General features: G+C 37.2%; 1 protein-coding gene and 1 long non-coding RNA gene across 2 annotated transcripts; one reads left to right on the plus strand and one right to left on the minus strand.

Annotated features, from left to right (window-relative positions):
• Positions 1 to 9,384: 9,384 nt before the first annotated feature.
• LOC120428137 (uncharacterized) lies at positions 9,385 to 13,188 on the plus strand. The gene is made up of 2 exons (XR_005607044.2): positions 9,385 to 12,766; positions 12,984 to 13,188. It is a non-coding gene; the product is annotated as an uncharacterized LOC120428137 (long non-coding RNA).
• Positions 12,984 to 45,741, minus strand: LOC120428053 (uncharacterized). Its single transcript, XM_039593054.2, has 6 exons — positions 44,794 to 45,741; positions 36,019 to 36,172; positions 31,980 to 32,194; positions 17,937 to 18,070; positions 17,590 to 17,845; positions 12,984 to 13,175 (listed from the first exon to the last, which is right to left on the minus strand). Exons 1-6 carry the CDS (start codon positions 44,837 to 44,839, stop codon positions 13,072 to 13,074), a joined length of 909 nt encoding a protein of 302 aa, XP_039448988.1. The 5' UTR covers positions 44,840 to 45,741; the 3' UTR covers positions 12,984 to 13,071.
• Between the last annotated feature and the right edge of the window lie 26,348 nt (positions 45,742 to 72,089).

Raw genomic sequence — 72,089 nt, forward strand, 5'->3', positions numbered from 1 at the left:
TTATTTATGGAAGCATTTCTGAAGTAATATAATTTCTAATAAAAAAGAGTAAATAAAAATTGCCATTGATTGATTTGACTCAAGTCAATTAAAAAAAAAACATTTTTAAATTTGATAAAAAATTTGATGATTTTGTTTTAATTGAAAAAAAAAACGTTACTTAGGGTAGAGTAGTCATCAATGAGACACGAGGAACAATGATAAAATGGCTCTCACAAGTCGTAGTTTCAACCAATCAGGCTCATGTTTGGGGGAAAGGTGTGTCTACTAGATACACGTCTGCCATATTAGTGGCTTTGGTTATGGACGCTCCCTTGAAAACTTATTCATAAATGTTTGATTCTAAGGTGTAAAAGTAAATTATGGACAAAAAATACTTTTTCGCTCGTAGGCTGCCACACAGAGAAAAAAATGATGGTAATATTCATCAGGAAATGGTGACAGATTTTGTGGCAAAATTAATGATAAATTTTACCCCAGAAAATGATGAATTTTCATCAGTTTTTGATGAATATTCATCAGGTTCACATTTTTACACATTTTTTATGTAATATTACACAAATAAAGAGGTAATATTCAACCTACCAAATTTTCAACATTCCAAAATTAAACTTTTTTTTTCTGTGCATTTACACCAAAACTAATATTTCTTAAAATTTCTTTCGACGTTCTATAGGGATTAAGTTGGGCTACAATGTCCTTTCATTAGATTTGGCCAAAATTTAGAATATACTCAGAATCCAGGGCTGTCTCATTGTTCCCCACTCATTTCAGCCCATGGGTAACAATGAGACATTTTGATTTTTCTTCAATAAACTTTTCAAAATCGATGGAAATCTTTCAAGACATGAATTAAAAGTGATTTTTGGCATATTTATAGAGTTTAAACTTCATTTAACCAAAAATACAAAGTTATTTGGTATAAATATATGGATTTTACAAATTGAAATACTTTTTAGTGTAACTTTTGTTATTAAAAGTTTCATGTTGGCAAAATTGCTCTAAAACGTTCAAGGCAAGTCACCTGCAATGGAACAATACAAAAACATGATGTTTTGCTAGAAAAATGTTGATTTTCGTAGAGTGTCTCATTGTTCCCCAGCTGTCTCATTGTTCCTGCCAAGTGCGTCTACAATTAGACAGTTGAATAACTCTGGCTGTAGATGTCGGATCGATCTCATATTTTTGTCAATGTTAGAACACATTAAAAGAATGATAATGAAACTAAAAGCTCATTAAAACATGCTGATGAAAAAATTAGAAAAATCGTTGAAAGTTGAAAACCAAAAGTGTCTCATTGATGACTACCCTACCCTAATCCACCTTTAGGTGGTTGGTTCCTTCCTCACATTCTTAAAGTCAATACATTCAGTAAATATTCATGCCTCAAATACAATTGCTCTTCTCTCTTCATTGAAACTCTCAGCGCCGAACAAAGCCGAACACGTTTTCGTGTTTGCACACTCGCGATTGACATTTTCATTTTCTCTCTCATTCCCGCTTCCATGATCATGCTACCGCAACAGCATTTAACCACAAAAGCCGCCACAAAACCAATTTCTCAAACGCAATTTAACGGGACGTCATGTGTGGTCGGCTCCTAATCGCCATCTCGCATTCTTTTTTTGACGTTTTCGGAGAGATTGAGAGACTCACTGCCGTTTTACGGCGATATGATGTATACGCCATTTTGGACATTTTCAATTTCATTGTACAGGCTGATAAAGAATCTTAAAAGCAACCTCCTGACGAAAGAATTTTTCAAAAAACTGCTCTGGGGCCCATTTTATTAAGCAAACAAACTATGATGTATACGCCAATTTTACTCATCATGATGTATGTATACATTGAAAATTGATAGAAGTCAAATTCAATACTGTTTGAATGTTGATTTGAGGTTTTGGGACCAAATCAAGACTGGGCAATATTTTATTACATTATTTCGATTTAATTCTTAAGGGGCCGTCCATTAGGCATCATCCATAAAGTACGTCACGTTCTGAGAGAAGAGGGGGGTTTTGATCAAGCGTAACGTTGCGTGTTAAAAGCATAGGGAAATCGTGACAAAGTGGGGTGGAGTAAATTTTGGCTGATTTTAATGTGACGTACTTTATGGATAACACCTTATCCACATCCACGTAGACACTTTTTCGAAAATTCTAGACCAAACCACCTCCCTCGCGGACAATTGTTCATGCAAAAAATGTGTTTATGGAGCGTAGTCAATCGCTAAGGGAGCGTTCTTTTATTACGTAACGCAAAAAATCGGATTTTAGACCCCACCCCCTCGTAACATAATTTCCATACAAATTTTATTTTTTTTGTATGGAGCGTAACACGGCCTCCGACCCCCCCTCCCCCCCAACTGCGTTACGTAATAAAAGAACGCTCTCTAATACCCTCCCCCCCCCCCCTTCTTAAAGTATCCACGTGGACAATGCATTACGGGATCCGCTCAGCTATCAAAATAGCTGGCACAAAAAATAAATTTAGCTTTGATCGAGCAATGTATACATACATCATTGAGCAGGAAAAGTAGTGATTTTTTATTGCTATTTTTTCGGCCAAATGATGTTTGTGGTTTAAAATCGTAGAGAATAGGAAAAAACAAGAAATTTTGTAGAGGTCACATTTTTAAATTACTTTTAAACTGTTTCTACAGAGCAGACCTTAAATTAGTCATTTTAAATTGAAAAAATGAACAAAAACAGAAAATCGTGTCTACAGCAAAATCACCTCAATGGCGTATACATCATATCGCCGTAAAACGGCAGCTCAGCGGTGAGAGCGCATAGTCGAGAAAAGAGATAATCAATTGATAGCTTTTCTATCACTCATTTGCAACACTGATCAACATTATTATTCATTTCTTTTTATAGGGTTAGCAGAACTTCAATATTTCTAGCTCATCGGCAAGGTCTGATAAAAAACCTATCCAACGATAGTTCGCATGGAAGATTCAGACAATATTTTTATCACAATATCTGAAATCCAGCCTCCAAAAAGTGTATAAATAACACTTTAGTGCTAATAACTTTAAATAGGTTTGTCAGATCTTCGATGTTTTAGGCTCATTTGAAAGGTATTTCAATTACCTAACTAACGACGGGTTGCATTAAGGACCCGGACATCATTTTCATCCAAAAATCTGAGACCCGGCCTCCAAAAAGTGTATAAATAACACTTAAGTGCTAATAACTTTTGATAGGGTTGTCAGATCGTCGATGTTTTGGGCTCATGGGAAAGGTCTTTTCAATACCTTTCTGAAAATATATAACATGGAAGGGTTTCTTGCAAAACCACCCTTTTTACAATCTTCCGGACATACGCCAAAATTGTTTTTTTAGCATAACTTTTGAAGTACTTAACTAAATTTGCTGATTTTAAATAGAGACCTATGGGACGCCAAGACGAATCGAATAAGACTAATACGGTCAAAATCCGTTCAGCCAGTCCGGAGATAATCGATGGACAATTTTTTTGTCCACCCACCTACACACATCCACACAGACATTTGCTCAGGACATGATACTGAGTCGATATGTATAGGTGAAGGTGGGTCTACGAGGTCAAATTAAAAAGTCAATTTTTCGAGTGATTTTATAGCCTTTCCTCAGTAAGGTGAGGAAGGCAAAAATGTGTTAAAATGTGAAGCCTTAGCTTAGTCCATGTGTAGGAGTCGTCTCCCTGGGTCTTGTCTCGGTCGAGTCGCTGGTAGGCAGTTGGACTAACAATCCAAAGGTCGTCAACTCGAATCCCAGGTGGATGGAAGCTTAGGTGTAAAAAAAATGCAATTGCCTCAACAATCAAGCCTTCGGACACCTGGTTTCGAGTAGGAATCTCGCAATCTAGAACGCCAAGGCAATGCTGTAGAAAGAATAATAATGATTTTGGTTTTTGTTTATTTTTGATAATGAAATCTTTGTTTTTTTTGTATGAATTCTTCATTAATGTTGACAAAACAGCACTTTTGGCATTTTCTGTCTAAACATCGTTGATAACGTATTTTAAAGACTAGTCCGTTAAAACAAAAAAAAATGCTAAAGGAGAATGGGCAAATTTGGTCCAAGGATGTACACGAACGGGACCAACTTTTTTCGAAAGATCTCGCCGAGACATGAAAAAAAGTCTTCTGGACCAACTCTCTAAACCCCGGGGTTCAAAAGTTACAAGTTGTTAAAGTTTGAGCATTTTGGGTTAAAATGTACAAAAAATCGTATTTTTGCTATTTCTAAAATCATTCATAAAATCTCTGTTTCATTATGGATTTCGATTTTCTTGACTTCATTCGACGCGTATCAGCAAAAACTATGAGTTCTGATATGTTTTAGCATGGTTGAAACATGATTTATCTTGTTTTTATCTGTTTGAACCGTTTGTGCAAGAGGCATCCCATAGAAACAAGTCGAAACTTCAAGGTTTTGAAACCGGATCCGACCCAGACTGCTTCAGTGAGTATGGAAGGCTTCAGTGCAATGTTGTAACAACTTATTGGGATGGTCTGAGTCATCCGAGAACTCCTTGGAGTTAAGACCGGTGAGTCTACCGCCGTAACAAGAAAGATGTCAGCGGTTTTTGACCACGGATCATACCCGCATGGCTCCAGTGAGTATGGTAGACTACTATGCTGATGTGTTGGAGTGTCCTGGGTTCTCCTAGGACTCCCTGGAGTTAAGATCTGTCGGTCTACTTCCGTAACAAGCAAAATGTCGACCGGTTTTGACAACGGAACATACCCGCATAGCTTCAGTGAGTGTGGTAGACTGCTTTGCTAATGTGTAAGGATTTCCTGGGTCATCCAAGGACTCCCTGCAGTTATGGTCTGTGGAACTACAGGCGTTACAAGCAAGAGGTCGACGATTTTTGACCCCGGAACATACACGCATAGCTTCAGACAGTATGGTAGACTGCTTTGTTAATGTGTTGGGATGTCTTTGGTCATCCTTGGGCTCCCTGGAGTTTAGATATTTGGGTCACTGTAACAAGACAAAGGTCGATGATTTTTAACCGCACATCATAACCGCAAAGATTCAGTGAGTATGGCAGACTGTATTGCTGTTATGTTGCGATGTTCTGGACCATTCCAGGGAGTCCTTGTAACAGTCGTAGACCTACAGATCATAACTCCAGGGAGTCCTTGGATGACCCAGGACATCCTAACACATTAGCAAAGCAGTCTACCACACTCACTGAAGCTATGCGGGTATGTTCCGTTGTCAAAACCGGTCGACATTTTGCTTGTTACGGAAGTAGACCCACAGATCTTAACTCCAGGGAGTCCTAGGAGAACCCAGGACACTCCAACACATCAGCATAGTAGTCTACCATACTCACTGAAGCCATGCGGGTATGATCCGTGGTCAAAAACTGCCGACATCTTGCTTGTTACGGCGGTAGACTCACCGGTCTTAACTCCAAGGAGTTCTCGGATGACTCAGACCATCCCAATAAGTTGTTACAACATTGCACTGAAGCCTTCCATAGTCACTGAAGCAGTCTGGGTCGGATCCGGTTTCAAAACCTTGAAGTTTCGACTTGTTTCTATGGGATGCCTCTTGCACAAACGGTTCAAACAGATAAAAACAAGAGAAATCATGTTTCAATCTTGCTAAAACTAATCAGAACTCATAGTTTTTGCTGATACGCGTCGAATGTTGCCAAGAAAATCGAAATTCATAATGAAACAGAGATTTTATGAATGATTTTAGAAATAGCAAAAATACGATTTTTTGTACATTTTAACCCAAAATGCTCAAACTTCAACAAGTTGTAACTTTTGAACCCCGGGGTTTAGAGAGTTGGTCCCGAAGACTTTTTTTCATGTCTCGGCGAGATCTTTCGAAAAAAGTTGGTCCCGTTCGTGTACATCCTTGGACCAGCTCCCATACAAATTTGCCCATTCTCCTTTCCGCTCTCTCATGACCCTTGAGTGAAACGTCATAAAACCAAATGACCTTTATTTTTAAAATATTTGAGTGAGAAAGGCCAGAAAACTAAGCTAAGTTTTTGACTGTCAAATCTATCCATTTGCGTATTGAAAATTTTGTATAAATTACTTTTAAACGGACTGAATTTTCAAATTAATCTGGCAAAACTAAGAAAATTCAAAGCTTTTTTCAGGTTTAACCCACTGACCAAGTGCCCACTTCCCTGTCAAGATGCGCCCGTTGTGTCCATCCAGCGTTCCCCCGGCTCAACCATCCTTGAAATTTTCCCCTCAATTTCCATCCTAATGTCCAGTACAACTGGGTGGGCAGAGTACACTTACCAACCCATCCCCCACTCACACCCCCAGCATCCTCCACACCCACAAGGCCAACTAAAAATCCCACAAAAGCCACAGTCAAGCACAATCCGGAACGTCTGCTGGCAACCCTGCCACTGACAGCTATGACGACAGCAATGATGACAGACAGGGGATCAAGCTCATGGGAAATGGGGTAAATTCGAAGAAGCAAAAGAAAGGGAAGAAGAAAAAAAAAAGCTGTGGAAAAATAAAATAATGCTCGGAAAAATTGTTTGTATTTCTCTGGTGGCTGGTGACAACAAACGGGGAGGCGGGGCGGAATAGTGTCCCATTCCAGAGTCCCGGATTGTCTGCGAGGACGGGAAGGATCTCCGGGCACAAGTCGGAGAAATGAAATATGAATGAAACCGAAACCGGAGCGCGCGACAAATAAAGATTACAACTCGACGATGAGGGAGAAAAATGCGAGTTTTCCCTCGGTTTCCTCAGAGATTACTGGGTTTTTGTTTTTTCCTCCATTTTTACTCTTTTTTTGTGTACTTTTTGTCTGTTTTGTCCCGAACGCAGTTAGGAAGGAAAGGATTGTGATATCCTCCTCCAAACGTGAGCTCCTTTTTTTCCCCCGGACTTTGATTTGCAATTGTTTAACTTTTACGCACGAGCTAGCTTTTCCTCAACTTGTCATCTTTTCCAGCTTGTCTTATCTGAGCTTGACATTTTGCCCGTTTTTTTTTCTAAGCTTTCTCTTCGCGCACCACACCTCTGTATAAATATGCTGTTAACTAAACGTTACAAAAATATTTATAAAAACTATCTAACTTTCTTGCTTTCGTTTCGCATTTTTTTTTCCTTTCAACCACTCGTTCACTTACACACACCATCACACTCGACTTGTGTCTGTTTGGAGCAGCTCCTTAACGCTAAATAGGGTTAGTTTATCGCCTTAGTCTTACGCCGAAAAGAATGTGTCTGTGTTTAAGGTTTGTGTTGTTTTGTCTGTGTGTGTGTGAATTTGTCTCAATTATGGCAATTCTCTAAAAAATTGGTGTCCTGTAGGTTCAAAACAAAAAAATACCAAAATACTTCAATATAAAATGATTTTCATAATTTTTTGAATAAAATGCTTTCAGATTTCCGTTAATGTTTTCAATACATCAATACATTTTTAGTTTTTTTTAGTTTGTTGCACATAAGCTATTAAATTCGACATTATATATCATATTTTATAACCTTCTGACAATTTTTAATTTCATATAAACTTTTCACCTAAACGCAAAATAAAATTTGAAAAATCAAATAGAGTATTTTTTAAAGAGTTCAAAAAAAATTCAAAACCACATATCGTCAATTGAAAAAAAAACCATTCAAATTGTTCATAGTTTTGATTAATTATAAGTAAAATAAATCCAAATTTTGACAATTTTCTGTAATTCTAATATATTATATTTTTTATTTATTTGCAATAATGTTTTCAAAAAAGCAAAAGTTTCAGTTCATTTATAAAAAGTTGAGGTTTTTGGTGAAAAAACAATTTTGTAAATACCATATTAGACACAATTGTTTATAGCTTCACAACAACAACAAATAGTAATTCAGCTGTAAAAATGCCTGAGAGTAAAATATATATTGCATTATTTTATGAAATTCTATGTAACATCCCGAGCAGACGGAAATAACGTGGGAATAACATTTTTTGATATTTGAAAATACTAGGCCAATAACATTTTATGTTATTTATAACAAGATTTGTTATTCGACGTTATGATTTTTTTGTTATAGGATTGTTATTGTAATAACAGACTAATAACATTTTCAGTTATTCTTCAAACAAAACTTTGTTATTATTTTTTGTTATTTTAACAACTAATCCGATCATCTGAATAACAGTTTCAGGTATTCTTCCATAACAAAAAATTTTATTCCAAAGTTGTTTTGGCTTACAACCAATATCAGACCAATAACGAATTTTGTTATGATAACATAAACTGTTATGAAACCCTTATGCAAAAAAGGATTTTTCAAGAAGATTCCATAACACTTTCTGTTATTTTAACAATATTTGTTATTGAAATGGCATGAATTTTGTTATAACCGTCTGCCCGGGATTACACCCTGAAATATGTAGATCAGTATGGGGACATGGCGTTACATCGTGATGCCGTCTAATTTTTTAAGTGGAAAAGTGCTGAGTCATCGTCTAAAAATAGACGGCGTCCTATCGCGCCCAGCTAAAGGAAGTCGGCCCGAGCAGACGGTAATAACTTTGGAATAACATTTTTTGATATTTGAAAATACTAGGCCAATAACATTTTATGTTATTTATAACAAATTTTGTTATTCGCCGTTATGATTTTTTGTTATTGGATTGTTATTACAATAACAGACTTATAACATTTTTAGTTATTCTTCGAACAAATCTTTGATATTATTTTTTGTTATTTTAACAACTAATCCGATCATCCCAATAACATTTGGAGTTATTCTTCCATAACAAAAAATGTTATTCCCAAGTTGTGTTTGCTTTCAATCAATATCAGACCAATAACAAATTTTGTTATGATAACATAAACTGTTATTGAACTCTTATGCAAAAATGTTTTTTTCTAGAAGAATCCATAACTCTTTTTGTTATTTTAACAGAATTTGTTATTGAAATGGCATGAATTTTGTTATTACCGTCTGCCCGGGGGTTTCGATGGAGAAAAAGTGGAAAACGTGGTCTAAAAATAGCGACGCCATCTCCCTATGGGAAACCTACTTTACCAAAACGTTAAGTTCATATTTGCGTTTATCCTTTCCTCTGATGGCCAAGCGGGCTAAGGCGCCAGTCCTTGATGTTGGGGAAGGGTTAGAATCCCGTCATTCGAAACCTTTTTTTATGTGTTTACAAAAAATGTAGATGCAGTGTGTAATATAAAGTGACTTTTTTTGACGAAGGTGATGTGCATGCTTTTGCATGTGATTTTACCATAAGATTTTTTGTTGTGTTGCAAAAAAAAACGACTGGAAATTTTTAATAGTTAATACCTCTTCATTTGAAGCTGATGACAGTAAACGCTTAGTTTTCTTTAAGGTATGATAGATTTGATCTCCTGGAATATGCTCCAATTGACAAAAATAAATTCAAGTGTATTCCCTTATAATAAATAAAATAGCAAATTAAGTAGATGATTCTATTCCATTTATATTAAAAATCTTAAAATTTATTGCATGACAGATAATTCCAAACATTCATTTCTGCCAATTGGAGCGTGTTCAGGAAGCCCAAATCTATCATACCTTGACGAAATTGAAGCGTTCACTGACATAAACTTCGAAAATGTCGAGTAGTGTTTTCAGAAAAAAATGGTTGGATAAAAAATTACTTAAATTTTCAGAGATGACAATATGAATATCAAACAACGGAAAATTATGAATGTATTCTGCCTTTTTTTTTCCTTTTTTGTGATAATGTAAAAAGCCAAAGCCTTGCAAAATTGTAGTCCTTCATTCGACTTTTTTATGAAATTTTTTTGCCGTTTGACACCCAACATGTAAATTAAGAAAATTTGAGCTTTTTGAAGGAAATAAACAAGCTCGACAAAAAAAATTAAGACAACGAATTCGATTGTCCGGAATGAAATTTTGCCAAGGCCTCCGAATAATCGAGTCTGGGCTGTATTTAAAACCACAAACTTCAATGTCGTAAAAACCTATTCCATATTTTGTTCCATTTCGTGTTTGACATCAATTTGGCAAAAAAAACAAATTTGAGAAATTTTAGAATTATTGTATGCAAATTATAAAAAAAAACATTTGAAAAATGCTACCGTTTATGAACTATCGGTTCCAGCACCAAAAACTCAAGTGTTGCGAAAATTCAATCTGTATTTCATCTCGTTTGGGCGCCCATTCGCCTATAAAAAAAATACATGGTGTTTAGTGGAAATCATGATAGTTTGGTGGAAAGATATTATTTTTTTGGCGTTTGACAACCCGGGCAAACGGTAATAAAAAAAATTCATGCCATTTTAATAACAAATACTGTTAAAATAACAAAAAGTGTTATGTAATCTTCTTGAAAAATCCATTTTTGAATAAGGATTTAATAACAGTTTCTGTTATCATAACAAAATTTGTCATTGGTCTGATATTGGTTGAACGCCAAAACAACTCGAGAATAACATGTTTTGTTATGGAAGAACAACTCCAACTGTTATTGGGATGATCGGATAAGTTGTTATAATAACAAAAAATAATAACAAAGATTTGTTCGTAGAATCACTAAAAATGTTATTAGTCTGTTATTACAATAACAATCCAATAACAAACAAATCATAACGACGAATAACGAATTTTGTTATAAATAACATAAAATGTTATTTGCTTAGTATTCTCAAATATCAAAAAAAAAATTATTCCCAGGTTATTTCCGTTTGCTCGTGACCCATCATGACAAAAAAAATAACTACAAACGAGTATAAGTCGAACCAACACATATATGCGCCAGCATTCTAGCGCCAGTATTCGAAGCTCAACTTGTCTTGTTGACTTGGCGACGAAGCGTCGAAAATCAATGCAGTTTGATTTTTTGGCGATTTTTCCGATTAATATTCATGCTGTATCGTCGTATTTACGACGATGACAATGACGTCCAGCGATAAAGTAAAACCTATACCTTTCTTTAGTAAGAAAGTCAAAAATATATATATTGTGATAAATCATTCAAAATTATGTGTCAATCGATACCCAGACTGATGATATTAAAGTCAGTCTTCCCGAAACGCACGCACGCCGTACACGCCGCACAAGTTTTCAGTGCAGATGAACTTCAAACACACCAGGCTACCATGTTCGAGTTCTCCCCGTACGGCGCACTCAAGTTTACACGCGGTTTAAACACGGGGTGCACACCTCGGGAACATCGCCGTGCGAGCGAAGAGCGTATAAAGAGACGAAAAAAATGACTGCTTCTCACTTTCTCTGTGGCAAACACTTTAGTGTGACTGCAGCGGAGAATGAAACACCTCTTTACAGCAGAGGAAGCGTGAGGGAAATATTTTTGTCTCTTTTCTGCGTCGTCGGCCTGCACGGGGTTTGTACCCGAGGTGCAAGGTTCGGTTTAAACTTGAGGTTCGTGTTCGGGTACAGCCTGTACACGGAAGAGTTTAGGTTTGCTTGTACGCGTGCACACGCGGTGCTGGTGTTTGATCGAGTACAGAAAACAGAGAACGCGGTTCAACGCGGTGCACAGGGATCACTGATTAAAGTATATAAAAAATGTTTCTTTTTTAAACCAGTGCAGGAAAAAAAATATGGTACTGCTATTGATTTTAATTATAATCATCATTAAATAATTCACTTCGAATTCCAAGGAAAAAATAAGAAAAACCTGTTCAAAAACTATGGCACTCAAAAAATTAAATCAAAATATAACTATTATAAATATTTCTTGAAGCCCCACAAATTGAAGTAGCAATATTTATTTTTGAATTTCAATTCAAATAATTTAATAGATGCACCGATTTTCCAGAGAATTGCTTTTGATTTTTTGTAAGAGATTTTGTGTTGTTGTCGGGAGCATTATCGCTCCAAACATGTGTTGGATTTTGGCAATCTTTAGTCGTTCCCCGATTACATTTTGTCTAGCTTGGTGACCGTCTGTGTTTAGTTTAGTTTAGTTTGTTTATTATTTCTAGCAGTGTAAGGTTTCCACCTTTTAAAATTACTGCTTTCGATGTTACATTGGTTTTTTACATAAAATTTGATAACCTAAATGAAAAACTACATTAAAAACTAAAATTTCAAAACTAGGATTTCACTAGACGGATTAGTCCTCAGGCACGTGTCATCTTCCTTGTAGTCGTCATAGGTTGTATTTCTCAGCGTCGTCCAGGGTTCGTCCGAGGGGATAGGGGGTTTGCCCCTTTATACGACCTCTTCCAGGGGCACTCGGGAGCCCGGGGGGTATTCCCTATTCCACTATTCCTGTAACGTGTGGTTAGGGGGGCCCCAGGTCTCCCGAGCGCCTCAGTGGATTCTCCAGTTTGCGTCGTGTCTTCCAGGCACCCCGGAGGAGCCGGGGGGTTGTCCCTATTCCACTCTTCCTTTGGCTTGTGGTTAGGGGGGCCCCGGGACCTCCGGGCGCGACAGTGGTTTGACTTTTTGCGGTTTCCTCAGGCAAAGTTAAAGCTGGTTAAAAAATTCAAGGCAGCCTCTCTTAAAGATCACTTCCGATGTCGAACATTTTACTGCCACGGGTAATGAATTCCAGTAAGCCACACCTCTCACGAAAAGGGAATTTGCGTAGGTCTGCGTGCTGTTTCTTGGAATCACAAGGTTCTGCAGACGGCGACCTCGGCACGGGATAAGCTTTTGATACAGTACAGGTGGAAACTGGTCTGTGTGTTTTTGTGTGAGTGTTGCTTTTTGCAGTTTGCCTTTTTTTTTGTTTTAGAGTTTTTGTTTAGCTATTTACAAGACATTTCATCGCATCGCTTCGCTTGCACCACAAATTTAAATAACGAAAAATGGAAAACTGTAACGAGCTTTTCTCTACCTCCCCCCACCCCACACATTGCCCATCCCCCCGCTCACTATAATATCTATATATAAAGTGGATCAACGAAAATTGCTTTCAAAATTAACAGCTAGTTTTTTCGGTTCTCCTCCGTCTCCCTCTCACTTGTCTACTGTTTCTCATATTTCCCTCTCAACTTATGGTAAAGTTTTGCTGCTTTTTTTTCTTTTCTTCTAGTAAAAAGTTTTCCTCACCAGTAGTTGCTTTCAGCTGGTTCGATCGACGAAACGATGGCTGGCTGGCTGGCAGCACTGGCTTGGAGCTTTTACAGGCGGTGTAACGAAGCCAACGCTAGACAGAGGGCGGCGGTTAGAACAAGGACTACGTACGTTTGCCGATGGGTGGTTTTCCCGTGGTGCAGTGAGGAGCCTGTAAGATAAAACAAATAATATAAAAATGGCATAACAAACTTATTGTTGAAAAAATCTTATGTAAAAAACAAACAAATAAATCAAAAAAGAGCGATTCCAGCTCAAATCAGGATTTTTTCTGGTACTTTTGTACCCGACCCTCTCCGATTTCAATGAAACTTTATAGACATGTTATCCTAGGCCTAGATAAGCCATTTTTATGTATATGGAGCCAATAGTACTCGAAAATAACATTTGAGAAGGGTGTGAGGCATTTAAATATTTTTGTACTTTGTAATTTAAATATTACTGTATCTCAAAGCCGTTGCGTCGTATCAAAAAGTGGTCAAAGACAAACTTGAAGGAAATTGAACGGGCTTTCTGAAAAAAAAATACACTGAAACAAAAATACACGCCACATCTATGAGTTTTTTTGATTTTTAAGTCAAAAACTTAAATTTAAAGGTGATGTCACGATTTTTTTTCGTTCAAAATTTTTGAGGAAATAGCCTAAAATATAACCAAAAGACTGTCGAAACATGCAGGATGGTATGTCTCTCCTGAAAAAAAAAATAAAAAAAATCATTTACTAAAACTATTTTTTTAAAAAGTGGTCAAAATGACAAAATTTTTGAAAACCGGTAGTAGGAATCGATTCTCCAGAAAATTTTACATAAAAGTCTCCATATTGACCATTGTCCTATATCCAATCCTTGGGAAGATACAGCGGTTTTAAAAATGAAAATTCTGAAAAAAACGAGTTTTTTTGTGGTTTTTGGCAATTTCTATATGACAGATTTGGTTTTTCAGTCTCGTTAATAGGGTATATGGCCCTATTTTGGACCTACTATGCAAAGCGTTAACATATTTCGCATTGTTCTCAGGAACGGTCAAACTAATTTGGCTCGTTTCAGGATTGTTTTGTGCCTTAATTTATCCTTAACAAAGTGTACTATTGAAATTTGGAAATAATTTAACCATTTCATTGTAATTTTTCAAGTAACATTTTTTGGATGCTTTTTGGACTTATTGAATGTATTTTGGAGACATCGCTGAACCTATTTTGGACCTACACTCTGATTGGTTGAAATTTGGACATCGAATTGTGGCGTGCGGCGGCAACACGCACATTTACAGAAACTCGGTTTGATAAACCAAAGGGCCTATCCACGATTATAATTTGGAAAATATTTATTTCAGAAATAAAATAATTATTTTAAAACAATGGATTTGAATTTGAAAACGTGTTTTAATTATATTGAATGGAAACTCGCGCATCTTTAGCAGATCTCTGTCCTATTTACAATTTGCTTATTCTTACGACCTAATTGTTCAAGCATTAGAACATAAAAGACAACCCGTTTTTAGTCGCAGTAAAATTACATTAACTTAAAATTAAATGAATGACAGAGATACATTCACAATACATAACAAGTTACAATGAAAAAAGGTTCTAAATTTTACGCAGAGCTTAAGTTCAAATATTATTAAACAATCAAGAAATTTTAAAGGGAGATAATAGCTTGAAACTTGGTGTGAAACTTTCTCATCTGTCATGTTAAACTTTACAGTTGCTTGACAAAAAGTTTGACTACATGTTGCACTTTTAAAAACAATGTAATATTTGAAAAAAATCATTGTTTGAATACCAGGGTGCCTTTGATAGTCATAGTTTGTTTTGTTAAAAGCAGATTTGAGGTGTTCAAACATTATATTTACTTCAACCTTACCATCACTTAGGTTGCTGATATAATTTTTAAGAAAATCGTTTTTGTCAATATTAAGTTAACTAAGTTTATAAACTTTTTAACCTTATACATATAAGTTTTAAGTGAAATTGTTGAAAATTCAGAACTTTGCCTGAAATTCGTTGAAACTAGCTTTGTTTATTAAATTATAGATTAATATTACATGTTTAACTGAATTCAAAGAAAGAATCAAAAGTGAAGAGAATTTTATATGAAATTTGTTTTACTGAAAATGCCTTTAAATTAGGAGATTTTTTTAAAATTATGTTTCAAAAACAAATAATATTTTATAAGACTTATTATTTACAAACTTACTTTACCTTTTCCTAGTACAAGAAGAATCCAAAAATGCATTCCGTTTTATGATTCAAAATTATGTTCATTGAGAAAATCATGACACTTTGAGAAGATAAAAATAATGCTATTTATCAACATTTTATTAATTATAGTTAACTAACTTTTTAAACCTTTAAAAATCTCATGAAAAGTTTATCATGAGGTACTTTGAGCACTTCTCTACCACGGTCATTATGATTCCATACCATTCCGTACGTCCGATGATTTTTATTTTTTTAGCTGGATCAATTGTGTTTCTAACATGATTGGTTGTTGGACACGGTTTTATTTTCATATGAATATTTTTCTGATTAGTTTGCAATACGTCGTAACAGCCATCACGATCTCCGACACTTATTTGTTTTTTTTTCTCTGAATCAAACCAAATTTTGTTTGTTTTCCAGTAAAGAGCATTTAAAAGACGTGCAGATGACAATTCAAATCATTTTTTATTTAAAATTCGTAAATTGATCGTGAACTGATCGAAAAATTGATTTGTTTATAACTAGCGCTTGAGATCTCTTCAAAACTAACTCAAGATTTTATAAATTTAATTCATACGACTTTTTCAAAAACCACTCGTAACCAATGTCCCAACAGGGTAGCCAGTTTGCATTTTTGAAGCAACAATTAAAAATATATGCAGCTAAATTGGTGATAATGATGTAACGACAAAAATAAATCAACATCAGTTGAAATTTTGGGATACTTTGCAATCGGTCCTAACAATCATCTAAATCTCTATCATCAATTTGCAATTTTATCGTTTAAAAAACATATTTTCGTTGTTGCTGTTAATCATTTGCTTTTTAAAACTTAGATTTCTTCCAAATAATTACAGTAAAGAAATTAAATTCAAAATATTATATTAAAAATTATCAATTAATTTCAATGAAATATCGAAATAAATTGATAAACTAAACTGGCAACACCTTGTTATACATGTGTTGGTGATAGCCTTGGACCGACGGCAAAGTAGGTCCAAAAACTGATCCAACGCGACAGATTTGAAAAAAATATTTTGAATTGAGTTTTTTTCGATAATAGAATAGTTATTTCAATGGTTTAGTGATGAAAAACAAAACAAAAATGAATAAACAACATGGCTCGGAAACCGGACGAAATTGCTTGGTGTCAGTGCAAAACAGAAAAAATCATCAAGGTGTCGCGAGCCAAATCTGATAAGCAACGGGGCTGGAATTTTTGGACCTAATCTATGTGCTAGGAAAATGGTAGGAAATACACCCAAAGGAAAAATATATCTCAAAATCTGCCACATTGGATTTGCTGCAGAAAATGTCATATTTTATAACATTTTTTGCAGCAAGTTCGTAGATCATTTTTGCCGGCGTGTAAAAATTTCAGCGATCTGCAGTTCTCACCAACACATATAAAGCTGGCCCGTCCCCGAGCAACACTCCAAAGAGAAGCATATGTTGGTGCTCTTTCACTCACTTTTCATCAAGCGTCCATGGCGCGGTGGTAGCGTGTCGGATTAATAACCAAGAAGTTGGTGGTTCAATCCTCGTTCTACTAAGTGTTTTTTTTGTGAAATACAACCAAAAAGCCGTCGGTAATGTCGATAATTGTCGGTAACGGGCAAAAATGTCATACTCCTATATCGCAAAAAATGCATGAGGACAGATTTCATGCAGATTCTGATATACTTTCATACCGCCATGCATCACAATCATGCGACTGCCAGTTGGGTGTACGAATGGCATTGGAAAAAGTGGCTGAAAAAGCGGAAATAATCAAAAATGTTAACATTTTTGGAAAAGGTAAGCTACAAAACGATCCTGCTTACACTTACTGTAGGTAGGATTCAGTGAATTTGTACTTTAAAAGCCTGAACTACCTCGATTAATAAAAATAGGTCCAAAATAGGCACTAGGTCCAAAATAGGGTCATATACCCTATTTTTACCGGAAAGCTCGTCGAATTTCCCATAAGTTTGCCTTTGACAGCTTTTTGATTTATGTCGTTTTTATATTTATGTAATCAAATTTACTATCCTGGTTTCTACCACACTGAAAAAAATATTCTATTTTCAGTTAAAAGCAATGTAATTAAGCTTATATTTGTAAGCCCTTACATTCAATTGAAATGCTGTCAAAGGCAAACTTATGGGAAATTGGACGAGCTTTTCAGTAAAAATAGAACGTTCCCTGAAGAACGTTTGAATCCGATTGGTGCAAACGTTCTTCAGGGCGGGGCTTGTGGATAAAGCTGAAGTACCAAGTTGAAATTTTGGGTTTTTAATTAAAATTGAAAATTACAACCATGAAAATAAAATTGCAAAAAATACCAAAACATAAAAAAAAATCGGGTTCGGGATCCCCCACTCACCCCCGCTGCGCCAGTTGATCAGCTTCTGGTTCCGCAGCTCGTCCGTCATCGGGATGTAGATGATCTGGGTGGACTCGCGCGTGCCCTGCGGGATCGCGTCGATCCGCGCCAAACACTTTAGCGCCAGCTTGCCCTTGATCTTCCCCAGCCGCACCTCGTCGATGTGGAACCGGATCTCGAGCGTCCGGTAGCGCAACGTGAAGCCATCGTTGTCGATGGTCGTCTCCTGCTGGGGCTGGAGAAAGTCCGACGGGACCTGGGGGGTGAAGCAAGGGTGAGTTATTAGTTATTAGTTATTAGTTGTTAGTTGTTAGTTGTTAGTTGTTAATTGTAAATTGTCTACTTACAATCCGATCGTTTATGAACCAGTACAGCTTGGCCGGCGGGCTGGACATGTCCGAGGAGCAGTTGGCCACCACAAAGTCCCCCAGGGAGTAGGCATGCTGCAGCCCGTTGATGATGGGGTCGTACTGAGGTAACACTGCGTAAGGAAGGAGAGAAAAATGACACCAAATTAGTTCAAGGTGAGCCAGCTGTTGCCGAAGGGATGTTCAATTTGTCCCCCACTCCTCGTCGGGAAATTAGCTTCCGGAATGAGTTTTGCCAAAAATTCCAACAGCATCACGGTCACGAGCGACTAAATTGATTACGATTATTAATTAATGGATGGATGGTGAAGAGCGATAGCTAATGGAAGACCCCCTTGACATGACCGGAGAATCTTCAAATGCGATCAATTGATTGCGTGAGATTGAAACATTTTTTAGCAACCAAAAATTAAAACCAGGTTAAAATAATACATTTTTTAACAAGATTTTTTTTATATTTATCATAATTTTTAATATAATGAATTTGTTAAGAATATCCCCCCATTTCCCATCAAACGAAACTCAACAGCAAAGTTTGGCCAACCCAGACTTTTCCTCCCTCCAACGCAACAGCTCAGCTGCGTCTAATTAATCTTTTCGGATTTTCCCCTAATGAGCTAGCCCAGCCAGCGTGACTTCCACTGAGGAGAACTAGGCCAAGACTTCAGGAGGGGGCGGTGAATTAGGGAACTTTTGGCAAGAACCAGGCAGCAGCAGGAACTGATGAAATGTAAATTTGGCCGTTTCTAGACGCTCTGCGTGACTTTGTGGAATGGGAGTCCTAGATAGATTCGGAAGGTGAGGTGTGGAACCATTTTTGGGATGAAGTTCTTTGCTGTTAGCGTAACTTACTAAAGTGAGGGGAGGAGGGGGAGGGGGCGAAAGTACCGTGAGAAATGGAGACACACCTGTGGACCCAAGGTTCGAAGAAGGAAGGTTCCTTCTGGTTCAGGGATGAAGAAGGCAAACATTTTGGAATATGAGAAATTCTACTCGAAAACCAAGCAATTCTCTACCAAAACCGAAAATGGATTTTATTTGTATTTTTTGATTTGGCTCAAACTTTGTGGGGCCTTCCCTATGACCAAATTAGCGATTTTGTGTCATTGGTTCACCCATACAAGTCTCCATACAATTATGGCTGCTGTCCATACAAAAATGGTATATAAATATTCAAACAGCTGTAACTTTTGAGTGAATTTTCTGATCAATTTGGTGTCTTGGGCAAAGTTGATTAGTGCGGTGCTTGTGGGACGCGCAGTCCTGTTTTTTTTTTCGTGCTATTTTCCGTCTCTTTTGTGTCGCTGTTCGAGTGCATGGGGTGATTGGTCAGTATAATTAAATAATGACATCAGTAGTGCGATGGCTGTGTGGACGCGCAATCCTGTTTTTTTTTTCGTTTTATTTTCCGTCTCTTTTGTGTCGCTATTTGTGTACATGGGGTGATTGGATTTCTTTTTCTTCTTTTTTCATTTATTTTTTGTTCGCGCGTTCGTTGGCCGATGAATTTTATTTTTGTTCTCTTTATATAGTTTTCGATAGAAACGATCCGAATTTTTGTTTTTTGAGACAAGCAAGTCGTATTGCTGGATTAAGTCCTTTCCATATCATCGAGGATCGGAAGGCACGTCGACGGATATGTTTTAAGGCTTATTATATAAAATAATTTTAATGAATGAAGCCCTTCCTACATCACCGTTGATCGGAAGGCACGCCGACGGAGAATTTCTGGAGAATCGCGGTCGAATTAATACTATATTTAAATCCCTAGATAGGTATCTTTCCGCAGCCGGCTGCCTAAGATTTTTAAAATTTCAACCGATAAACAAATTGCTCATGGTCGCATCACCTACCACAGTGAATCCTGACCTCATACCCATCTTAATAACCCCTCAAAACTCATGTGATACTTTGTCGGAGACGCAGTCGATTTGGCGGTCCCATCACTCAAGTATCGGCTAACATTCCCATCCACTTCCCCGTGTCTTACCACTGGTCGTGGCCGGCGTCGGTATTGATCAGCACGATAGGGACCTTTGAAAATTGCGAAGGGGTGATGATTGGTTCCTACTTTTCATCTATGGTCCACGGAGCAATGTTTGGGGGTCCTGGTCAATAACGAAGTAGCAGCTACGGGTAGACACCAATGCTAATTTGGTGTCTTGGGCAAAGTTGTAGGTATTTTTGAGGACTTTTGAGAAAAAAATAAGTACACGGAAAAAAATTGCAGATTTTTTAATCAACTTTTTTTCACTAAAAATCAATTTCCCAAAATACGTACTTTTTGATTTTCGAGATTTTTGGAAAGTTTAAGGGAACAAAAATCCGAAACTTTTGAGCCATAGAAAAACATAGTCCAAAAATCTGCCGCCGAGTTATGAATTTTTGAAAAAATAGTGATTTTTGGAAAAAATCGAAGTTTTATGCAAAAACAAGTTTGACATTATTTTTTAATGCAAAATTGAATTTGCAATCGAAAAGTACTCTACAGATTTTTTGATAAAGGGCTCCGTTTTCAAGATATAGCCACCGAAAGCTTGATATCAGCGAAATAATTGCAGTTTTTCAATTTTTAAAAAATAGTGTCCATTAGTGACCATTTCGATTTTTTTAAGTTCAAAAAATTTGCTATAAAATTGTCTAAGAGACATTGAAGATTGGACCTCGGGTTGCTGAGATAAAGCCGCTTTAAGAAAAAGAAACACGAAAATTGAAGTTTTCTAAATCTCACCAAAACAACCCACCATTTTCTAATGACGATATCTCAGCAACTAATGGTCCGATTTTCAATATTAATGCATGAAACATTCGTGAAATTTTCACATCTTTTCGAAAAAAATATTTTCAAAATGTATAGATCAGGACTAGCATTTTAAATGGGAGTAATATTCAATGTTTGGCCCTTTTAAAATGTTAGTCTTGAATCAAAAAACTATTATTTTCAAAAAAAATCGGAAAATTTCACAAATGTTTCATGTATTAACATTGAAAATCGGACCAATAGTTGCTGAGATATCGTCATTAGAAAATGGTGGGTTGTTATGGTGAGTTTCGTTTCGTTTCTTTTTCCTAAAGCGGCTCTATCTCAGCAACCCGAGGTCCAATTTTCAATGTCTCTTAGACAATTTTATAGCAAATTTTCTGAACTCAAAAAAAAAATATTTTTAGAAATGGTCACTCATGGTCACTATTTTTAAAAATCGAAAAGCTGCAAATATTTCGCTAAAATTAAACTTTCGGTGGCAATATCTTGAAAACGAAGCCCTTTATCAAAAAATCGGTAAAGTACTTTTCGATTGCAAATTCAATTTTGCATTAAAAAAATGTCAAACTTATTTTTGCATAAAACTTCGATTTTTTCCAAAAATCACTATTTTTTCAAAAAATCATAACTCGGCGGCAGATTTTTTGACCATGTTTCTCTATGGCTCAAAAGTTGCGGATTTTTGTCCCCTAAAACATATCAAAAAATCTCAAAAATCAAAAAATACGTATTTTGGAAAATTAAGTTTTAGTGAGAAAAAAGTTGATTAAAAAATCTGCAATTTTTTTTCCCGTGTACCTATTTTTTTCTCAAATGTGCTCAACAATACCTACAACTTTGCAGAAGACACCAAATTGATCAGAAAATTCACTTAAAAGTTACAGCTGTTTTAATATTTATATACCATTTTTGTATGGACAGCAGCCATAATTGTATGGAGACTTGTATGGGTGAACCAATGACACAAAATAGCTTATTTAGTCATAGAGGCCCTCACAAAGTTTGAGCCAAATCAAAAAATACAAAAAATAAAAATGGTTGAAATCGGCCAATTTCGTAGAGAGTTGCTCACATTTGGAATTGACTAAGAATTTTTAGTGGCTTTTCTATTTAAAATATTGCTAAATTTTCGGAAATTCATCAAAAATAACTTTTTACTCATTTAAGGTGAGGAAATACAACTTAGCTTGAAAATCACGAATATTTTCTAATTTAATTTTTATTCGAAAGTTATGTTTTAACAAAACTTTTATAACATTTTATGATCCCTCTGAGTAATTCTCTGAGTTTTCGGTCATTAGATTTTTTTTTGTATTTTTTAATCCGGCTGAAACTTTTTTGGTGCCTTCGGTATGCCCAAAGAAGCCAATTTGCATCATTAGTTTGTCCATATAATTTTCCATACAAATTTGGCAGCTGTCCATACAAAAATGAAATGTGAAAATTCAAAAATCTGTATCTTTTGAAGGAATTTTTTGATCGAGTTGGTGTCTTCGACAAAGTTGTAGGTATGGATATGGACTACACTGAAAAAAAATGATACACGGTAAAAAAAAATTTGGTGATTTTTTATTTAACTTTTTGTCACTAAAACTTGATTTGCAAAAAAAACACTATTTTTAATTTTTTTTATTTTTTGATATGTTTTAGAGGACATAAAATTCCAACTTTTCAGAAATTTCCAGAATGGGCAAAAAATCTTTGACCGAGTTATAATTTTTTGAATCAATACTGATTTTTTCAAAAAATCGAAATATCGGTCGCAAAAAAATTTCAACTTCATTTTTCGATGTAAAATCAAAAAGTACTTTAGTGAATTTTTGATAAAGTGCACAGTTTTCAAGTTATAGCCATTTTTAGGTAACTTTTTAGTCGCAGTTTTTCATGTTTTAAAATTAGTGCCCATGTTTGCCCACCTTTGAAAAAAATATTTTTGAAAAGCTGAGAAAATTCTCTATATTTTGCTTTATTGAACTTTGTTGATGCGACCCATAGTTGCTGAGATATTGCTATGCAAAGGCTAAAAAATTCAATATTACGCCCATTTGAAATGTTAGTCTTAATTTTAAATTTTTGAAAATATTTTTTTCGAAAAGATCGGAAAATTTCACGAACGTTTCATGTTTTAACATTGTAAATCGGACCTATAGTTGCTGAGATATCGACATTAGAAAATGTTGGGTTGTTTGGGTGAGACTTAGAAAACATCAATTTTCCTGTTTTTTAGCCTTTGCATAGCAATATCTCAGCAACTGTGGGTCGCATCAACAAAGTTCAATAAAGCAAAATATAGAGAATTTTCTCAGCTTTTCAAAAATATTTTTTTCAAAGGTGGGCAAACATGGGCACTAATTATAAAAAATGAAAAACTGCGACTATTTTCAAAAAAGTTACCTAAAAATGGCTATAACTTGAAAACGGTGCACTTTATCAAAAATTCACTGAAGTACTTTTTGATTGCAAATTCGATTTTACATAGAAAAATAAAGTTGAAAAATTTTTGCGACCGATATTTCGATTTTTTGAAAAAATCAGTATTGATTCAAAAAATTATAACTCGGTCAAAGATTTTTTGCCCATTCTGGAAATTTCTGAAAAGTTGGAATTTTATGTCCTCTAAAACATATCAAAAAATAAAAAAAAATAAAAATAGTGTTTTTTTGCAAATCAAGTTTTAGTGATAAAAAATCACCAAATTTTTTTTTACCGTGTATCATTTTTTTTCAGTGTAGTCCATATCCATACCTACAACTTTGTCGAAGACACCAACTCGATCAAAAAATTCCTTCAAAAGATACAGTTTTTTGAATTTTCACATATCATTTTTGTATGGACAGCTGCCAAATTTGTATGGAAAATTATATGGACAAACTAATGATGCAAAATGGCTTCTTTGGGCATACCGAAGGCACCAAAAAAGTTTCAGCCAGATTAAAAAATACAAAAATTAAAATTAAAGAAAAAAGACCGATTCCGTAGAGAACTGCTCCTCTGTAAAACATAGTTTATTTTAAGAATTCACGTTTTAATTGTGAAAATGTTAGAAAAAAAATCATTGAACTCTTTTTGTTATTGGAAAATCAAATCACTCTTCCACCTCAAACTGATTTAAAAAAAACTTCAATCTAACCTACAACCCTGACCACCAAAACCCCGTGAAGGACCATCGCTCCCGGGAACTAATTTAACATCATCAACGGCCCTCGGAGAACCATTTAAGCGACGAGAACAAGTTAAGTTAGTTCCACGGTAAAGTTGTTCGGCATGCCCCATTTAAGGGTCTCACCATCCTCCGGTGAAATTCATCAGGGACCATCGGTAGATTTCGGTGAAATACGCCCCTTTTGATGGTACTTTGATGAGGGAATTTTACGACCTCGAAGATGAAGACGAGTTACTTTCCCGGAATCCATCCATCAAAATCGCCAACTGTTACCGGAATCCGAGAAAATTAACTGGTAATTAAGGAGGAGGATTAATGGTTTGCAGGAAGGGTTTGGCGATCTGTTTTAAGCTTTGGAGCTTAAAATTTTTTAAGATTTTGTAATTTTCATCTAGAAAATAATCAAATTTCTCTAATGAAAAAAGGGAGATTCTGCATTGATTGAGATAAACGTATAAAACAAATCTATCAAAACCCCGAAGAATCACTTAATTTTCCCAAGCCGCACCCTCTGACAGGTCAGAGGGCAGACAGAAGGAAAAAGGGCAGCAAATTGTATCGTGAAAATCCTAAACGGAAACACATTTACTCATCCCATTAGCTCTGTCGTTTGCTGCAGGGGTTGCGAAGGTGTATCTATGGATATGTTCTTATTAAATAATTTATTAGAATGCTTTTTATGAAGACCTTGATAAAACACACATAAATAATTATAAACAACTTCAACACGATTTATTTTCTGAGCACCCCTGTCTCTCCTTCACACAACATAGCCCACATTCACGGAAAACTAGAAATCAGCACATGTCTTAGATACTAAACAGAAGAGAACCAAAAAAAAAATACAAGAAACAATAAATTTTCCGCCACATTAAGCTTCAGACTCCCGTTTTCCCTAACTAACGTTTGGGGTTCCTCCATCTCAAACAGCGCTGACACTCTTTCGAAAGCAATTTAAGGAAGCGAAAATCCAGCGGCAGACCACCCCCACTCCCTTTCAAATGACATCCACACTAGAGGCTAGAGACATGAAAATGGAGAAAATTCTTGCGGCGCGGCTTCGAGCACTTCAAACTTGGTCCACCAAAAATCTCGGTGGCCAGTGGCATGCCGATGTGATAATAATAATCAAATCCGGAAAGGCATTTCAATCTCAACCCAAGATAGCTGGACATTCCAGAGACGGGTTTCGGGGAAGGGAACTAAATTAGTTGGAATAAATTGGTTGAGATTTCAATGGGAGAGAATTTCAATTATTTATAGAATAAATTGTATTTATCCAAATCGTTTCCAAATATATTAAATTTACAGTAATCTGAAACCACTTTTGAACTAGTTTATTCAAACGATGAACAGCTTATTTTTTACGTTCGAATGATTTTAAGATGTTACGGGAAAGTGTCATCGTTAAGGTGGGTAGGGACGGATTTTCGCCATTTAAAATGATGGCCCGTGTCTCCTTAATGAAGAACAAATTGAAGAACCGTCTCTGTATTACACTCAAATCTCGGTGGTTGGTCACTTTATCATTTGACAATTGTTCTACACAATTTTTATTTTATATTATACAAATTTTTGAATATTTACGCTGAGTAGAATCACAGCTTACTTTTCACTTGCACGTAAAAAAAAACACTTTTATAATGAACCGTAATTTGCTGAATCATATTTTTATATTCATCTAATATTTTGTTAAAAGTTTAAAAGTTTACGAAATGTCAAGTTGTCTTTCACGAATAATATCGCTCTTAGTATTTTCACGCAAATTCTGACCTCACAGGAAAGCAGGAAAACCATTTCAATCCTCTGGACTTCAAACGGCCTTGTCTTGTTTCATCTGGTTAAACTTTCTTGTTGGGTAAATTTGTTTTGTAAGAAATTTGAAAAGATCAATTCTGGAGTTTTTGTTTTTAAAACGAACCTATATGCTATTGAGTTTCATATGATTATAGGTCCTTGACATTTTTGAAGTTGATGTCAGTAAACGCCTCAGTTTCGTCAAGGTATGATAGATTTGGGCTCCCTGAACACGCACCAATCAACAGAATTGAATTTTAGTGAATTATCTGCAAATAAATAAAAATTTAAATTTGGGTATAAAACCTATGGAATCACGTTCAACAACTATGCGTTCCCTCATATAAGCAACCTTGCACACCCCCTTATTTTTGCTACCCCCATAGATAAACGTAAGTGCGCATGGTTGGTTAAGAATTTGTTCTCATTTTTTTTTATTGGCAGGGAATCCACTAAAATTTAATTCTGTCATTTGGATCGTGTTTAGGGAGCCCAAATCTATCATACCTCCAAAGTAATTTTTTTTCCAAGAGTTCTACAAGAGCTCTTCAAAATAGCTACAGCATAGCAGTTTGGCCCACGGAATGATAAAATTCTCTTCAAAACTTCTTCAGGAGTTTGGAAGAGTACTTGAAGAGAGTTTTATCCTACCGTGGTCCAAACTGCTATGCTGTAGCTATCTTGAAGAGCTCTTGTAGAACTCCTAGAAAAAAATGTTACTTGCGCTTGACGGAACTGAGGCGTCTACTGAAATCAACTTTAAAAATGTCGAGTTGTGTTATTGAGGTACAACTGAAAAATAAAAATAAAAATCCTTTTAAAATCAAACTGACAGTTGAAAAAAATATTGCGATAAGCAAAATCCTTGACCAAATCAAAAAGTATTTAAAATAAAAAAGATGTAACGATCATAAGTAAAATTCGTAGAAATCGGTATCAAACGAAAAAAAAACGCTTCACAAAGCAGAGTTAAAAATCCTTACGGTAAGGAAAAAAAACATGCCGTGAGTGGCAATAGGTGAACCCCAAAAAACAAAATCAAACTATCCACATAAACGACCCCCGGGTCTTTTGTGGTCTCTTTTGCAAGTTTCTGCTCGAACCTAGGAGTCCGAAGGCTTGAATGGGGAGAGCGCCCAAACCTCTTTTACTCCAAGGAACCTTCCACCCCAGTGTTTGAACTGACGACCTTTGGATTGAGAGTCCAACCGCCGCCAGCGATTCCACCGGAGTAGGCTTGGTTTGGTGTGTTGTTTGTACTTATGGCATGGAGACGACTCCTACACCTGGAATGACTTAACGGCCTAACAACCAAGGCCGGGACCGACATTTTACTTCCTCATCCGATGGAAGGTTGCAGCAGATGGGAATCGAACCCAGAATCATCCGCTTACAAAGCGGACAGCGTAACCATTCGGCCACGCACTGCCACCCCATTTGGCATATTATTTTTTCAACATAAATTCAATACAAGAATCGTTTCAAAAAGACTTTCTTGATTTAGGAGAACTGCTGAAACAAATTAAATTTTACCTTTAAAGTTGGATAGTATTCTTCGAAGCAGCGAACACTCTCATGATTTTTAGCAAAATTTGTTGAGATTAATCCATTGATAACCCTAGCCTGAAGTTGATGAAAAAAAAAACGTTTTTCATACAAAAATTACATTTTTAAATCGCTTATAACTTTTCAGGATGAAGTTTTACAGCTTTAGCATGTTCGACAAAGTTGAAGAACATTATATTTCCAATAAGAATCTCACTTTTGAGAATATTCGGATGGAAATAGCGCACCTCTGCAGACAAACCCGTAAAAAATCATTTTTTTCATACATTTTTTCCAATTTTTCCCATACAAACTTCACCGATTTCGCTCGTAATTGACCCAGAGTCCTAAAATAGCTCAAGGAACAATAATCAGCTTGTGGAGTGAGGTATTGAAAACATTGATTCTGGGCACCCTAGAGCACTGCAACCAAGGAAGTTGTTGTCTTCTCATTCCAAAATTGTGAAACTAACGGACCCAATCCTGCAAAAATCTGATTGTTAAAATAGTCAAACTTTGCTGTAACTTTTTTTTGTGGAGCTTCAAATTATTTAGTAGACAGTATTTTAGAGAATGTTCAGTTGAAGTTGAATTTTCAATCAGAGAATTTTGCAGCAAGATTTTTGTTAAATACTCTTTAGTTTACAGCCCAGTCTTGACTATCTGGTTCTGGAGGTTTGTATTAGACTTCAGATAATCGAACCATAAACAAAAACAAAATAATTGTTATTTTATTTTCGTATTTCTTATACCACATTCGATTCAAATTTTATTGGTTTATTGCGTATAAAATAAAAAAAAATGCAATTTTTAACATAAGCATAAGCATAAGCATAGGTGCCCACCCGCAGTTGCTACTCCGTTATTGACCAGGACCTCCAGAAGTTACATCCACGAGCCGTGGAAGATGAGTGGGTGCTATCTTTCCTCGCTTCGCAACTTCTCAAAGGCCCCTATCATGCTGATCAATACCGGCGCCGGCCACGACCAGTGGTAAGGTCACGGGGAAGTGGATGGGAATGTTAGTCCGATACTTGAGTGATAAAGACCGCCCAATCGACTGCTTCTCCGACAAAGTATCACATGAGTTTTGAGGGGATTAGTAGATGGGTATGAGGTCAGGATTCACGAGTGGCAGTGATGTGACCATGAGCATTTTGTTTATCGGTTGAAAATGTTTAATCTTAGGCAGCAGACTACGGAAAGATAAATAATTGATTATTTAGAAAGTTTTTTTTAATCGAACGCGTGCCAACCGAGCAGTAGTGCTATGGGCTGGACTTATCAGTATATTTTTACTGTTTGTACAATTTTGATAACGCGAACAAATTAAAAAAAAGGCGCTTTACTCTTTACAAACTCGATATTTTGATGAGTTAATACTATAACTGCCAGTTGGAATTTATTATTACGATCAACGAATATAAACGAAAACAAAACAGGACACCACGTAACCGATGTAATGAAATTAAAACAATAACTTAAACGAACTAAACCGGCGGCGTGCCTTCCAATCAACGATGATAAAAGAAGGACTTATGAAAAATAAAATATCAAATAAAAGGCTCCGAAAAACACGTTGCAGAGTAACCGCGAGGTCTCGCTACTCACAATCCAATCAAAAAATTCTAAAATTCTAAAACGCGCGCTAATGGTACATCCTAACGCGCCCGAAACGAAGCCGACAAAAAAAAACAACTTTTCGATCGCGCGACTTTTTTCCAACTCAATAATAAAAAAAAATGCAATTTTTCAATATTTAATCACCGCCATCCGAAGCTACATGTATCCAAGGCTTTCGTATAATCAAGTCTGGACTATATTAAAACTACGGAATCAAAGTTTGACTCTTTTTGCTATCAAATTGTGTGGGTCTGAAAGGTTGACAATTTTGGAATAAGAAGACAATAAAGTCCATGATTTCTGTACACCCTTTAAGAAAAAAGCACTTCCCTAATGATAACATACTGAAAACTTCTTAGAAGCGATTCAATGCAAAATTACAAATTTTGTAATTCATCATCCATATAAAAAAATTAACATGACTGTAAAAAAGAAGGGAAGAGAAAATTTTGAAAACAATAAAACGAGTCATTGGGTTTGCACTTTCTATAATCATTTTCTCAAGAATTACTAAAAACTACCGGGAATAATCTAATGATCAGTTGCCTGCTTTCAGGAATGGTTGATTACCGTTTCCGGAAAGGCTAACTCCAACGAACACGCCTTCCTTATTCATAACCAACAATTGGTGATATTATGGTTTTGGACCAATCTTGTACACAAATTTAATCATTTTTTTTAATTCGGGATAAAAAAAATACACAAATATCCTAAAAAATATGAAATATGAGCGGCCATAACTTGAGACAGGGTTGCCAGATCTTCAATGTTTTGGACTCATGGGCAATGTGTTTCGATTGCCTAACCAACGATAGGTCGAATGATAGATCCGGGCATAGATTATATACATTTAAGTGAGCTTCAAATAAGAACATGAATATAATTTAAGTAGTCATAACAAGCGATAGGGTTTCCAGATCTAAATTTTTGGACTTATTTGAAAGGCCTTACCTAATTAACGATGTATAACATATTGGGATTTTAGTTGTTTTTTATACATAACTTTTGAACTACTTCTCAAAACAAACAATTCAATAGCGCAGTATGGGAAATGAGACTGAAAACTTGGCAAGAATTTTGGTCACATACTTACACACACACAGACATTAGTTCAATTCCGAGTCGATAGGTATACATGAAGGTGGGTCTCTGGACTTTTCTTTAAAGTCATTTTCAAAGCAGGATTATAGTCTTACCTCGGTGAGAAAGGCAAAATGGAAAATTTCTTGGCAAGGTAAATTGTAAAAATTTCACACCCAGCTGTGGATTTTTTTAAGCTATCAAATTCCTAATATTTTTTGAGAAAGCAGTGTTAAACAGGGGAAATTGTGGGAAACGGTTATCGGGGATGATCGGTGATTTTCTGGGGAGCGTGACACAATCCCTTTTCAAGGTACATATTTTCAAACGTTTTCATTGCACTTTTCATAGATCTAGGGTTTTTTCTCAAAATTTATTTTACCTAAAAGAGCACGCAGCTAGAAAAATCTGTTACCGTTCTAGCACTTCGCCCTATAAGCCTAAGCAGAACTAGCTTTGCGTTTGATTTGTCCGTTAGTGAATTTAGTCTTTATTTGTTATATTTGTATAAATTGTTAGGTTAGGCATGCGCTTTGTTTCTTGTTAAGATTTGTCATATTATGTCTCTTGTTTTATATAAATATATCATAACTTTAATCAGTTAAATGAACCCCACTGCCGAGTGACAAAACGGACACTTTGAATATACACTTCATACACTTACAAGAATTACGGTTTGCTGCAAGGGCAATGGCGAAAATTAAGGTTCAGTGGACCTAGGCAAGGGAAGATCACGATAGAGCTGAGAGAACGATTTGAGAGGAGTAGAGAATTGGGGCTTCAAACTACTCACGAGTAGCGTTGGTCGATCTTTTCCCTGTGACCAGCGACCGAACACGGACCAGACCAGGACCAATCAGGGGCAGCCGTGAAAAAGAACAAGTATTGTTAAAATTGTGAACAGTTTAACAAAGTTATACGCTGTACATTCTGTGAACCTGTTACTTGGTTGGGGAAAAGGGATTTGCCACCTGGATTGGGCACACGAGAGTCAGGACCCATTAAATACCAGCTAGAAACTCGCATCCGCAACCGCTGAAGTTGCTCCCGGTTTCGAAGTTGTAGTCGTCCTTGCGAGGAGCTACACGGGCCGGTGATAAGCAATGTCCTGCCAGAACAACATGTCGAGGTCAGACTCACCATCGGTGACCTCCACAACACCACGAGCAGCCAGCATGATCGCTTTCCGATCAATTCGTCCAGCTTTTAAGTTCGTAGGCGTCCACTACCTGGGACTACGGTGTGCTGGGTTGATCAACTACGAGCTGTACGAGCGCGAGGTTCGAGAGGAGACCACGAGACGAGGTTCGCGATGAGCCGAGCATGCGACACGTGGACGGTGGTGCTAATATCATCGGGCATCCACACTGCAGAGCACCAGTTCTAGCAAGAGCCCCCCCCCCCCCCCCATCAGCAACAGCCGGCCGGCCAACAACACCTACAGACATCCACACCAAACACAGAGTAAGGTAATAAAATTAGGGTAAAACAGACTTTAAGCGTTTTTGTTTAGCGAGAGAACATGTTGACTCCCGAAGTAGATCCCGTTGCCGACCCTGAGTGCAAAAAGAGGCCCCGAAGAGCCCACCCTTAAGGCCGTGGCTATTTGACCAGCCGAGAGGAAGACTTTCTGGTAACCCTCAGTTGCCAGCTAGTAACAAATCTAAACTAAGAAACATGTACCCTCCCTGTAAAGGCTTATGAATTGATCTCAGTTGAAAAGTTCTACAAATATCTAAATTGCAAATGTTAAATGAACTGTTAAATTCTAATAAACACTAATTGAATTGAATTCATTGCACTTTTGTTTTGACAGGCCCCAAATTTATATGAAAACTATCTCGAGTTTTTTATGAATAGGTCCTTTAAAAATATGAAAGACAATAGCTTATAGGACCTTTTCAAAAAAAACTATAGACTTGTTTCGATATTTATGGGTTTGGTTCGTCAAGGTACATACAGGGTTTGGACAGCAAAACGTTTAGCACGTCTTGAAACTCGACTATTCAGACGAATGATTACAGCGTTTTAATTTGAAGTATGTACTCACCTGCCACGCTCATGTTGGCCGTCCCGTGGGCCAACTTGAACTCGGGCGCATCGCCGGAGATTTCGCACCGGTAGGCGCCGCTCGACCGGATGTTGAGCTGCTGCAGCTGGATGCTGCACGAGTACTGATCGCACAGGTGGGCCGGCGCCTTCCGCATCACGGTCACGCCCTCCACCGGGAATATCATCTGGTTCTGCTCCATCATCGGCGAGTACCTGTGCGGGGTGGGGTTAAGGAAGATGATTTTTTTTTTAATATCAAGACCTTATCTCTATTGTTGCGAGAATGTATTTTTTTTCTAGTTTTGTTAGCTTGTGTTTTAAAACAACCGTTTGAAAACCCACTCTAAGAGCAACCTTACCAGCGTGAGTATTAGGCCGGTTTTAGCGTTTTGTAACGCGTGTTAGTAACTTTGCTCCCACACCGGTCGTTGCTAAATGGGTTGCTAAACTAAAACGTAACGCGTCGGTTGGGAGCGAGTTACCAAATCTAGCAACGCGCTAGCAACGCAACTAAAACTTGGAACTGTCAAAGTTCAAAACAAAGTTTGTTCAGTTTTTATGTTCGAATGTTGCTTATGTGTTTTTTTTTTCGTCTTTTGTTTTGTTTTAGAGTTGGATTGCGGCAATAAAAAATCCGGTAAGTATCGTGAAAAATGGCCTGGATTCCGGGTTTACTGGCCACGGAACCGGCTACTGAAGGATTGACTGTTCATGAGAATGGTTTTCCCAGTTTTCTGAATACTCGGAAGGCCAAACAGCATCCTTCCTCTAACGCAGGGAACTCCTTCCGGATGGTCACTGAGCTGGCAAAAAAAATCCGGCAGCATCATCTCATGCGCAGGGAACTCATTCCGGATGATTTTTGCTGGTTTCGTAACCATCCGGAACGAGTTCCCTGCGCAAGAGGGAGGATACTGTTTGGACTTCCGATAGTCATCCGGAAGGAGTTCCCTTTACATCAGGGAGGATGCTTCTTTTTTTTTGCTGGTTCCCACATAAGGTATTGGGGTCCTTTTCGACCCCAAACTTTAAAAAATCGTCATAAATCCAGTTTTTGACCGATTCCGGTTCTTTTGGACACAAATGAAAGCTTAGGACACCGGTGGCCACGGGAATCGGCTACAACCGAAAAAGACCTTTTTGAGACCACAACTTTGACGACCTGTATCTCCGGTAAATTTCAACCAATCAGGATGCTCCGGGTTGCATTAGACAGGTATTTACCTTTACTTTGACCACAAATATTAATATCAGGGCCAGGTGACCTACCGGTTCCGGAAATCCGGAACATCCGAAAAGTTCATGTTTTAATGATTTACACATATATGGGATACAAATACTCTCACAATGGTTGAAATTGATCCATAAAACTTACTAAAAATACAATACACGATTGCCAGAACCACTCTGGAGTGTTAGTGGCCACTTCCGGGTATCCTGGAACCGGTTCCCGGGTACCCGATGAACGGCCAACTTGACTTTTTTGGTGAAAACCCATCATGTTGCACTTCAAACTCCATGAAATTGAAAGATATGTCCATCTTTGGTAATGCCTTTATTAGCTGAGCCATCCTGGCCAATCTGGAACCAGTTGCCGGTGGCCCCTTGGGGTCACTTCCGGAATATGAGAGAAACCCTATCATCCGATATATCAAACTTCATGAAATTGAAAGATATGTCAATCTACGGTCATGCCGTTGTTCACTGACCCATTCTGGCCAATCTGAAACAGGTTCCCGGTGGCCCCTTGGGGATACTTCCGGAATATGAGAGAAGCCCAACATCTTACATATCAAACTTCATGAAATTGAAAGATTTGTCAATCTACGGTCTTGCCGATGTTCGCCGATGTGACCCATTCTTGCCAATCTGGAACAGGTTACCGGTGGCCCCTTGGGGACACTCTCGGAATATGAGAGAAACCCCATTATCCGACGTATCAAACTTCATGAAATTGATAGATATGCCAATTTTTGTTCATGCCGTTGATCGTTGACCAATCTTGGCCAATCCTGAACCGGTTACCAGTGGCCCCTTTGGGACAATCCCGGAATATGAGAGAAATCCTATCATCTGACATATCAAACTTCATGGAATTGAAGGATGCAGGCACCTAGCTAAGGGGGTGGGCTTCGGGCAAACCCCCCCCCCCCCCTAAAATTTTTTTTGGAAGACATATGGGAGAGAGGGAAGAAGAAGAAAAAAAGAAGAAAATATCATGTTCAAGCCACAGAACCACAAAATAACGAGTTTCTATCGGTAATGTTGTTTCTGGTATTTGAAAAAAAAGTTCTTAGCTGAATGTACTTGTATCTTAAAAAAAATGTTTTGTTTTTATATTTCGAAAATTGTGGTGACATTACATGTTCACGCAGAAAAATAAGGCATATTTGAATCAACAAAACGTTTTGTTGATTTGAAAATAATTATTTTTGTTGAATCAACGCTAAATGTCAAAGCAGCTTTTTCGAAACAACAAAAGACTTTTGTGGAATTGAGAAAATGAAGGTTTGTTTCAACGCAAAATCGGCGTTGATTATATTCAACAAAAATTTTGTTGATTAAAACCTCGTACAGGCTGATTCTACAAAACATTTTTCTGCGTGTTGAACAATTCTTCTATAAGTTAAGTGTGGCTAATGAAAAATCGTTGGGATCCAGAATTTCAACATTTCAATGATTTTTTTTTTGGAAAATGTTTTAGCTTCCGTATAGTTGACCTGCAATCATTATTTTAAAAAAAAAGCGAAACAAAATTTATTTATTTCATCGAAAATTCACTAAAATTCAAACTATTTTTAATAAACCCAAACATGCTCAAATGATTTTAAATGCAAAGGAATGCATATTTAATTAATTTCAGCTCAATGCTCTTAAATTTAATTTCTTTAAGTTTTTTGAAAATATATTTTAGCTCCTGGTTTTTCGAGTCATTTTTTAATAATGGTGGAGGGTGGGTTGATCGACGAAAGCTTTGTAAAATATTTGCTGCAAACTTGATCCTCCGATTTCCACATTTTGTCTGCCTGAATCAGTTGATAGTCAATCAGATTCGTTATCTAACTGTAATGAGTTCGAATCCCTAATGAAGTGCAATGTAAGATTGAGGGTGACTTGCAAATTAATAAAGAAAACTTTTATTTTTGCATCTATTACAGAACTTGAACGTATTTTTGATATTTCTAAAAATGTTTGATGAAAGTTTTGACGACATTTACTAGATTCACTCACGTTGAAACGTGTGAAATTGTTTTAATTATAAAATATTTTGAACATATTATTTGCATCCTAAAGTGGGGATCAAAATATTGATAAATCATAAGTTTTTTATCAACAAAAAATAAAAAAGATAAGCATATAAAAGCTTAAAATAAACCATAATTTGGAAAAAGTATAAAATCACTTTACAAGTGGTCAACGGGCCATTTTACATGATCAATCAAAATGGGTATCTTTCAATTTCATGAAGTTTGATATGTCGGATTATAGGGTTTCTCTCATATTCCGAAAGTGTCCCCAAGGGGCAACCGATAACCAGTTCCAGATTGGCCAGAATGGGTCATCAAACATCGGCATGACCGTAGATTTACATATCTTTCAATTCCATAAAGTTTAATATCCAACATGACAAGGTTTCATAAAAATAATCAAGTTGGCCATTTTTCTGGTATCCGTTTCCATGTTAACTGGCCATTTGGCCAATAAGCATCCAAAGTGGTTCTGGAAGGCGCCTTCTGTTTTTGTAGTATGTTTTTTGCAATAAAAAAATATAATTTAAAATGGTGAAAGCTTTTATGTTTTCTTCAAACAATGATTTCGAATCATTTTCATGAAACTGCCATACAGCAACCACCGGTAAGGTTGCCGGGTAGTAAATTGCTAACCCAATTTAGCAACGACCGGTGTGGGACCGGGTGACTAAACTAAAATAGAAGCGTTACGGGTTAATAAAATAGCAACAATTTCCGCAACGCACCGGTAATGATGCTCTAACATGCTCCGACCTCTGGCAGATCATCGTCGTGCGCGCGTCTCACCTGAAGAATTCCCGCTCGTCCTTGTACCACTTGACCGAGTTGAGCTTGTGCGTGCCCATGTCGTACGAGCAGGACAGTGTGGGCGTATCGCGGACATCGACCACTTCCGGCACGACGATTTCCGTCAGCTGCAGCGTCCGGATCAGCTTGAGGTCTGCAAAAAGAAGAGAAGAGAGAGAGCGCTAGAATGTCAGAGTCGCATAACTACCAATCGGAAAGTGCATGTACTGTTATCGCTGATGATTGGTTGGACCTGATGATGACGAGGTCGACTTGTCCGTCGCTGGCATGTCAATCAGAGGACTTTCATCCGTGAGGCGCACTAATGGCATGTTGCTGCTGCAGATTGGACTCCTCGGGAAGGAACTAATTATTCTACTCGACATCCGTATGATGAACGTCGGTGATTGGATTGGTTTGAGATTGGAAAATCTCCCTTTAACAATTATACCTATGCTGACAGATTTTCGTTGTGAGACTCTCTCATTTTTTTTTAAACTTTTGTTAGTGTAACGAACACAAATTGAAATCTAAAAAAATGGTTACTTTTTCCAACTTTTACTCCATTCTTAAAGCACCCACAAACTCTGTTTCCAACTTTGAATTAATCAGTTGTTGAAAGGTACTTCAATTTCCCGGGGTTACAAATTTCCCGGGAGACGGGAAATTTTTAGCCAATTTCCCGGGAAATACCGGGAATTCCCGGGAATTCCCGGGAAATTTTAAATTTAATGAAAATTGTCATGATCTTGGTTGTAATTAATATTATGCAACAAAATTGTATAGGACATCAACATTAAATGTTTAAATAAGTGTGAAGATCAATTGACAGCTTGACTGCATGTAAAAAATCATTAAACCATAAAAAATAATATGTATTTTGGTTTTTTTATGAGAAATTTAAAACTTGCCTCTGTGACCAATTTATTGAAATGAGGAAAAAAAACATGCAGAAATTATGTTTTTCATGACAAATACCGGTTTCAGCTCTTGAACAAATGGTAAAGCTTTTTAGTGTTGGTTTTATTCCAAACAACCCTATGTTTTCAAATATTTGAAGCATGCTTTGAATATATTTTTGCATTTTTTTTAGAACAAACAATGAAAAGTATTTTTTTAAGATTGTTTTTTGTCTTATTATGCAACAAGATTTAAATTATACGATAAATTAACATCATTCCACAAAAAGTCTTCTATTTTTCACATTTAACCCCCTAACACCTGTAGTTGCACCAGTGCTCCATAATTCTTTTAAACAATGATTGCTGATGTCCGATTCTTCGGCTCCTTTTAAAAAAATCCCTAAATTTTTTTAGCGTTTTGGCTGTAGTGGCAAAATAAAAGAAGAAACCCCCCAATATTTTACAGATTTGGAAAGTTAGTTGATTTTCCTACAAAAAAATGTCATGTAGAATGGAAAAAAAAAACTGTAACTGTGCTTCCCCTCAAATAAAAATGTAGCGTGATGGGACAAAATCGTAAAACTGGACTTTTAAAAGGCGTATTTTTTATAATTTTTGCCCATCTACACATTATCACAGATTGAAAAATGAATCTTTTGCTCCTTGAACTGAACGAATTGGTTGCAATTTGAGTTTTTGCCAGCTATTTCTAAAAACTCCTCTCCCATTCAATGCACAGTGGGAAAAAAGGGCCCAAAAAATTACCGCAACATGATTTCGCGCAAACCATCGATTGATCTACAAAAGCTTCGTTTTTGCGCCAGGAACAATAATCCGGTGAAAATTCGTACTGCACGGACCGGTGGCAGGAGTATAGGCCACCGGAAGATCCGGATTTTTTTGAAAAAGTTTCTGATTTATCCAATTGTGAACTGTTAAGCTTTCTCTTATCATAAATAGTCATGCAAAACAATCATAGAATAATATTAAATACCATAGAACCCTTCGAAACCAGTTCCACCGATCCCCGGTGGCCACATCCGGAACCGCAGTGGGAAACAGCATAAACTAGTCGTGCGTAGTATCAAACTTATTGATTTTTGATAGGGATATGAGTTATACACTTCCCTTTTAAAAACATGAAGTTTGATATGTCGCAAGAGTGGTTTCAGATTATGCCAAATACGATATTCAGATGTGGCCACCGGAGAACCTGGAAACCGGTCAAGGAGGCAAAAATACATTTTAAAAATACTCTCCATCCAAAATCAAGAAGTTTGATACGTCGCACGACTAGTTTTTGCTGTTTCCCACTGCGGTTCCGGATGTGGTCACCGGAGATCGGTGGAATCGGTTCCGATGGGTCCTATGGTATTTAATATTATTCTATGATTGTTTTTCATGACTATTTATGATAGAAGAAAGCATATCAGTTCACAATTGGATAAATCAGAAACTTTAACCAAAAATCCAGATCTTCCGGTTGCCTGTACTCCGGCCACCGGTCCGTGCAGTGCGATTTTTCACCGGATTATTGTTCCTGGTGCAAAAACGAAGCTTTTAGTGTATATCAATCGATGGTTTGCGCGAAATCATGTTGCGGTAATTTTTTGGGCCTGCCTTTTTTTTGGCTTGCAGACCTTATTTGGTCAATATTTTTGGCGTTTGAGAAAAAGAAGAAAACGCATTTAAAGAACATTGCAATTTTGAAATCATAATGAAAATGATTTTTTTTCATTTAAAAAATCGTATTGAAAATAGAAAAACTAACTTAATCAACCTATGTGGTTGATGCTTTCCTCAACCAACAATGGCTAATATGAGTGGTTTGGACACATATTTCAACTATTTTTTATGATCCAGACAAATAAGTACACAGATATAACTTAAGTGGTCATAACTCGAGACAGAGTTGCCAGATTTTCAATGTTGTAGACTCGTTGGAAAGGTCTCTCGATGACATAACCAACGATGTTGTCGGATGATGGATCGTTTACATGATATGTATATAAATGAGATCCAGATATATGTGAAAACACATTTTTATACAGCAATTCCATTTGAAAAGAGCCTAAACCGAAAAAAAAGTTCTCCAATCGGGCTACAAATTTTTCTGGGGGTTCCTCGGCCAAAATAATTAGACCCGTATTTTTTTGTTTGGCCATTAGGGTGACCTACATCTTGCTAGGGTGGTTCGAAAAATGGCAATTTTCGTCATTTTTCGCAAAAACCACTTTTTTCAAAAAATCATATCTCCGCGCCATTTCATCCGATTTTAGCTGTCTTAGACGCAAAAGAAAGGTGATGAGTTTGGCTATTTGAGAAAAATAGTACGAAGTTCAAAAAATCTAGCTTAACTATTGAAAAAGTTGTATGAAAACTTAAAATGGCGTTTTGACCGTGTCTGGACCAAAGAGCCTATGTCTGAAAATATGTTTATCGGATTCCTCGGAAAATTTCACATTATATAAAAAAAAATTGGCGATGTCGAACCGTACGTTTTCAAGATAAGATTTGTTGAAAATAAAAACTACGTTTTTTGACGCGCCACGCCCAAAAACAGGAAAATGACGAAATCGGCAAAAAAATCAACTTTTTTCACTAAAACTGTGATAACTTAAAAATTTCAGCGATGAACTATACATGTCTGAGTACCAAAAGTTGCGTCTTTCAATTACGAAAATGACCAGACACGGTCAAAACGCCATTTTAAGTTTTAAAACGACTTTTTCAATAGTTAAGCTAGATTTTTGGAATTTCGTACTATTATTCTCAAATAGCCAAACTTATCACCTTTCTAAGACAGCGAAAATCGGATGAAATGGCGCGGAGATATGATTTTTCGAAAAAAGTGGTTTTTGCGAAAAATGACGAAAATTGCCATTTTTCGAACCACCCTAGCAAGATGTAGGCCACCCTAATGGCCAAACAAAAAAATACGGGTCTAATTATTTAGGCCGAGGAACCCCCAGAAAAAAATTGAGCCCGATTGGAGAACTTTTTTTCGGTTTAGGCTCTTTTCAAATGGAATTGCTGTATATATAACTTTTGAACTAGTTATCGAAACTTCAAACAATTCAATAGCGATGTATGAGACCCTATACCAAGTCGATTGCAACTGGTTTGGCCAAAATCTGTTCAGCCAGTGCTGAGAAAACTCAGTGAGAATTTTGGTCACATACATACATACACACATAGACATTTGTTCAGTTTTTGATTCTGAGTTGATATGTATACATGAAGGTGGGTCTTCAAGCTTTTAATAAAAAGTTCATTTTTAGAGCAGGATGATAGCCTTCTTTCAGTGAGGAAGGCAAAAAGTGACTTTTTTTGTAGCTTCGCTAAAAATCGGTCAAATGGGAAATATGAGGTTTTCTCTACATCAGTATTGTGAAGCATTTTGATCTAACGACAAAAATATTTTCAAAAATTACAAATTTACCTCAACATTTGACAGTCCTGACCAAAACACTTATTGTCGACCATATAAAATGTTAGATTTGATTTGAAAATTTAGATACTATATTTATTAAAGAGCTCGGAAAATAACATTTTTGTATGGAGGGTTTCCATAGTTTTATGGCCGAACGAACGATGCAAGTCTACTTTTTTGGTCGTAAAAAAATACACACACAAAGTGTTTTTCGTTGTCCAAAGTCTTAAGAAGTTTTTAGTCGTATCACACTAGAATAAGGTAGCGAATGACCAAAAACCAGGTTAAAGATGCCAGAAATCAATGCATTAACAACGACACAAAATTTTGATCGCGAAATTTAAAACAAACTGAAATTTATAAACAAGGATTTGTTCAAATATTACGTCAGCAGATTTTCGGGAATAAGGAATCCCCTTTCAAACCCCTTGCACACACTTTTCCTATACCTTTATAAAGGACTATCACAAACTCCAGGGGAAGGGGCCCCTCCAGTTCATGGACGTAATTTGTAACCAAACTCTAATTTGAAAATACAAATCTCAAAATATACCAGTGTTTCTCAACCGGTTAGAGTACGGCCATCCTTAGGGGAGAATGGGAAGGCTATGGAAATTTAATAAACAAAAATTTCGTGCTACAAAACAAAAACCTTATGGCAATTCGAATGTTGAACTATATAAAAAATCGTCATAGATATACCTAGACCCTTAAGATCCTCTGTAATTACTGTTAACTTTAAGAATAATTAAATTACCTTTCTAGGTCCCAGCACCGATTACGACCTGGTTTATAATATTATTATTATTTTAATTATTTCGTTGTTGTTGTTGTGAATGAATGAATACACTAATATTGTTAATGAATCGCAGATAATCTATAAAAATCCATATCTATTGAGCAAATATGATTAAACTACGAAAAGTACATTAAAGTTCAATACCGTCTAACGTCAGCAATTTTATGTGCCAAATACGCAGAAACGTAATTACCAGCTGAAAGTGGCACTTTCAGTTGATTGCTCTCATTTAATTACCCTTCGATTCCAGCAAACCACACTGCACTGATTAGAGCATTCGACAATGAACTTCTTGGCTAACCACATATCAATAACCGCAATCATTAGTTGTCTGCGGTCAAAATCGGTCCAATTAAACTGTTCGTTACCGTGTACCCTGAACCTTTTCGAACAAGCAGGTAGCCAATTGATTTCCTTCTACAATTTAAAACAAATTTCGAAGAACGAGCTCATTTTATACAAGTAACAAAATTTAGCACGTCGAAAGCAAACAAAAAGTTATGCAATTTCACTTCAAAAACCATTCCCCTTCTCTCGATCTCCCCAGGCTTGAATGTTTAATGCCAGGAGTGGAGCAAACTCCACTTCCAGCTCGACACAACTCAAACTGCGAACATTAATGAAATGTACATTATTTATCTTACGCAGCGAAATTCCGAATTAAGTGCTGCTGCGACTGGACACTGCTTCTCTGTTTGAGTTGAACGCAGTGGGAGATACGAAGATTGTATTTTTTTTCTCCGGAGCGATGTAACTTTGAGATGCGTTGCTGTTGAGTGTCAAGAACATTTTATTTCCTTTTGAAATGTTTGGACAAGTGTATTGTTAAAAGTGTTTCTCCTCTTTAATGTTGCCTGAAAAATCAGGGTGTAAAAATAAACAATTTTCGAAACTTTATATTGTATTCTATTGAAAAACATCTGACATCGATTACAAATTGAACTTTTAACAATCAATTTTAAATTTAATCAATTAATTTTTTGACACCTTCAGAAAAAAAAAATCTAAAGCTATAACCGAGACAAGTGGTAACAATTCCGACTCGTAAGCGGTAGATTCAATCCTCGGATTAGACCAACACAAATGGAGACAATTTCACTTCTGGGGTCAGGGAAGGTATGTACTACACAGAAAAAATAGTTTTTTTGGTCCAACACAGAGAAAAAGGTTGAAATTTCTGTTGGTTGAATATTACACAGCAAAAAATCCGATGGTAAAATCGCATGCAAAATCATGCACATCACCTTCATCAAAATAAACACCTAATATTACACACTGCATGTACATTTTTTGCAAACACAAAAAAAAGTTGCAATCGATGGGATTCAAACCCAGCGCCATTAGTAAGGACTGGCGCCTTAGCCCGCTCGGCCATCAGACCGATGAACAGTTATAAGGATAAACGCATATGTGGGCTTGACATTTCGGTCAAGTAGGTTCTACATATTTCAGGGTTTAAAATCACATAAAATTGCATAAAATCGGGGAAAATCGGTGAAAGAGTATGAATAAGAACAGTAAATTTTAGAGTAATAAATCTGGAAATCGGTGTACTAATAGCTTAATTCTGTTTCTGTTTAAACCGGCACCGGAATCTCTGAAATTCGTTCCGGAAATTCCCACGATGGAAACATTAATCCCGAACATCTCCCATTTCCCTGAAAAAAAAAAAAAAAAAAAAAAATAAAATAAAAATAAACAACCAAATTCAAACTTATACCTCAGGCCGAATTACAGCTCCATAGATTAAGGGAAAGTTTGGTGAAACGATGCTCAAAACGTTAAAAGTTATAAACGTAGAATATACTTCGTTTTAAAGCCAATATTTTCATAAGAAATTTATTTGTACTACATAAAAAAATGCCTCCGAAAATTATGTAATCGTAGGTTACTCAAAATCTTCGCAGAAATGGATAAATAAATTAAGACTGGCATGATTTTAAATTTTTGCTTGATTCTTTGGAGTGGTCATAAGATTTCATCCACATGATTTGAAATGATGGGCGATTTTACGAAATGTTTTTGATTTATGGCATGACACGTAACATAAAAACTTTTAGAAATATTGAGTAAGGGTTTTGAGTAGTTTTTCTTTTTTCTCTATTATCCAAAGTTTCGATGATCTAAATTTTTGTTAAACGCATTTTTTCAATTTTTTTTCGCCGCCATATTGGTCGCCATCTTGAATTTAAAAATTTCAAATTAATTTAGCGTAGTATAGGGGTAGCTCGACAAAAAAATAGACAACAAAAAAAAATTTTTTTTTCGTGATTCGATTATCCGAAGTGAAATTTTTCTGAGGCCTTCGGAAAATCGAGTCTGGACTGTAATTGTAAGTTTATTGAAATTATATCTTGCTAGTTTACACTGTATGTCAGGGCTAGGAAGTAATCAGTAATTATTAAAAGCAAAATTAAAGCAAATAAATATTCAATCTCTCGTTAGGTTGTCAGATTAAAAGTTCAAACTAAATTTTATGCACGTAAAATATTTGGTTTTCGTTCAACCTGGCCATATAACTAAGCAAAATAAATTAGATCTCGTCTAACAAGAAAACACTTATTTTCTAAGGGACCATCCATAAACCACGTGGACACTTTAGGGGGGGGGGGGGTATGGCGATTGTCCACGATCCATACAAAAAAGATTTTTTTTTGTATGGACAATTGTCCACCAAGGGGGGGGGGGGTAATAGATTCCCAAAAAAAGTGTCCACGTGGTTTATGGATGGTCCCTAACTGCAACGTCGAGTTAATTGCTTAGCAAAAACAATAATGATTATAGTTGTTTTTTAGCAAAATATCAAAATAATCACCACAATATAAAAATATAGGTTTCCAAACTCATTGAAAAAAATCATTCTCCATGAATTGGGTCCTAAAATGAAGCTTAGATTGCTGATATTATTGTTTCCAGCGATATAGCTTATTTTTTAGAGTACAACGACCCTTTGTACGACCACAAAGAGTTTAAAATGGATTTTTAAATCAATATTGAAAAATTAACCTCGCGATCCTTCTTGACAGGAAAGCTCCTACTTGACAGTTCGTTCCAAGGGGACCATAATTGATCCATCGAAAAAATGTTGTCTTGTAAAAAAAAAATTTGCTTTAAAATGAAAAAAGTGATCAGAAATGGTTTTTAATCGTGTTTTTTACCGTTGTACATAAAAATTGACTTAGGGCTTTAGTACCCAATTGCTAGAAACATACATAAAATCCATATATCTTTTCAAAGACCCTTTGCAAGATGACCAAGGGCACTCCTTGACCGAGCATCGCCACTCTCTATCACAAATCCAAACTATAAAATGGCCAACATATATCCGCATAGTTCTGCTCCAAGCAATTCCAGCGCATCGCATTGTATTGTTAGCACGTTTCCATTGTTGTCAAAGCCTCAACCATCTCTACCATCATCGTGATATGCCCAAGGTTCTTCCAAGTCTGGTTCCAACAACTGTCATTGCAATCGCTGCCATAGAGCAAACTAGAAACTAGGTCAAACAGCTGAAAACACACACACACACACATGGGGTGCTTCCACGAATTACGTAACTGTCGTCGAATCGAAACATCGAAGCCATCATATGGATTAGTGGGATTAGGTTGCTGCGATCTGTTTGTCGAAACTTTACTTACACTGCAACGTAAAAATGAACGACAGGAGTATCTTCCGCTGAACCATGCTTGAAAAGCGCTTCTTTTCGACACGGCTAATCCTAATTAGTTTCTGCTCACTTTTACCTCCCTCCCTTAACTATTTCACTCTAACAACTTCCCAATGCGTGGCAGTGTGTGTTACATTACCACAAACACTTTTTCTTCACGTCACGGAAATGACTTAATAACTTCACCTCTTTCTCCACCACATTCACTAACCTAACCTCACTTTTAATTAGCTTCCCATCTGACGCACTCGTAGTGACCTTCAACCGGATGCTGAACTGGATGGCAATGTAAACAACACTTCCTCTTCCCCTGTAAGAGGATTCTTTTCAATGGAATGAAGTCCACAACGGGCAGTGAATTAAATTCCACTTTCACCTCCCCACTCCTTCAACTCACCACATACACACACTCGTTCTCACCACAGCAGCAACGTGTGCAGTGATTGCACTTGATTCAAAGAGGGGAAAAGGACTTAATCTCTTTATTATGGTTACGGAATCTCCTGTGTGGTCACCAGTGCCAACCCCTTGAGCACACCCAGGACCAATTCTCGGGCATGACCTCACCGCCTCCGGTTTTCACCACGGCGGCGGAAGCTGACCAGGAAAAAGGATAATTAATCTGCCCCGGGAGGATCCGATTCCGTCTTCTCTGCTTCTCCTTCTTCGCCTGTTCTTTTTTTCAGGGTGTGGTTCACAACCCGGAACTTACGGCGTGGACCACCTCTTCTCGGACGAAATCCGTTCCCCACAAAAACTCCCACCTCGGCTACAAATCTCGAACAATTTCACTGATAATCACCGCAAAAATGTGTGCGCTCCTCACTTGCTGTGATAATCCGTTCCGCGCGATAATGTTCCGTTTCGCGATGACCCCCGTGTGCGGTCCCCGGCAGAAAACCGATCTGACCTCGTTCGAGTGCTGGCGTTAACTGAGGCGGCCCCGAGTCCCCGAATCCCTGCGACGACGACGAAGGCTCTGGTCCTAGAAGACGAATCCCGAAAGGATGCTGCGAGAGATGCTGAGAGAGAGAGAGCGGAAGAGCGCTTCTCACGAGAGTGAGAAAATTCTCGCGATGATGAAAAGCGGGGATGATGATGATGCAATCATCGTCATTGAGATGGGAGAGGAAACTCAAACGTGGGAGATAAGTGTCACAACAGAGAGCAAGGACGTGATGATTGTGAAGATGATGAGGTGAGAGAGGAAACGGCTCACGACTCACGGAATTTTGGGTTTCAGTGGAGTGTTTGTATGTGCAATGAGAAAAATAGACCGATTTGTTGAAGGACTGGTATCGTGAATTATTCTCTTATGAAGATGAACTAAGCGATTAGGTGCTGATGTACCTCAAAACCCCTTTGCCATGATCACAGCTATGCTGCTAACTAAAATTTTCAAAAATCAAAAATCAAAAATCAAATATCAAAAATCAAAAATCAAAAATCAAAAATCAAAAATCAAAAATCAAAAATCAAAAATCAAAAATCAAAAATCAAAAATCAAAAATCAAAAATCAAAAATCAAAAATCAAAAATCAAAAATCAAAAATCAAAAATCAAAAATCAAAAATCAAAAATCAAAAATCAAAAATCAAAAATCAAAAATCAAAAATCAAAAATCAAAAATCAAAAATCAAAAATCAAAAATCAAAAATCAAAAATCAAAAATCAAAAATCAAAAATCAAAAATCAAAAATCAAAAATCAAAAATCAAAAATCAAAAATCAAAAATCAAAAATCAAAAATCAAAAATCAAAAATCAAAAATCAAAAATCAAAAATCAAAAATCAAAAATCAAAAATCAAAAATCAAAAATCAAAAATCAAAAATCAAAAATCAAAAATCAAAAATCAAAAATCAAAAATCAAAAATCAAAAATCAAAAATCAAAAATCAAAAATCAAAAATCAAAAATCAAAAATCAAAAATCAAAAATCAAAAATCAAAAATCAAAAATCAAAAATCAAAAATCAAAAATCCAAAATCCAAAATCAAAAATCAAAAATCAAAAATCAAAAATCAAAAATCAAAAATCAAAAATCAAAAATCAAAAATCAAAAATCAAAAATCAAAAATCTAAAATCTAAAATCTAAAATCTAAAATCTAAAATCTAAAATCTAAAATCTAAAATCAAAAATCTAAAATCTAAAATCTAAAATCTAAAATCTAAAATCTAAAATCTAAAATCTAAAATCAAAAATCAAAAATCAAAAATCAAAAATTAAAAATCAAAAATCAAAAATCAAAAATCAAAAATCAAAAATCAAAAATCAAAAATCAAAAATCAAAAATCAAAAATCAAAAATCAAAAATCAAAAATCAAAAATCAAAAATCAAAAATCAAAAATCAAAAATCAAAAATCAAAAATCAAAAATCAAAAATCAAAAATCAAAAATCAAAAATCAAAAATCAAAAATCAAAAATCAAAAATCAAAAATCAAAAATCAAAAATCAAAAATCAAAAATCAAAAATCAAAAATCAAAAATCAAAAATCAAAAATCAAAAATCAAAAATCATAAATCAAAAATCAAAAATCAAAAATCAAAAATTAAAAATCAAAAATCAAAAATCAAAAATCAAAAATCACAAATCACAAATCACAAATCACAAATCACAAATCACAAATCACAAATCACAAATCACAAATCACAAATCACAAATCACAAATCACAAATCACAAATCACAAATCACAAATCACAAATCACAAATCACAAATTACAAATCACAAATCACAAATCACAAATCAAAAATCACAAATCAAAAATTAACCAAATTAACCAAATTTACCAAATCAAATCAGAAATTTCTCAAGAAAGTCGTTCCATTTTCCTCGGTTTTCGACTGCAGATCGCCAGTTTCTTACACTAAAAAAAAATTTCAGGAATTTTGGCTCCTTTCCTTATTAAGTAATAAAAAAAACGATTACTAAATAAGGCAAAATTCCTAGAGTTAAGGAATTTGGTACTTTGTTTTATTTCAGTGTAGAGTGATAATATTGTGTCGAGTGATGTCTCGGCAGCAACAAAATAGAATTTGAATAAATTATTATAAATTTTTCGTTTTGAAAAAAAAAAAAAATTTCAATCAAAATCACTTTAATCAAACAAATAACAAAATATGTTACGAAGATAAACGCAAATATTTCGTTGTCCTCCAATTCTTCTATCTAAACCATCCTTTTCCGAAGCACGTTCCACCTAAACTCGTTCCCTATGGTCATTTCCTGCCATGCCCACTCTTCCCCAGTTAGGGCATTCTGGCCAACTTTTTCCCCCGGTGGTCCGTCGCATTCTTTTCGCTAATTAAAAGTGACTTATGACAAGGGGTTGGTGTTATTAATTTTGTTCGCCGGTTTGATACAAACAGCACCGCCGATGTTCACCCAAAATGGGGATGAGGAAAAATGTTTTACCAGTCTTCGCGCGGACCATCGAAAAGACCTTTGAACTAGAAAGCCTTAGTGAAGGAGTTTCGACAAAGTTTTGTTTTTTTTTACTTATTTCAGAACCAACTTAATATATTGGCTGGAATGGTTAAAATTTTGTGAAGTTTAATTTTTGTTACTTTCCTTCTTATCAGATCCACACTCTTTTTCGCTTGACCGTGAAGACATGTCCCATTACGAAATGTCACGGGACGGAGATGGCGTTATTGCCACTGTTGGGACCTTCTTGTTGAACATCTTATAATGTTTTTGTTTCCGCTATTGCTGCTGATCTGCAGATGAGACGTGTTCAGGGGGCGCGGAATTAGTAACCAGCTTTTAGATCGAAATTATCCATACAAGATTAGTGAAAATTAAAGAGAAAAAAATCAGTTACAATTAGAAAATAACGAGCCTACGTTTTAATAGCTTCAACAGCAAAAGCTACCTTTCATCACTCCTTAGAAGCTCACAACAATGAGGTTATATCCTCGACCAGACATTGCAATTTCATCACCCAACAACCAACGACCTCACCAAGCTGTCCGAGTTAAGTCCTAGCCTGAAGAAGCTGAATAAATGACTCGTCCCATCATAAATCGTCTCGAAAAATATTTAATTGGATGATAAAGCACTTCGGCACCACCCCTGCACGTAGTTCCGAGGTCTAGAGTGTGCATGCCCGGAGTTCCCCGGGTCATCAAGTGTCCCTCTATCCTCTATCCAGAATTCCTACATCGCAAGCTATCCTCTTCCCTCACATGGACAACCCAACGACGACGAGTTGACTTTTTGACCAGCCGGAAATAGCTCGAAATTTTGCCCCAAGTTACAACCCGGCGGGAGTAACAAGGACACGTCCACAGGATGACGACCGAAACAAAGGAGAGACATTCCTCCATCATCTTCAACGCTGTATAGTGGGTAGTGTGAAAAGTGCATTGTTTGGGGCGGGAGGGGGACTCTGGGTGACATTTTTGCTGTGGGAAACACAACCAGGAACCCGAAACAAAAAAATTACGAGGTGATGATAAATTCTACCCACGACCAACGGCAGAAAACTCACTCTGGGCACGGCATCAATCACACACACATACAAGCTGTTGTAGCAAAAGAGACGAGAAAACTGTGTGGGAAAACTTGTAGCAGGGAAAATTCAAAGTATGTTTTGGGATGCTGGCAGCTTTGCCACGGTGTCGCACTGAGGATGCTGTCTAATGTTGTCGCTTTCTTCGTTGCATCGCAGATTGTTGCGCAACATTTTTTTTTGTGTATGGCTTTGGTGTTGCATTGTTTAGATTGATTTGTTGAAAATAAAGCTTATTGAACATTATGTAAAAGTTTTCAATTCATGTAAATTCCACGAAAAAGGACGCCGTCAAACCTACGAGCAGTTCTTAATAATAATTATTATAATTAAATGAATTGGATGAATTTTTCTCCATCGATTCCTTAGGTCCAAATAAGCCATTTTGCATCAATGGTTTCTACATGCAAGTCACCAAACAAGTTTGGGAGCTGTTCATAGAAAAGAGCTATGCAAACATTCGAAAATCAATTTTGTGCTGTCGGCAAAATTTACGGTTGTAAAGAGGACTGTTTCAAAAACAGGTACATGGAAAACAATTAACTTTTTATGACATATGCTCGATTTCGTCAAACTTGATGTTTTAGTAGACAAAAAGTTTCAACTTCTGAGTTATAGCGGATGACGGAAGTTTAAATGAAAAAATGGCCCTTCTGGGTCATATAGATTCGAAAAGTACATTAAATTTCCCATAAAATGACATGTTTCAAATTTTTTTACAGTCGAGTAACGGAAAATGGGAGAATTTTTAAAACTTTTTTAGTGTCTTTTCGATGAAAAATACGTTTTTTCGGAATTCTGAGTACGCCATCAAATCGGGCTAATTTTAAATTAAAGTCCCTTTGACACCAAATTTCTATCTCATCACCGTTTCAGGCTGCAAATTATTGAAAATACATACCATACCAAACAGCTTAGAACACCATACGCGGTGCCCGTGCTGTATCAAGAAGGTTGTTCCATGTTGCTCGGTTCTGGGCTGCAGCTCGCCAGTCTCCTAGGTTGCAGATCTTTCTTAGGTCCGCCTCGATCTGATTACCCCATCGTGCACGCTGCGCTCCTGCTCTTCGGCCAGTGCCGCCATCCGGTCGCGCGCGGTCAAAGAGCATCCTGACAGGATGGTCTTCGTCCATCCTCGCGACATGGCCGGCCCACCTGAGCCTCCCGATTCTCGCCAGGGTGACGATGGTCGGTTCTCCCAGCAGCGCGTGCAGTTCGTGGTTCATGCGCCTTCGCCACTCGTTCTGAGCTGTACGTACTCCACCGTAGATCGTTCGCAGCACCTTCCGTTCGAAAACTCCAAGGGCTCGTTCGTCCTCTTGCCGCAGCGTCCAGGTCTCGTGGCCATAGAGGGCAACCGGTCTAATCAGTGTCTTGTACAGGGTCAGCTTCGTGGCGCGTTGCACTCGATCAGATGTCAAGGTTTTCCGTAATCCAAAGTAGGCGCGATTCGCGGAGTGGATACGAGTCCGGATCTCTAAGCTGGTGTCGTTGTCGGCCGTTACCAGCGATCCCAAGTACACGAATTCGCTCACCTCCTCCAGCACATCGCCATCCACAGCTAGAGGGGTGAGTCTTGGGGGGTCAACGTCCTTTGAGCCCCTCCCTTTCATGTACTTTGTTTTCGTCGTATTCATGGCCAATCCAATTCGTCCTGCTTGCGTCTTTAAGGCGGTGTAAACCCTTTTCACCGTCTCTAGGTCTCTCGCTATAATATCAATGTCGTCCGCATAAGCAAGAAGTTGGACTGTCCTGTTGCAAATCGTGCCTCTCGTGTCTATACCCGCTCTTCGCACAACTCCCTCAAGTCCGATGTTGAACAGCGCATTGGATAAGCCGTCACCTTGTCGCAACCCTTGATGCGATTGGAAGGGGTCCGCTAGCTCCCCTGCCACTCGCACGTGACACATCACACGATCCAAGGTAGCCTTGATCAGCCGAGTCAGTTTGTCCGGAAATCCGTTCTCGTGCATGATCTGCCATAGCTGTTCGCGGTCGACTGTATCGTACGCTGCCTTGAAATCGATGAAGATGTGATGTGTGGGCACGTTGTACTCACGGCATTTCTCGAGGATCTGCCGGAGCGAGAAAATTTGGTCCGTGGTGGCCCGAGCGCCAGTAAACCCCGCTTGATAGGGGCCCACGAACCTCCGTGCGTACGGTGTCAGCAGACGGCAGAGGATCTGGGAGAGGATTTTATAGGCCGCGTTGATAAGCGTGATGCCGCGGTAGTTGCCGCAGTCCAGCTTATCGCCCTTTTTGTAGATGGGGCACACGACACCATCCATCCATTCTGCTGGTAGTTTCTCCTCCCTCCAGATCTTAGAAATCACCAAGTGGATCGCCCTCGCCAACTGCTCTCCTCCATATTTGAAGAGCTCACCGGGTAACCGATCTTTACCGGCGGCCCTGTTGTTCTTCAGCTGCCTGATCTCCTTCTTCACCGTCTCCAGATCAGGTGCCGGGAACTGTTCGTCGGCAGCAGGCGGTCCAAGTTGGGCTTCAAAGCCGTCTCCATGCGCTACATCGCCGTTGAGGTGCTCGTTGAAGAACTGCTGCCACCTGTTCAACACCTCGCCTTTGTCCATAAGAAGGTTTCCCTCGGCGTCCCGACAAGTGTTGGCTTGCGGCGCATAGCCTTTGCGGGACCGGTTAACTTTCTCGTAGAACTTACGCGTCTCGTTCTGCTGGAACAGCTGCTCCATTTCGGCGCGATCGCGATCTTCCAGCTGGCGCTTCTTGAGCTTGAAGACCGTTCTCTGCTGTTTCAGCGCTTGTTTGTATCTGGCCACGTTCTCATCAGTTGCAGCTCTCAGCTTCACCGCATAAGCTGCTTTCTTCTCGTCAAGTAGCCGCTGGCACTCCTCGTCGAACCAGCGCTGCTTTCCAACTCGGACCGTACTACCTAGCGCGGCTTCAGCGGCACTGCCGATGGCCGAGCATATTCTGCTCCATCCATCGTTGAGCGAGGCAGCGCCGAGTTCCTCCTCCGTTGGCAGGCTCGCTTCCAGCTGCTGCACGTAGTGCTGAGCCGCAGCCGTGTCCTGCAGCCGCTCGGTGTTGAACGGCGGTGGGAGCCGGCTCCGTCGTCGGTGATACGTCGTCGACAGTTTTGAGTGCATGCTTGCACCCACCAGGTAGTGGTCCGAGTGGATGTCCGCACCGCGGTACGTGCGGATGTTCCGTATGTCCGAGAAGAATCGGCCGTCGATGAGGACGTGGTCGATTTGTGTTTTTGTTCGTTGGTTAGGCGATGTCCAGGTGACTTTGTGGATGTCTTTCCGGGGGAAGAATGTGCTCCGTACCACCATACCGCGGGAGGCTGCGAAGTTGATGCACCGCTGGCCGTTGTCGTTCGTGACGGTGTGCAGGCTGTTCGGCCCGATCACCGGCTTGTACATCTCCTCCCTTCCTATGCGGGCGTTCATATCTCCGATGACGATCTTGACGTCCCTCTGCGGGCAGCTGTCGAACTTCTGCTCCAGCTTCGCGTAGAACGCTTCCTTCTCGGCATCGGATGATTCCTCGTGTGGGCAATGTACGTTGAAGATGTGATAGTTGAAGAAACGGCCTTTAATCCTCAATCTACACATCCGGTCGTCGATCGGCTCCCAATCTATCACACGACTCCGCATCTTGCCCAACACTATGAAGCCGGTTCCCAGCTTGTTTTCGGCTCCGCCGCTCTGGTACATGGTGAGCTCCAAAGCATCATCCTCCCACATCTTCGCTCCCTTCCAGCACATCTCTTGCAGCGCTACAACATCGAAGTTGCGGGGTTTGAGCTCGTTCAACAGAGCGTACTCATACCCATCGAAACGTAGCGATCTGCAGTTCCATGTTCCGAGTTTCCAATCGGTGTCCTTTTCGTGCCTAGGTCTATGCCGTTTGTTCCGGATCCTTATTCCTTCTTGATTGTTCGTAATACTTGAATTTTCGGTATGCAGCCGGATTGGGGCTGCGATACCTAGTCTCGGGGTGGGGCTGCCACCTTGAAGCTACCGAGACCCAGCTCCGGTTTTCTCTCGACACCGTAACGGGGGCCTTTCTCTCGAGGCCTAACGGTATAGCTACACCCTCCGAAGAGGATGGAGCCCCCCTTCCCTGTCAGCATACTACCATAGTTCCCACCGGGGTTGGTTACCCGATCTCTCCAATGGTTACTAGTATCCCGGCTAGCGCCGCGGGGAGGCCAGGGTATCGGAGTTACTGGACAAGAGGCTAATGGACCACTTGGTGGGTCTATTTTATTCCTGCGGTACTCGAAGTACCTATGGTACGCCATGTCCAGTCGTTCGCCAACCAAATTATTGAAAAACACCTCTTTTTTCACATGTTCAAAAATGGAAGGGGTCGTACCGCCCCTCCGTCACGAGATATCAAAAAACGGACCTCGGATTCGTGATCAGGGACAAAAGTTACCCCTTAGGACAAAGTTTCACGCAAATCGAAGAGGGGTCGGGGCAACTGCTGTGTGAGTTGGCGGAGAATTACCCAAAGTAAATTTGAAGTACTTTCAAATGAATGTGAGACATAAACCATTTCATACAAATTTTAGCCGAAACACATTTGTTATAAAAACACATATTTGAAGACCAGCGCTCCGTTTTTGTTAGAAATGACAAATTCAAACAAAATCTAAAACAATTCAACTTAATAATCTAAAAAAACACAAGTGTTTCGCTATCTCCGTTTTTTGATAGGATTGCGTATTTTAACTGCTCCTTTCAACATTTTGTCAAAAAATCAGAGGGCAAATAAATATACTAAACATAGATAATTTTCAGAAAAAACTTTTTGCATTGGTTACCAAACATTCAGAATGGCATTTTACTTATTTATTATACATGCATTTTTTATTGATTTGATGATTTTTATTATTTTGTTAAAGTACTCAATTTCTTAATTTTCAAAATTTCTAAAATTTCTATGATTTTTTGAATTTCTTGATTCCTTCATATTTTTTTAATTTTATCATTTCATTATTTTATTATTTTTATTTTATGTATTTTTCAAATTTTGCTTCGCAGCTTCCTAAAATTCTAGGATTTCATTAAAATTCTCATTTTTTATTTATTTTCTATTTCTCATTTTTTTTGTCAAAAAAAAATCAAATTATTGGCTCTACAGCATTGCCTTGGTGTTCTCAATTGCTAACTAGGTGTCCGAGAGCTTGATTGTTGAGGCAATTGCAAACCTCTTTTTACATTTTTATTTTTTTAAAGCTTTAAAAAAATTTATCTTACATTTTTCATAAAAATAGGTTATTTTGTAATAACGGGATAGGTTTTCAATGTTTCTAGTCACTGCTAGCTAACAAAAATTAGACCTTTTGATAAAGTACGCTTGAATTACTTTTTGTCTAAAATTTCCTGAATTTCTTGGATATCTAGAACTATTTTAAATGTTTCATTTTTAGTTCATAAATTTTAATAAATTATTATAATTTTCCGAATTTACAAACAACATTTTCACCTCTTTGCAAAGTACGCATGAATCACTTTCTTTATTTTATCAAATTTTTCGAGTTGGTTTTAAATTTCTTGAGTTTTATGAATACTTTGTACTTCATGAAAAATTTATCAAATTTTGTCAATTCCTGGAAACTTAAAATATCTTGAATTTCATTAAAACGTAGACATTTATTTTTTTTTAATTTCGTAAGACCGTTGCAAATATAAAAAAAGGGGGTAAAGAAATAAAAAAAGGAAAAAAATTGAAATAACGACCCATGGTTTCAACATTTTAATGCAAAAAGTGTTTTAAAATGCATGAGATATTTTGGAAACTAATAATGGCAAAACAACTGGACAGGTGCAGTTGTTTTGCCATTATTAGTTTCTAAAATATCTAAGTATTGACGAAAATTTTATTTTTTTGAAAAATATTTGTTTTGCGGTGCTGCACATAAAAATTTTATAAAAATGCTGAACATTTTTAAACAAGCCCAAACATGCTAAATATGATTGTCAATGCAGCAAAATGCATTTTAGATTCTTTTCAGTTGATTAGACTTCTATTTTCATGGATTTTTTTTTTTTTGAAAAATACCAATTTTGAAGGGGGGCGACATAAACTTTGAAAAATATTTGCAACGGCCTTAGTGTAAAAGTTTTTTAAGTTCTGTGCCACTGATGCATACAAGCTTGAAATCCTTGTTTCTAAAAATTTTATTAACCCCGCCTTTAGACGGGCTTCGATCTGAAAAATCGTCAAAAATCCATTTTTCAACCAGTTTTTGATCTTTAAAAGCATTGGAAAGAAGAACTCTTAAAATTTCAGAAAATGTATGGGTTGGAAGTTTAACTTGTTTTATGTGACTTTGCCAATGTTTTTAAAAATGTTTGGCTGTGTTTGTTACTTACATTTCGTATATTTTGAGCAAAAAGAAAATTGCAGTAATTTTTGTAGTGTCCCAGACTATGCCTCAACGTATTTTTTTACAATTTAAATGACGATGGTGCCATTTTATAGCAGAAAATGTGAAAAACAAGCAAAAAAATGAAAAAGTGACTGTAAAAACGTTAAAAAAATAGATAGGCAAAATGTAATTTTATTCCGTGGTAGAATAGGCCAAACACTACCAAAAACAAACATAAACTGAACAAGATAAATGCAAATTAAAATACTAAAAATAAAACAAGAAAAACATAGAACAAGAGAAGTAAAGTTTTTCGTTGAACAAAAGTTGCTCAAAATGACCTCCAAAACACGGGAAAAATAAAAATTTTCGAAAAAAAAATTAAGCAGTCGAGGGTTATTTTGAAATTATCGAATTTACCAAAATAATACGAATTTCTTTAGTTTCTTGACCTTTAAATATTTTAAACTTTACCAATTTCTCATGAAATTTGCATTTATTTCAATGCCTAGATTTTTTAATATTATTAAAAACCCTTCAACTTAGCCTGTAATAAGTAAGCCCAAAAAAAAATCAAATCAAACCATCCACATTAACGACCCCCGGGTCTTTTGTGGTCTCTATTGCAAGTTTCTGCTCGAACCTAGGAGTCCGAAGGCTTGAATGGGGAGAGCACCCAAACCTCTTTTTACTCCAAGGAACCTTCCACCCAAGTGTTTGAACTGACGACCTTTGGATTGCGAGTCCAACCGCCGCCAGTGATTCCACCGGAGTAGGCTTGGTTTGGTGTGTTGTTTGTACTTATGTCATGGAGACAACTCCTACACCTGGAATGACTTAACGGCCTAACAACCAAGGCCGGGACCGAAATTTTACTTCCTCATCCGATGGAAGGTTGCAGCAGATGGGAATCGAACCCAGAATCATCCGCTTACAAAGCGGACAGCGTAACCATTCGGCCACGCACTGCCACATCTGTAAGCCCATACATTCAATTGAAATGTGGTCAAACACAAACTTATGGGAAATTGGACGAGCTTTTCGGTAAAAATATTTTCGAAACTGAAAAATCAAGTTCGTCATATAGAAATTGCCTGAAACCATCAAAAAACCTATTTTTTCAACATTTTTATTTTTAAAACCGCTGTAACTTCACAAGAATAGGACTTGGGACAATGGTCAATATGGAGACTTTTATGTAAAATTGTCTGGAGAATCGATTCCCGTATTCGGCTTTTGAAAATTTTGACTTTAAGAGCACTTTTCAAAAAAACAGTTTCAGTAAATGATTTTTGTATTTTTTTAGGTGAGTTGCTCCATCCTGCATTTTTCATGAGTCTTTTTGTTACATCTTAGGCTATTTTCACAAAAATTTTGAGTGAAAAAAAATTGTAGGCTCACCTTCAAATTTAACTTTTAAACTTAAAAATCAAAAAATCTCATAAAAGTGGAGTGTTTTTTTCTTTCAGTGTATTTTTTTCGGAAAGCCCGTCAAATTTCCTACAAGTTTGTCTTTGACCACTTTTTGATACGATGCAACGGCTTCGAAATACAGCAATATTTAAATTACGAAATACAAAAATATTTAAAACACGTACGCCCTTCTCAAATGTCATTATCGAGTGTTACTGGCTCCATATACACAAAAATGGCTTATATATGCCTAGGATAACATTTCTACAAAGTTTCATTGAAATCGGAGAGGGTCGAGAAAAAAGTACCTAAAAAATTCCTGTTTTGGGCTGGAATTGCTCCTGCGTTTAAAACCATTTTTGACATGTTTGGATTAATTCAAACTTTTTCATCATTTTTTTTTCGTCAAATCTTACATTATTTTGAGACTTATGATTGCATATCAACTGTTTCTATCAATACATTGGAATAATTTGTTAAAATAGGGAGACTTTGCAAATTCGACGGAATTCAATTTAATTCTTTAACCTTCCAAACATACAAGAATTTCCCTACACAGCAAAAAAAAAGTTGAATATTGGAATGCTGAAAATTTGGTAGGTTGAATATTACCTCTATTTTTGTGTAATATTACTTAAAAAATGTGTAAAAATGTGAACCTGATGAAAATTCATCAAAAACTGAAGAAAATTTATCATATTCAGAAGTAAAATGAATCATTTTTTTGCCACAAAAATCTGTCATCAATTCCTGATGAATATTAACGACCTTTTTTTGTGTAACTAACATTTCACATAGTTTGGAGTTAAATTAAGTAGGTATATGAAGTAAAATTTAGAGAACATTTGTAGGTCGGGCAACGTTAACGTTAACGGGAGAAAGGCACCAACCCATTTAAGATGAATTAAAAAGAATAGTTTTTTAGCAGAGTATCTCATTAACCGGAGAAGTTACCAGGATTCTAGATGAATGAAAAATATTCTCAGGATTCCAAAGTTTAAAGATCCAAGCTGACACCATTTAAATCCTATTTATTTACGATTATCAACTTTCACACCTCGTTGAGCAAGCTGGACCGGAAGCGAACACAGCTCCGAAATGAGCCTGCCCATTTTTCTTGCACCATACCAAATGATCGTTGCGTGTGTATGTGTGCATCCAGCGATCGAATTGGATCGACTCCAAAAATTACGCTGCAAGCTCGCGCGCCCTTGCAACGGTCCGTGACGCATGAGAAAGTAGCCAACAACTCTTTCGCCTCTCTTCCCTTTGCTGAAAAATCCAAATCGCGTTGAAATTTTCTCACAAAAAAGAAGCAGAGTACCTTCCTCACCAAACAGACAGAGTCGTGAGAAAGCATCCAAATTTGGTGAACCGTGACGAATGGATAAATTTACGATGCAAATAAATTTGCCGAGATGCGAAATTGCTGCCCTTGTGAGTGAGTGTGTCACTGTGTGTAAGTGTTTGTGTGTGAGGGGTTGAGACGGCGACCAGGCTCCAGTCGTCCATCCACCGAGATATCTGGAAATCTGAGGGAGAAATGGCCACCATCGTCGTCATCGTTGGTGTCGTTGGTCATGTCCTATAAAAAGAATATCAGCAGACTGTAAAATAGGAAACTGAAATAACATTAAAGAAATTTTTTTGAGGATTTGAAAATCTAATTTTTAACAGAACTTGCAACGGTGCAGTAACGAAACAGAAACACAAACCATGTGGATCCATCTTAATCGTTCACAAAAAAATATAAAATTTAAATCAACATTTTTTGATTTAGCTGTTCAATCAAATTTGGTTAAGCTGTTGATAAACACCCTTTGACAGAATTTATTTAAAAGTGATTAGTATCAGATGTTTGGCCAGTTAAGGATTGAATCATATTTCCATCAAATTCTCTGAATTTGCCTGGCATTATCTTTGAAAAATAGTTGCAACGGCCTAACCTGGACCAATGCTATAATTTATTATCATCTTACCAACGATTCTTTAATTTTCCCTCATTAAGTCCCCCAGCACGTTCCGTAAATCAGTCACCGTGGCCAGTGATTCTTTTTAATTCTCGACCGTTCAGGACAGAAATTTCCCAGACAGTTTACGGCAGTGAAAGTACGTCCATTTGACCAGCACACAGGTTCTTCTTCTCAAGTGGACACCGTCAACCAGCCCGAAATTGGTCTGCTCCGTCATTTTTAATGCACCCCCGGACTCAATTCGGTTAAAAGCTTACTCTTGTCTGGTTGTGGGGCCTTGAAGACCGTGAACCAAAAAAAAAAATCACGGTGGGGTAAAACTAGTGCAAGCAAAGGAAGGGAAAAAAGAAAAAGTTTTATGATGTCATCCGCTGGCAGCATAAAAATGACTTGAGGTCGTAAAAAAGAGGAGCATCGAAATTACGACTCGCAGACACAAACACACACAAATTGTGAGACTTTTTCCTTCATTCATTCGACAAAAAAAAAAACTTTTTCCTCCATTTTTATCCCCTTTCTGACCATCCTTTCGAACCTTGAGAATCGTTACAAGTGTGTGTGTGTGTACGGGGAGGTGGGTGGAGAATGCAATTGCAAAAGTGACAAATGACAATGTTGCCCCACTGCATTTATCAGGGCACAAAACGGAAGTGCAAAAGCACCACCACCAGCGCACAAAAGTAACGATGCACGACGGCGGAAGGACGATGAGATTGAGTCGGAAGATCCTGGCTGAGCGGGCAGAGTTTGGTGGGTGAGCGGGAAATTGCTCGTGTGAAAAACAAGAAACAGATAATTTCCACTCCATTTCGTGGGGCACTGGTTTTGTTCGAAGCGGGAAGTGGTAGTTATTTTTTCGGCATGCAAGTAATATCTTTTTACTGGATTTTATCTAATGTATCAAATTGCGTTCAATAAGAGAAACAGATATTTGTTGAACGTTTAAAACAAGTTCAGGGAATAAATACTGCCAAAATAAACAGAAATGATAAAAATAGAAATTGCGCGTATCTACTCTAACGAAAAGGCGAGGAATTCTAAAGGTACTTTGATCGCTGATCAGAGATCCATTGTTTGATAACTTGTAAGGGTAGGTACTACCTTTTGTTATTACACAAAAATATGGTTTCATGGCATAGCTATCGGTGAAATTTTCGGGAATTCCAGGTTTTGATTTATTTGAGTGAAATTTTAACTAACGAAACGAAGTTGACTTTATAGCTGTCGGCCACCATTGCTAGTACCAATCACTAGTGTCTTCCTTTTTATCTACAAGGACTTCGCCGCCCTGGGCTCCTAAGTGTATGAAAGTATGGCACGGAGCGACGGCGCCAAACACCCGTATTTACACAAAGAATTTTAGAGCGCCCGCCGCGGGATTATAACCGGCGACCTCTGGATTGTGAATCCAGTGCGCGGTCCGATTGATCCACACGAGCGAGACCTTTAACTATCCTGGCGTTATAGGAGTATCGATCTTATACAAATTTATTAAAAAGGAACTGTAACATAACGTCAACACAAAAGAAAGTGAAATGATACAGAAAATCTTATGATGAAAGCAAAGTATTATAAATGATATGTTTTCCAAGAAAAATTAAAAAAGCAATTTTCACCAAAAGAACATATTTTCAATCGTACATATTCTTAATCAAACAAGCGTTTTTGACAAACGCAAGAATAGCAAGCTTCCCATCCCGAGCATGGATAAATAACAAGGGAAATGCGTAATAATACTTTCTCTGGTATCAATACCAAATTTTGGTATTCCAGAATTTGTAAATGGTCGAACACCACATTTTGGTATTCTTTTGGTATTACAGTATTTTATCAAATTCCTCTGCAACTATGGGAAAATTTTGACCAATTTTGACAAAATAATTAATTTTGCGCTAAAATGATGCCTGATCCGGGCGGTTTCGCGGAGTTTGACAGATGCGTTCGTGAAGTTGAACGGTGCGGGTCGCGGTCATCACGCAAGATTTTCGTTGCCGTTTCCGTCTTTGTTGTCCCCCTGATTGCGTTTGTTTTTCTATCCGGGCGGTTTCGCGTTTTTGCTTTTTCGAATATTATTTGGTTTTATCTTTCCACAGCCGGCTGTCTAAGATTGAATCATTTATTCTAAATCAACACCAAATAACCGGGAATAGTCTCATCCGCATCATCCGACTGTTTGCCTTGAGAATTCATAATCCATCACATTATTAAAAAAATTTATTGATTATTGGGTCGCATCATCATCCTCTATGATGAATCCTGGCCATTACCTTTACCCACTAACAAAATCCCAAATAGAAGTAGTTTTCCGGCACACGTGGGGGTGTGGATATCGTATAGAACCCACCTTTGGTAGCTAACTAACATTCCCGTCCCAATCCCCCGAGATCTACAAACTGACATGGCGGGCGCCGTTGGTGGCCAACGACTTTACCTATTTGCTCCAGATCTAGTTTTGATGATCTTGATGTTTTATCTTTTCAGCGCATTCATACATGCTGTTGATAAGGGAAACACCATTAGATCGTTGAAGCGTATGACCGGTTGTATTGATAGGTTATTACGGTCCTGTTCAGCAACGGAGAAGGACAACCATGGGTGGTCTCTCATGCTCATGCTCATGCTCAATTTTGCGCTAAAATTATGTCTCAAAGCGAATGCTTTCATTGAAAACCGGAAATTCAAGTTTGAATTTTTAAACATTTTTGATATACCCCCTAAAGAAATGACTTGAAATTGTGGAAATTTTTTTAAGTCAGGATGGCACATTTTGATATTATTTTGGTATTGAAAGGATTATTATTTTGGTATTGAAAGATTCAATCTAATTCCTCTGAAACTACGGAAGTTTTTTTTATAAATTTTGACGAGATTATTAATTTTTATTTGACTTGAATCCCAAAAATGTTGAAGCTGATTTTCATTATTTTTGATATACCTTCTAAGATTAAAAAAAAAACGTAGAGATTTCTCTAAGTTGGGATAACCAAATACTTTGACTATTGAATTTTGGTGAATTTCAATCCTTATTTTTTCAATCTTGTTATTTTTCAGAATCTTCAAGAACTTCAAGCACAGGCCGTTCATCAATGACAAATGAATTCGATGTGGTGAAGAATATCACTAAGAACAACATGGAATCATCAGGTGAGTAGATTTGGCTGTTGCATATGGATCATTTCCGTTTTTTCACTAACTGCAACTGCTGCACCCAAATTTTGGTATTACTTGTGCAAATATCAGCGACCAAAATGTGATCTTGGTTGCCCAGTAATAGATGGTAAAATACTATCAAATCATACCATAATCATTAGCCCGGGTCAAAAAAATTAAAGTTGCTCAAATCAAAAATTATATGAGATTGCCCGAAAGAGTCTCAAAATGGAGGCTCAGGCCAAAATTTCAGCCCATTTGGTTGAAAACTGGCTTGCCTTGAGCAGGAACAAGTTTAAATGGGAATTAACCCGTAAAACTGGAGCATTTAGGTAAATTGCTCTGTACAAATCAGCCGTTAACAAATTACGACTTTTGCATACCATGGGGTCCTAGGGGATGGTCTGGGGAACAATTCCTCCGAAGGGTGCAAGACGATCCGAGGCCCCAGGTCTTGCCTTGAACCGGATTCATTCCGGCGTTGCAGAAATTCTCATGGTCCCAGCAAAATGTATTGGGAAAAATCAAAGCACACTAAGAAGGCTACCTCGATCAGAGGACGCCACATGGCGTTCCCCTTGTTCCCCAGACCATCCCCAAGGACCCCATGGTATGCAAAAGTCGTCATTTGTTAACGGCTGATTTGTACAGAGCAATTAACCTAAATGCTCCAGTTTTACGGGTTAATTCCCATTTAAACTTGTTCCTGCTCAAGGCAAGCCAGTTTTCAACCAAATGGGCTGAAATTTTGGCCTGAGCCTCCATTTTGAGTACTCTTTCGGGCAATCTCATATAATTTTTGATTTGAGCAACTTTAATTTTTTTTGACCCGGGCTAATAATCATGTTTGTGGAAGATCACAGGAATACCAAAATATGATTTTCCAAGGGCGCGGGAATACCTAAAATTAAAACCATGGCAATACCAAGTTTTGGTTCTCAAGCAATGTTCAAAAATCCAGAAGACCTTAACTTGGTATTGAAATGGTTCTATTTTGAGGTATTATTTTACCCTTGGAATAACATGGTTTGGTATTGTTGTGCCCTTCCACATACAAGACTTTGGTATGATTTCATTGTATTTTACCATCTATTACTGGGCAATCAAGGGCACATTGGGACCATCCATAAACCACGTGGACACTTTTTTGGGAATCTGTTACCCCCCCCCCCCTCGTGGACAATTGCCTATACAAAAAAAAACTTTTTTGTATGGATCGTGGACAATCGCCATACCCCCCCCCCCCTAAAGTGTCCACGTGGTTTATGGATGGCCCCATTTTGGTCTCTGTTATTTGCCCAAGTAATACCAAAATTTGGTATTCCCGTGTTATTTACCCCTGCTCGGGATGCGCCAGTGACCACGCACACCGTATTTTTGGTTTTCTAGCTTCGGTACGATCCCATTTGTGTGTTGGTATTTTGGTTCATCGTACCAGTGCACCAACCATGCGTCAGCTCGTCGGTTCGTTTTCGTACGTATCTGGCATTCACCCGTGGCATGAACCCAGCGTATAGAGGAGAAAAGCAACTCGCGACACGAACTGTTTACAGATCGGCCGATGGTCAAAAAATCGTAGAAAATCGATAGTTGAACATAATGATTTGCTTTTATCTTCATGTGGAAGCTTTTCTTGGGATCTTTCGATTGATGTATAGACCGGATGCGACTTTTTACGTTTTATATAAAAAAAAATAAGAAAAACATTGACCCATGAAAACCACAAATTCGGAACACTTTTTTCTTACGGATGTAAACAAACTATGATTCTCTCCAGGAGTACATGTTCACAGAAAAAAAAATCATGGTAATATTACATCTGGGAAGGGGTACATCTTTTATGTAAGAAAAAAGGTGTAATTTTACCTCTGGAAATGTGTAATTTTACCTCTTTTCTGGTGTAATGCCACTTTTTCAGTCTAAATAGAGATAAAATTACATCATAAAAGAGGTAATATTCTACCTTCCATAATAACAGCATCCAAATTTACATTATTTTTTATTGTGTTTTTAACAAAATATTGACTTCACACTCTGACATCAAAGAAACTCAAGCTAAGTGATGTTTTATACATGGTTTGATAACTTTTTTATGATGTTATCATTTAATCTCAGGTGTTCCATAATTGTGGAAGGCACAAAAACATCCCACAATTATGGAACAGGCAATTTGCAGGCAGTGTTTTGCTGCTCTGAATAAAATAGTCTCGAAATGCAGTTTTATGTTCAAAAAGAACTACTTTTACTAGAGAAATAGCAAGAGAATGTCGAAATGAAGGTCCTAAAAATAGTAGGGTCGACAGAAAAGCTGCATTTAGCATGCTATTGACAAATTATCACAAAAGTGTTCGGAATTTGTGGGTGTTCCGAATATGTGGGATGACTGTACGAGTGAACCGCGTGTGCCGCACAGTACAGGGAAGCTTGCCATTCAGATTCTACGAACGTGAGAGGGTCAGAGATAGCTATTTTAACAAACGCACCACTGCACGCTAAATCGCAAGTACTTTAGGTAGAAAGCCATTAGCGTCGCGAGCATTGAAAACTTTGAAAACGATATAAACGATGAAAAGCTAAGAAAGCTCATATTGGAATGCAATGAACTCTATTAAATAAACTTACGAAATCACGAAAAAATGAAGCCTACTTTTAGGTGATTTAAGGAGCACATGGGAAACAATTTGATTTTCGCTTGATAAATGTCCTATGTCACAAAATTTTTGCATAAACATCGGACAAAACGGACAGGGCAAAAGAAACCGAAAAGCCACGATATCATGTAGGAAAAATCGGTAGACAAGCTACTACAAACGAATATATCTCGAGCCACAAAATATATGCGCCAGCATTCTCGCGCCAGTATTCAAAGCTCAACTTGATGTTCACTGAACATGTTCCTACAACATGATATCGTGGCTTTTCGGTTTCTTTTGCCCTGTCCGTTTTGTCCGATGTTTATGCAAAAATTTTGTGACATAGGACATTTAACATTGTTCAGCCATAAAGTAAAACCTATACCTTTCTTTAGTAAGAAAGGCAAAAAGTAAATCGTTCTAAAAATTGATCGGGATTGCCGATAGATGTCAAATTTGTTTCAGATGCTCACTCATGGTCTGAGCTATAAATGTAAGAAGAAATTTTTGATAAAATTAGAATCGAAAAATGTTGGGCTTTTTGTGTCGCTGTTCGAGTGTATGGGGTGATTGGTCATTATAATTAAATAATGGCACCAGTAATGCGGTGCTTGTGGGGACGCGCAGTCCTGCTTTTTCGTGTTATTTTCGTTTCTTTTATGTCGCTATTTGTGTACATGGGGTGATTGGTTTTCTTATTCTTCTTTTTTCATTTTTTTTCAGTTCGCGCGTTCGTTGGCCCATGAGTTTTATTTTTGTTCTCTTTATATAGTTTTCGATGGAAACGATCCGATTTTTGTTTTTTGAGACAAGCAAGTCGCAAGCTGGATTAAGTCCTTTCCATATCATCGAGGATCGGAAGGCACGTCGACGAATATGTTTTATGGCTTATGATATAAAATAATTTTAATAAATTAAGCCCTTCCTACATCACCGTTGATCGGAAGGCACGCTGACGGAGAATTTCTAGAGAATCGCGGTCGAATTAATACTATATTTAAATCCCTAGATAGCTATCTTTTCGCAGCCGGCTGCCTAAGATTTTAAAAATTTCAACCGATAAACAAATTGCTCATGGTCGCATCACCTACCACAGTGAATCCTGACCTCATACCCATCTTACTAACCCCTCAGAACTCATGTGATACTTTGTCGGAGACGCAGCCGATTTAGCGGTCCCATCACTCAAGTATCGGCTAACATTCCCATCCAGTTCCCCGTATCTTACCTCTGGTCGTGGCCGGCGTCGGTATTGATCAGCACGATAGGGACCTTTGAAAATTGCGAAGGGGTGATGATTGGTTCCTACTTTTCATCTGTGGTCCACGGAGCAATGTTTGGGGGTCCTGGTCAATAACGAAGTAGCAGCTCCGGGTAGACACCAATGCTATACTATGCTAAATTAGAATCGAAAAATGTTGGCGAAGTTCTTTTACTTTTTTTGGGGATTTGTTTTATGGTAGGTTAATCAAAACAGCTCTAACTCCAGAACCAAATTATGAATATCGATAAAAAGTTGTAGAGCTTGAAAAATGCAATTTTTGAGACGAATAATAGAGATATGAAAATGAAAAAAATTTACCATATTTTCATTTGGAAACTGTGTAAGTTGTTGGGAAGTCTTATCACATCCGAAAACAGATTGATATTTCGAAATTTGAGCGGCAACTCGTCCAGGTTCAGCACATTAGCTTTCATCTGCATTCAGAAGAATCGAAATCGGATTTAGGGGAGCTGAGAACGACGCGACACAAAATTTGGCAAAATTTTACCACACACAAACATTACTCGACCTCCACGGAATTTATTTTCTCAAAATTCGAGGGTTGAAGATAGACGTGTTCTGTCAAGATGAATCGATAGAGCGTCGAAAATCGATGCAGTGTGATTTTTTAGCGATATTTCCGATTAAAATTCGTGCTGAATTGTAATTACGAAGATGAAAATGAGGTCTAGCCATAAAGTAAAACCCATACCTTTCTTTAGTAAGGAAGGCAAATTCTTTAGTAAGGAAGGCAAAAACCTACAAATTGCTTTTGAAAAATTGCAATAGTGTTGTCTCGTTCCAGAATATCTTCGCTTACAACAACAACAAATCGTGTTTATTCGTTCATTGAAACAGATCATCCAATTGAGTGGTTTAAATGAAAAAATGACCAACACTCATTCACCGAACAATGGCGCGGTTCAATACGCTGAAGGTGTTGGGTTCGAGTCTCGGTATCGTTACTTTTTCAAAGGGTGAACTTTTTGAAAATGATTCCATGAACAAAGTACTCTCGGTATATTCGGGATTTATCCTCTCCAAGCATTAACAGCATCATTTTACTACCGAACCATTCTCTTTATCCTCTTGTATGCCGATAACCAGTTCTCGAGGTATCTATGGTATTGTTTTTCAGTTATTTCACCTTATAAATTTATTTCATTTTATCTTAAAATAGACAAAACAAAATAATTAGGCGTCCCTCAACCGTAAAGAACAAACAATCCTTAAGGTATATTACGGTATTATGATGACCCCAAAAGCCCAATAACGGTACACAAAACCCCGCAATATTATCGCTTTATTTGTCCGCTGGACGCAGCTCCGAGCGGGTTGCCAACCGGCCAAGCACGACAAACACGTCGTTGTGTCATTATGGCGGCAAAAAGATCCCAGCAAATCCCGTTTTCTTTTGGGGACGGTGAAAATCCCTTCTCCCGGGGGGGAATCGCAATCGCGAAAGCTAGCCGTCATCGGTGAACCGGAAAAATTTGACAATTGTCCAACAAACACAAACATACACACACAGCGCAGATCTGGCAACCCTGCTGGCAAATCCACTCGGCAGGGCATGATTAAATATGCGGCCATAGTTCCAACGGAGTGCTTAATAATGCATGAAAGTTTGGCCAAGCGCGTCCCATCTGGAATCTGCAGGCTCTCCTCACAGGGGGACTTGCAGTTCAACTTTTCAGGTCAATTCTTTCATAAAGTTATTGTCTTATAAATATGTTCTGTTTAAATGTTATTTAATCCAACAATCAAACAACGATTTTTGATTCTTACGCAAAGTGGAAAATAAACAGAATTAAATCCAATAAATTGCAAATTGAATCACTCACGGTTCCACCCGAAAATCCCGAAGACAGTTCAGGACTTCCAGCACTAATCCCCACCAATAAAACTCCAACCACTCACGTCTCTGCTTGGATCCCTTGCCCAATCCAGGCAGGAGTCGTTTGCTCACTCACTATGCTGAGCACACGAATTAACGGCGATAAATCAAAGCGCTTTTTATGTGCGCGATACTAAACTAAGATTTAGTTGTTTTTATCTCCGTGTGGTGGTCCACACAACGACTGATGAATGTTTCATCCGAGGACGACGACGACACGCGCAAATGCGACACGTCGTCGTTGTCCTTACGGAGGTTCTTTTTTTTTTTGTTGCCACCAGATTGTCATCGTTTGATCTCCCGGAGGAAACTGCGGCCAAATGGGGTCCAGCATCCAAAACTTCATTGTCTTTTTGCGGCACGCCAGAGAGCTTCATCGCCGTGGTCGAATAATGAGATCGTTTGGGAGCACGGTGGGTTTGAACTGGGAATTCATTTGATTTCATTTTTTTTTTTACTGAAATCAACAAAATCTTAATGCCAAATTACCGTAATGTAGTTTTCTTCAATCATAAGAAATAGGAGTCGGAGTCGGACCCTTTTTGAAGAGTTGTAGTCGTAGTCATAGAAGGAGTCGCTCCTGAAGAGTTTACTGAAGGCGAAAATTTCTGTCTTTAATAAAAAAAAATCTGATCGAACTTGTGTCTTCGGTACAGTTGTATTGTAACTCATGATACGGTCTCTTCCGTGATCTTTGGAAAATAAATCTGAAATATTGTCAAACGAAAAATGATTTTCTTACAATTAATTTTTGATTTTATAATTTTGAATTTTGTACTATTGATACATCAGGAAAAAACGCAACAAATATTTCCAAAAAGCCATTACTTTGTTGATGGACTGCTGCACAGCAAAAAAAAAGTTGAATTTTGGAATGTTGAAATTTGGTAGGTTGAATATTAACATTTTTACCAAAATGTGTAAAAATGTGAACCTGATAAATTCACCAGAAACTGATAAAAATTCATTATTTTCTGATTTAATATTACACTCAACCCCCGGTGGTTGGTCACTTTTTCGTTTGACACTTTTTTAGTTTGTACCCCGTTGGTTGGTCAAAGACAAACTAAAAGTGACGAACTGTAACTTTTTACACAGCGCTCACGCACACTATCAAAACAAACGTTTGGTAGTGTGTGTGAACTTCGTGTAAAAGGGGTGTCAAATTAAAACGTGACCCCGTTCGTTTGGCAACAGTTGGTGTCAAGTCATCGGGGTTTGAGTGTACACTTTTTTATACAAAATCTGTCATCATTTCCTGATGAATGTTACCATTATGTTTTTATCTGTGTGGTTACTGAGATACAATCTTTATTTTTCTCAGTGTCATCCAGTTAACCCTCTCACGTCAATGCACAGTGGTTCGAAATCGAAATCTAGCGTAACAATATTGATTGCGGCCACACATTAAGATTTAGAGCTTTGTGTCTTCGGGACAAATGATCAGAGTCAATAGGGGCATATTTTGGTATGGTGGACACTATTCTGAGCAACTATGCTGAAGAACACAAAGCTCTACTTCAAACAGAAAGTTTCTAGAGCCATTTTTGTAATTAAGGTTGAGGTGTTAATGAAAAAATGAGTTTTTTGAATTAATCAACTCAGGCTTATGTCGTAGCGAGATGTTTTCTTCTAGACATTTGTAGAGCTTATCAAAACACACATTTATCTTCCAAGAGAGCGAAAATCGGACCTTCTGAACGAAAGTTAAAGCCAAAATACGACAAAAAAGACGCCATTTTGAAATTTGAATCAACAAAATAATTAAATTAATTCCTGAAATATTTCAGCTAAAACTTTTTTCTTCTTTTACAACCACTAGATCATTTTGTAACTTTGTGGGCTCTTGTAGACAATTATAGAGCTTGTCAAAATGAACATTTTTATTCTTGAAAAACGAATTTTGGTCAATTCTATCAAAAGTATTGGGCAGAAAACGATTTTAAAATTCTCATTTTCAAATTGAGATTAAAAGAGTTAAACAAAAAAGACCTTCGAGATATTTTCAGCAAATGTACTCTAGAATGTGTACTTTCAGATGCATTTAAGAGCAAGGTCAAACTCCACCAACTTTTCAAGTTATTCACATTTCAAAATGGCGTCTATTTTGTGGTATTTTGGCTATAACTTTCGTTTAGAAGGTCCGATTTTTGCTCTCTTGGAAGATAAATGTATGTTATAATAATCTCTACAAATGTCTAGAAGACACCACCTCGCTACGACATAAGCCTGAGTTGATAAATTCAAAAAACTCGTTTTTTCCATTAACACCTCAACCTTAATTACAAAAATGGCTCTAGAAACTTCCCGTTTGAAAATAGATCTTTGTGCTCTTGATCAAAGTTGCTCAGAATGGTGTTCCCTACAACTTTTTTGAAGACATCGAAGCGCTATCTCGTCATCCCACCAAAATAAAAATTCTGAACCACCCTAATGTCCACCAAACAAAAAAAAAATGCCTTATAATTTATGACTTTTATAATCCTCTAAAACCAGGGTGTTGAATAGAGAGAATGCGTAACGTGATTTTCGAATGATCCCACTTTGTTTACATCTGCAAATTAGGAGGATGTTCAAGCACAAGCAAGACTTTTTTCTTACTGGTAAATGAGCTGTTTTATAATCACTAGAATGTGTTTTATTTTGTCTAGTTTTTGACATTTTTTGCTGGAAAACTGTCGCGTTTCGATCGGTTAGAAAAGATTCTGGATGAATAAAACCGCGTCGACTCCATAAACAACTTCCATTCATAAATATAAAAAAAAGCGATCTCACCTTCAACATTCTTAGGCTTTCTTGACTTCAACTCATCAAAAGCCACACATTTTTCATTCTTGCAAAAAAACTAACAGTTTCTAATGATCGATCACAATACTCTCTACTTTTGGCGAACATTAAATTGGTTCCACTTTGACAGTTCAAAATTGAGACCATTTTGCGAACCACTATTCAGCACCCAGTCTAAAACTTACAAAAAAAGTTATTTTTTATTTATTTTTTCTCAAAATTATTTTCCTTACCAGAGCACTAAGCAAAATGTAAGCTAAAAAAGGCTTATGAACTGATCTCAGTGTAAACGTTCTCCAAATCTCTAATAAAACAGCAATAGAAATGAATTGAAAAGAAAATTTTCAAAAATATTTTTTTTTTCGCAAATTGATAGTTTAAATTGAAAAGTTTTTTTCGAGTTTCCTATCACTCCCCCATGTCCTTACAATTATCTTTTTTCGAAAACACTTTGGACCAATGTTGAGGGCAGATTGAAATTCAGTGGGCTAAATTATATGAGAAAACGTGTAGGAAAACAATTATAGAATCGCGTCTGGGGCAGTCCCACATTATTTTTTATCTTGAAAACTGAACATTTCCAAACAAGGATATCGCGAGTTTAAAGAAAAAGACCTCTGAAATTTATTCTGCTGTGCTAGATCTCCCCTTTCAAATATAAACTTGACCATAAAAATTGGCTTGCGTTTTTTCGAGGTATAGAAGCTACAAAATTGCATTTTTTCTGCCTTAAATGTTATTTTTGATCAATGAGCACACCACAAATGAAAATGTCGATTTATCAAAACTAAAAAAGAGCTCCAAGCAACACATTTCTCTAAAACATAACCTTGACCTCAAGAGATTTGTGTAAAATGCATTCTACACGTAATGCATTCTTGCGCACGTCTTATTCCATTGGAATCTAAATTATTATTTAAAAAATATTTGATTTTCAGCCCAAATTTCCGCTGTAAAGACAAAAGAAAATTCTTGTATACTATCATAATCAAACCTTAAATAAATGATAAATGCAAACAAAAATTCTAATAATAATAGAAGAAACTCATTAAACAGAACTTTGAAGGAGGGTGATGTTATAACTTTAATTGACATTTGATTGGCTTTAAGTGGCTTAAATTAAATAAAATAATCAAATGCAGTAATAATCTACAAAATAATGAAATAACATAAAATTAAAAAAAAACAAGTCGCAAAGTTTCAAAGTAATCTAAAATCTATAAATATGTGAACATTTGTTTAAGTTTGAAATTCCAAAGCACACCGTACACC

Source organism: Culex pipiens, chromosome 1 (assembly GCF_016801865.2).
Source record: "Culex pipiens pallens isolate TS chromosome 1, TS_CPP_V2, whole genome shotgun sequence".
NCBI lineage: Eukaryota > Metazoa > Arthropoda > Insecta > Diptera > Culicidae > Culex > Culex pipiens.

Coding starts and splice junctions, on each gene's coding strand:
- LOC120428053 (XM_039593054.2), bottom strand. CDS start 44,839: ATGGTTCAGCGGAAGATACTCCTGTCGTTCATTTTTACGTTGCAGT. Junction 32,195..36,018: donor GACGAGCGGGAATTCTTCAG/GTGAGACGCGCG, acceptor CACCCCGCACAG/GTACTCGCCGATGATGGAGC. Junction 13,176..17,589: donor GATCAACTGGCGCAGCGGGG/GTGAGTGGGGGA, acceptor TTTATCTTACAG/GCTCCTCACTGCACCACGGG.